Below are 72,089 nucleotides of genomic sequence, written 5' to 3'. Positions count from 1 at the left end.
GCAGCTTGTCTTGAAAGCAAAATCATTTGATTGAAGGCCCCTATTTTCACAAAGTCTTTAGGATTTAAAATTTACTTAACTTGTGTGCTTGCAGGAAGGGGTGATCATTTGAAACAATCCAAATTACTAACAACTCTTTGTTGCAGGACCTTGGCAAGGGTTTTTGATCTTTATTATGTGCCTTGTTTTCATAGACTAGCAAACACTTCAATTGGTGCTTTAAAATTGAATCATTGTCTTTTGTGTCTTGAGCAATAGGCTCTTTTTGTTTAATCTTTAGAGGGCCTGTCTCCCCGTGTGGTCATTAGGACTACTAGTGAGGAGAGAACGACCCAAGTGGTAGCGAGGAAAACCCACCTCTTCCGAACCACTATAAATAACTGTATTCATGGTGAAAACTATGGATAACGTGTGTTGATTAGTTCATATCGACACTATGTCTCCCCATAAACCTGTTTGATCAAATTTATTTGATTAGTTGTAGGGCGTAACCCCTACCGGCTGGGAGCCTTCTGTATTTACAAAGCTAAAAGTGTCGCATGTATGGCCACACAAGCAGATGCCCTTACTAGCACCTTTTTGTTTTAGAAGCCAAAATCCTTCTAGTTGTTGGGGCAGGAGGTCGGACCTCTGGTAGCGGCCCACACACATACGATTCTTAGTAGAGATACAAAGTTCACCACAAGGAGTTTTTGTGGGGACTGATGCTTGGCTGCCTCGAGAAGTGAGTGCCGAGGGTGGAGCCGGTGGGGTCAAGCATCTAAGTATCCGCTCTGAATAGCGTAGCCTCGGGGGTAAAACCCCATGTGGGATCAACAACTATTGTCTTGGCCAGCTATAAGAATTGTGCTTGAATTATTTTGAACAATCAAACATTCAAGACCAAATAGCAAAACATTGTGGCTTTTGTGTCTTCAAGTGTATGCAAAATTTTTTTGCATCAGACATCACACTTTCTTTGAGTCATTTTTGAGTCTAGACACTTGCAAACATTGAGTCCTCATCAACACTATGTCCTTTTGTCACGAAAAATAGTCAAACATTTAGATTTGATCACAACAAAGTAACTTCACAGATTGGAAAAAATTGCACAAATTTTGTAGAAACGTGTCTGTGTCTGACATAATAGCGTCTGTGTCGTATAACCACATCTGTGAAGGGCAGAAACGCGTTTGTGTTCTTAGAATCAACAATGCATTTACAAAATCTCAGAAACGCGACTGTGTTAAATAGAACCACGTACGTGTTAGGAAATCGCGTCTGTGCAGTATACAGGCACGTCTGTGTTCAGAATTGAAAAACTTTTACAGTCCAACAAACAAACATAGTCAGTTTCGGAATTCTTGAGCTTCCTAGGTTATTTCTCCAAGTTTTCATCTAGCATTCAACTTGTCTTTGGGTCTCACACAGTCCATCATTACTTTACACCTTACATTACATTCACATTTGTCTAAACTTGAGTCAAAAGGTCACTTGCTTGTCCTCACCATACTTTGTCAACACACTACATACAACAACATTTTGCTAAGTGGTCCCTCATCAAGGTCTATCACCTTTGGGTCTCATTTGGTCTTACTTAGAGTCAAGGTCAACTTACCTCATCAAGAGAAACTATCATCTCTTTGGAAGTCACACCTACTCTACTACATACATACTTGGTCTTACACTTTGGACATTGCAAGTAAACCTTAGATTCATTTACATTCCATCCAACTCTTGGTCTTCCATACTCTTTCCATTTTCATCTAGTCTCACATCTTGGTCAAGACCTAGTTCATGGTTGAAATCCATTTCCAAAAATCTAGGAGAGAAGCTAAAGAGGCTCAAGAGTCCGCAAACATGAGTTCCTATGAATATGACAATGATATCTTTTTCAATTCTGATCATACTACATTACCTGACATGGATGCTTATAGAAACGTTCCAAATGTTGAGAACATGGACACTACAAACAACAATGATACACACAATGACAATATGGACAACATCTCCGTACATTTAGCAGAAGTGGAAGACACCATTATGAATCCTCATTTCAATCGATTGATTGAGGAAATAATGAGGAGAGATAAACAATATTTCTTACAAGTGATGGCACAAAGTGGAACCAAGATCCCTCATGATTTTGACATGTCTCAAATAATGGAACATAGACCTTTGCAACAAACTCACTCCAACATGGATCAAAGGAGGCCTAATAGTGGAGGCAATAGAGGACCACATATGGTGCCTAAATCACCATCATCTTTGTTTCAAAAACAAGAGGTCCCATACACACATGGTCAAACATATGATACTCACCTTCACAGACCATTATGGAAGTCTTATGTAGAAAAATATGCTCAATCACATACCAATGCTAAGGATCAACCACCAAAGCAATTGGATATTCAAAGGCATGCTCAAAATTTGGACACAAGGAAACCCTGTGTCAAATTTGGGGGCAACACATTAGAACATGACATGCCTGTAGAGTATGGTATACATGGACAAAGCAGATATTTTGTTCCTCAACATGAATCTATACCAAGTGGTCCATATACGCAGCATCATTATAGAACTCCTCCATATGAACATGTGTATGATCAATATCATCCATATATGCAACATGCTCCTCCTCCAATTGGTGCCTCAAGCATGGGGTATGGTCCAAGGAGTCGATCTCCACCTAAGAACAATTTGGAGCAACAAATCAAGGACTTACAAAAGAAAATGGAGGACATAAATACACCAAAGCCAACATACACAATGAGAGACATATGTCCTTATCCATTTGACAAGAGCATTCCAATGCCTCCTTTTCCAACACAGTTTGTGATGCCTAAGTTTGATAAGTATAGAGGAAAAGGGGATCCTAAGGCACACATAAGACAATTTTTCACAGCTTGCATTGAGGTAGCTTCAGAAGAGACATATTTGATGAGATTATTCCCACAAAGCCTAGGTGATCAAGCTATGGAATGGTTCTCCCAACTTCCACCTGGTATTAAGTCATGGGGTGACTTAGTAGAGGCATTTATTCAACATTTCTCATACAACATAGAGACAGACATATTAGTCACTACTTTGTGCAACACCAAGCAAAAAGATGGAGAGTCTTTTTCATCATTTTTACAAAGATGGAGAAATCTAGCTAGCAGATGCTCTTGTGAAATTCCACAAAAACAAATGGTAGAAATGTTCACTCAAAATGTTAACAAGGACATTGGTTATGACCTAAGAAAAGCTTGTTTGTCCACCTTCAAGGACATCATTGAAAAAGGCTTAGCAACAGAAAAGGTCCTAATTGAACAAGGAGTCATTAAGATATTCAAGGAAAACAAAGATGACTTTAAAGGAAAAGATAAGCCAAGATTTTGGAACAAAAACAAGAACACAGTCAATGATGGTGTTGTTGATGCCAATATAGTGCGACCCAAAATCATTTTTTCGGGATCAGGCTCTACAAACAATCAAGTGAATACTCAAACAACTTCTAGATCACGAAGGAAGTACACCCCATTGGGAGAGCCACTTGAATCAGTCTTCAAGAAGCTAGTGGCAAACAAAGTAGTCACAATTCCAGATTTTCCTCCATATGAACCAAAGGTCAAACCAAATTGGTGGAATGATGATGAGTATTGTGAGTTTCATAAGAGCAAAGGGCATAAAACAGGAAATTGTCATCGACTGAAGAACATCATACAAGATCTCATTGATAGAGGTGACATTGAGATTGAAGGACACTCATCCAATCAAGAACATGAGATGTTTAAGGAACTATTCCCAAAACATGACAAGGGAAAAGCTGCAGCCACAGATGACCAGACCAACTATACCAGAGCATCTTATAACTATGATTCAACTATCAATCACATTTTGATGGACAATTATGTCTCTACTATTATCATCAAGGACAAAAACCCTAAGAATTCTACCCAGAGACCCAAGATTGTCCTAAAAGGAATCGGATCTTCTTCCAAACCTACCTCTGAATGTCATGTTACAACCTGTCGAGGTAAATTCACTTTGCAAGGTGCTCCAGCTAAAAACACTGCTTCTTCATCAACCAAACCTGAGTATGACCTTGTAGAACAGTTAGGGAAGACACCCATGCTCATTTCAATTCTTGAGCTCTTACGCATATCCCCCACACATAAAGCTATTCTTGACAAAATCTTGAGAGACACTGTTGTTCCTACTGATCTAAACGTGGACCATTTTCAAGCCATGGTGGGATACCTTTCCATTCCACACTCTCTTACATTCACAGAAGCCGATGACGCCTCCATAAGTCAGCCACATAATGCACCATTACACATTGAAGCCTTCATACACAAACATCAAATAAAACAAGTCCTGATAGATGGAGGAGCAGGTCTAAACATTTGTAAATTGAGCACTATTAAACAATTGGGATATTCTAATAAAGCTGTGAATTCTACAAACAAAATCACCATCAAGGCATATGATGATGAAGAGCATTCATCTAAAGGCACAGTCACCTTGCCTCTCAAAGTTGGGCCAGTTATGAAAGATGTGGTTTGTGAAGTCCTAGACCTAGATCTCACATACAACATATTGCTAGGACGTCCTTGGATTCATGAAATGAGGGCAGTCCCATCTACATATCACCAATGCATTAAGTTTCCTCACAATGGAGTTGAGATAACAGTTAATGGTGATCCTAATCCGTTCATATACTGTAATAACTTGAGATCAAAAACTGAGACCATCATTCCCAGTAATCACGAAGCTGTTCCTTCTTCGGCATACATTGATCCTAAGTCATTAAAACCCTCGACATCAAAACAAGGTGAGCTTAAAGGCAAATTTCAGGACAAGGGCATGGGTGAATACACTTTAAATCAGACCATGTGCTTACAACAAGTCATGAGTTCACCAAAAGAATATGGAAGACCCATCCTAATAAACAGGTATCTATCATTGTACTCAAATGGGACCCTACTATCTTTCAAAGATGGGGTGAACTGGAAGAGGAAGACTTATACAAAATACTTTACAAAGACCTTAAAATGATACACAAGATCACATCAGTATACCATGTGAGAAATATGGCAAAGGTTTCAAGATCCTACAAATATTTGGGTATGATGGCAAAAGCCCTCTTGGGTTAAGAAAGGAAGGCATCATTGAACCTTTATAACCTGAATTGACATTCAAAAAGGAACGCTCGAAGGGACTTGGTTTCGTGACTTCCAAGGTCCACACGCAAAGGACAGAAGAAGCATTACAAATCAAAGCTGCCAAAATTCAACAAGAGAATCGGTATTCCATAGACTCCAACGAATGGGAATGGGGTTCAGACAAATCCTCCAGTGACTATGAGCTCACCAAGACATTCAGAGAGCTAGATGAACCCACAGAAGAAGAGGAATTTTATGAAAAGTTCAAAGTTGGTCAAGAAACAACCCCTGAGGATTCCGCACAGTCCTTGTCTCTAGGTCCTAGATTGAAATCACATAGAATGAGAACACATGTCCTAGAATGCGCTACTAGTGATGATAATTTGGATTCGTTCACGATCAAGACTGATGAGGAGAGTGCCAACGATGACCTCAATAACTACCTCGACATACTTGAATATAACTGCATCTTCACTCTTAGCCCCATTAACTTCGAAGACATAAAAGGCCTCCCCTTGTCCACCACCAACTTATTGACTGGGATCATGAAGGACCTGCACAGTTTGACACATTCCAAAATGATGAAGCTTTTATTGACTATCTTGGAATATGAGATGATCTTCCCCTTGGGGACCATAGAGCGGGATACACTATAGAACTCAATAGCGTGGCATATTTCAGTGAGGGTGTCGGGCCTTCTAGTTGCAAAAATATAAAAATAAAAACAAACCAAGGGTCTTATGGCGAAAACCACATTGTGGCACTGTTTGACCCCAAAAAAGTAAAAAGAAAGGATGTATCTGAGGGCGAAAACCTCTCTGAGGCACTCAAAGATGGAAGGCTTGACATTCTCCTAGTATCATATGAGGAAAGGTCATCCATGTTGGTAGAGGAGACTATCAAAACAAACATTGGTACAGAAGAGGTTCCACACAACATATTCCTGGCTCAATCTTTGACGGAGCCAGAAAGGTCAAAATTCATAAGTTTCTTCAAAGAACGACAAATCAACTTTGCATGGTCATACGCTGATATGCTTGGATTAGATCCAGATTTGGTAATGCATCATTTGACAGTTAAACCGGGGGCAAAACCAGTGAAACAGAAATTAAGAAAGATGCATCCACAAGTCGCATTATTGGTCAAAGCAGAACTTGAAAAGTTATTGGATGTCAGATTCATACGCCCAATTGATTATCCTGAATGGATCTCCAACTTAGTGCCTGTCAGTAAACCAGATCGCAGCATCAGAATATGTACAGATTTCAGAGACATCAACAAAGCTTGTCCTAAGGATGACTTCCCATTACCAAACATAGATCTGATTGTAGATCTCACAATAGGTCATGAAATGTTATCGTTGATGGATGGATTCTCTGGTTATAATCAAATAAAGATAGCGTCTAAGGATCAACACAAAACATCATTCACTTGTCCTTGGGGAACTTTTTGTTGGAATGTCATGCCCTTTGGGCTAAAAAATGTGGGCGCTACATATCAAAGAGCCATGACAACTATCTTTCATGATCTCATGCACGTAACGGTGAAAGATTATGTTGATGACCTCTTGGGAAAATCAGTAGACAGAGATACACATTTGGACATACTTTCAGTCGTCTTTGATCGGTTGGAAAAATACAAAGTAAGATTAAACCCCAAGAAATGTGTCTTTGGAGTAACCTCCGAGAAGCTCCTAGGATTCATTGTGTCAAAAAGAGGAATCAAAGCCGATCCAGCAAAAGTTAAGGCCATCCTAGAGATGCAACCACCAAGAAATATGAGTCAACTTCGGTCTTTACAAGGGAGACTTTAGTCCATATGAAGATTCATAGCACAACTTGTAGATAAATGTAATCCCTTTCAACACTTGCTACATAAAAACATCAAATTCAAATGGGATGATAATTGTCAACAAGCTTTCCAGATACTCAAAGATTATCTTTTGAATCTGCTAGTTTTGATACCACCAGTTCTAGATCAACCTCTATTACTATACATATCAGCTACTCCAACAGCACTGGGGGCACTCTTGGCACAACAAGTTGCTGAGGGCAAAGAAAAGGCAGTATACTATATCAATCGCACATTGGTGGGATATGAACTAAAGTACACACCAATTGAGCATGCATGTCTCGTTGTGGTCTTTGCTTCATAGAAATTACGACATTACATGCTAACTCATAAGACTAAGTTGGTTGCGAGGATCGATCCATTGAAATATCTTCTCAATAAAGCAACACTTACTAGGCGACTAGCCAAATGGGTAATGATCTTGAGTGAGTTCGACATTGATTATGTGGACAGAAAAGCAATAAAAGGACAAGCTATCGCAGATCAATTAGCAGATGCTCCGATGATAGATGATGTTCCTCTAATTTCAGAATTTCCAGATGAATCCATTTTAACAGTGTCACATGCAAAGCCATGGCAACTATACTTTGACGGCTCATACACACAGCATGGGGTAGGAGTTGGCATCCTCTTCATAACTCCTCAAGGGGATTCTATACCAAAATCATACCGATTATCATTTCCCTACACTAATAATATAGCAGAATATGAGGCATTAACAACTAGATTACGGATTGCAGTTCAGTGGAAGATCCAGGAACTTCGTGTTTTTGGGGACTCTCAACTTGTAATCCATCAAGCAACTAATGATTACCAAACAAAGGATGAGAAATTAATGCCTTACAAAAGAATGGTGGATGACCTGAAACAACATTTCAAAAAGATAGACTTTGAGCAGATACCAAGAGAGTAGAATCAAGCCGCATATGCCATGGCTACAATTGCTTCACTGATCGATCTACCTCTGAATGAGACCAGCTATGAGTTCTTGGTGGATAATCTTTTGGTTCCCTCATATGAAATCACTCCTACTGAGATGATATGTGTTGTCGGTCCTAAGTCCCAGTTATATGGTTCCATTTTCACATACCTTCGTGACAATACCCTACCTCCTGATCTATCCAATAACCAATGTCACACTTTCATTCGCCAATCTTCTCGATACATCATTTTAGGTGATATCCTATACCGTCGAGGTTTAGATGGCACTCTTCATAGATGTTTAGAAAGCGACGAAGCTCAGATTGCGTTACATGAAGTACATGAAGGGATATGTGGTCCACATTCTAGTGGTCCTACCTTAGCCAAGAAACTCATCAGGACTGGATATTACTGGCCCAATATGGACAAAGACTCATATCAATTTGTCAAGAAATGTAAGCAATGTCAACTTCATGGAGACCTCATCCATGCGCTAGCACAAGAACTTCAACCAATTGCGACTCCTTGGCCCTTTTGTCAGTGGGGACTCGATCTCATAGGCAAGATTCACCCTCCATCCTCCAATGGTCATAAATTCATTATCACTGCCATAGAGTATTTCACAAAATGGATCGAAGTCGTGCCTCTCATGCAAGTCACTGGAAAACAAATTGCTACATTCATTCTCAACTATATCATCTATCGATACGGTATTCCTATTTCCATTATCACCGATAACGAGCGTCCCTTAAAAAATCAGGATGTTCGTGAACTTTGTGACCACTTCAATATTTCCCATCATTTCTCCACACCATATTACCCCAAAGGTAACGGTCAAGCTGAGGCGTCTAATAAAACAATCCTTAAAATCTTAAAAAAGACAGTCGACGATGCTGGCCGTAATTGGCATATCCAACTTAATCCTGCACTTTGGGCCTACCGTACAAGTGTCCGCACACCTACAGGAGCTACAACCTATTTACTTGTCTATGGTGCTGAAGCCATCTTACCTATTGAGGTCGAGCTACCCTCTTTACGAGTCTCTTTGCAAAACATTATCAGTGATGAAGACTATAGGGTCTCTCGCTTACAAGAACTTGAACTATTGGATGAACGAAGACAAACTGCTTTTAATCATCTCAAGGCTTATCAACAATGAATGAGTCGCAGCTACAATGACAAAGTCAAGCCTCACACATTTGAGGTAGGTGATTTGGTTCTCAGAGAAAACCCCAAAAATTAGCAAGATAGAGAGAAGAAGGGCAAGTTCGAACCAAACTGGCTTGGTCCTTACATCATGACAGTAGCATATGGATCTAGGGCATATCAGCTCTCAACTATAGAGGGTGAACCTTTGGAGGATCCTATCAACAACATGCATCTTCGCAGGTTTTACACATAGCTCTTCAGAGTATCCTAATTCAAAAATACAAAAAAAAAAAAAAAAAAATTCAAAATACAAAAAAATCATAAACATAAAAAAATCGTTACTTGGTGAAAACCTGGCAAACAGGCGCTTGTGACAACAAAAAAATCAAAAAATCAAAAAAGTAAAGAAAAACATTTCATCCAACAGTGAAAACCACTTCGGTGGCGCCCTGGGCAAGTACCATGGTGAAAACCGGGTCATCGACGCCATGTGTAGAGACATTGCTCCTCCCTCCTTCACGATTCCATTTCATCCTTTCACTTTGCACACACTCACAACCTATTCATCCACAATAAAACTTACTCATTCCCATCATGGCTTGTTATTGATCTACCCAAGATTGGTTCCCCATTCATAATAAACATTCCTTTTCGCTCGTTTCCATCCATAATAAATCAGGTCCTATCTATGGCTAAGGCAAATCCCACATCTAGTAATGGGTGTGGAACTAAGAGCATCACATGTTTCGAGGAGTACAGTTTCTTCCAGCTTCCTTTGGTCTATTCACGCACAATCCGCAATAAAGCAGCATTTGCATCGTCAATCCGCAATAAAGTTCCGTCTTCTCCACAATAAAGTATCAGTTGCATGGATTCAGTCAGTTTCAGATGAGACACAACAGCAGCAATGGGCTTCAACAAATCAAATCTTTCAACAGATTCAGACAACATATGGTTTAGTGCTATCTATCCTTTTTGTGAAAGTAAACATTGTGACCACAATCAAATAAGACTTATACAAGTGACAAGAGACACTAAACTTGAGGACTACAGTGGATGTTGGTGTCAAGTCTTGGTTTTATTTTGATTTTATCTTTTGGTGACATGTCTTTTAGCTTTTCCAGGATGTCTCTGACTAGAGATTCTATCTCCAGGATGTCTTTGACTAGAAAGACAAGGATGGGGTATCGTCACCTATTTTTCTTTGATGTCTGTGGATTGTCTCTTAGTAATGCTATGACTTGTCCAAGGATATGAGGACACTGAGAGTCTAGTGTGAACTGGGGCATTCCTTGTTTGCACTATCTTATCTCCATGCAAACAGGTACAATGACTTTCTGGGTAGAACATATGCCTCGATTGTCATAACCTACTTGCCATAATAAAGCTCAATGATGATAACGCACAAGAAGCTCTTTTCACTTCCATATCTTCTATCTTCCATCCCCCTTTCTTGATTGACCTCCATCATCCTTCTTGAGTCCGTCTAGCCCGCTATCACATGATTGAATATAATGACATGCCAAAAACATTTGCATTTCATGTAGTTGCACCTGCATTACCACATATTAGCATTTCATACATACATATCGATACCACAATTGCATCACATCCTGCACACAACACCTATTAGCACATTTCACATTTGCATTATCATATTCATCTGCATTTTATACATTCACATTTGCATATGCATAACATATAAAACATAAAAGAACAAAAATATTGCATTTTATTATGTACATATTTGCATCCATATCATAACCATCACATAGAAACATACATCATGAAACATAACATAAGCATCACATAGGTACACATGCATATAGTTGTTGCAAGGATGAATCATCTCATATACATAATCATAAGTGTCATGATACAAGGATGTCAAAATCATATGGCTACAATCACCCAAAGGTGTCTACATCATCATAAAAAATGGTACAAAACTGATACATAGGGAGCCCTCTACGGCTATGATGAACTCCCTCCATCGGAGCCGCCTAGCCTTGACGGAGTCTGAGCCCTAGAAGGACCCACCCTAGGATCATCTCTCCTACCCCCCCTATCTGGTGGTGGTGGAGGACCCATAACCCCACCGCTGGATGCCTGTCTCCTCTGGCTCCCTCCCATAGTCGTCGCTGTCCACGATGGTCTACAGAAGCTCCTCACCCGCTGCTCTGGTGACACTGCCCCATAGTATAGGTCTCACCAGTAACCTATCTCCTCCCCTGCCCGTAGAACATAGGCATATCCAGCCCCTGTATCCTCTGCTGCCTGCCTCCCAGCCCTCAGTGCTGTCTCAGCCTCAGTATAGCGTTGGATAGATTGATCCCGCTCATGCTCTATCTCCCTCAATTGCCTCCTGAGCCTAGTGGTCTCCCTCTCCAGGTCCTGAATCTCATCGGCATGTCCTTAGTAGATCTCCCTTAGCTCAACTAGCTCATCCTCCTCTGCCTTCGCCCCCTGTGCCTCTACCTGTGGCTCCCCCTGTACTGGTGCATGTGCCTATACATGTACGTACCTCTTCCCTTGTCCCTGCACCTGTCTAGGACCCTGTGCTGCTAGCACCTATAGTGGCAATCCACTGCGACCCCTCACCACATGAGCCTATCTCTCCTCCCCACCCTCTCTCTGTGGAGCCACCCTCCTCTCTCCAACTGCACCCCACCTCCTCCGTCAGCCTCTCCCTCCACCATCTCCATCATCATCTCCATCCCCCCCACCATCTCCATCTATCGCCTCCCCTGGGTCTGTCAGTCGTGGAAAGGGATGCTCAGCCCAATACGCTATGTACTCGACATCCATGCCTGCATCCTCAATATCTGACCACATATCCCATGGCATCGACACCATCTCTGCTAGCTGCGTCACGACCTGATCATATGACAATAGTGGCCCATAGTGTACCTGATCCCTGACTGTCTGAGCATACATCCTGGAACCTTGTGGCATCTGCTGAATATGGCCAAACTGCTTGCATACTTTGTCAATCAGCTGTCTCTCCAAAACATAGGGCATCCGCCCAATCAGATATTTGCTCCAGAAGGTATACGGTAGATCCACTGCATCCTCCTCCCACTGCTTGCACCCAAGGTACGACCTCCATATCACAGTGTCGATCTCATCTAAGACTCAACGCCAATGCTCCAACCTGCCAATCCGTGGTTGTGATGTAATCATGTCATACACATGAACAAAGCTACGTCCATGACTCCTACCCCTGAAATGTATCGGTCGGGTAACCGACAGATGCTCATAGGCACATACCTGCAGCAATGTCACTCCGCAGCCCAATCCTACGGATCCATGATACACAAACTAATGTAGCTCATAATACAAGTGTACCAGCACACACGGTCCCCAGGCATATCTGGTGTGCTGTGTAACCAGTGTCTCCAAGGTGCTGCCCCAGCCCACAAACAACCCTCGTGTCACCCTGTCTGGACACAGGAACCGACTGATCACTCCCCCTAGCACTGCTGGTAGTGCTAGTCCTGTCACTGTCATCGTGTCCCATGCCACGTGTCCAACCCTCATCTCTAGTCTGGGATCCTGAAACACTCGTCTCAGGGCCTCCCTATCTCCCTCTCGATCGTAAAGAATCAGCTCCCCATCGATCGGTACCCACAATATCCTATAGACATCCTGCAAGGTGACTGTCATCTCACCCATCGGCAAATGGAAAGTGCATGTCTCGGAGTGCCATCTCTCAACTAGCGCGGTCAGCAAACTCATGTTCGCCCAAAACTCAGGCACATACATAATATATCGCAGGCCCATGCCCTGAATGGCAGCTCTGTCCTCGAATGTCAACTCTGGTTGCAACCTCTGCGTCGACGGGAATCTCTCTCGCGACTCAGCATAGGCAAATACTCCTGCAGTCAAGCAAATCAATCATATCAGTCATAGTGACATTCACTGTTCATGACAAAATGCTACTTTTTATCTAAGTGCATATGGTACTCTATCCTAGTAACACTCACTATTCATCACAAAGTGTTGCTTCTATTCTAGTGACACTCACTATTCATCACAAAGTGTTGCTGATTATCCTAGTGGTACTCCCTGTTCATCACAAAGTGCTACGTGTTTTGCACTCCCTGTTCATCACAAAGTGCTACTCGCATTTGCACTCCCTGTTCATCACAAAGTGCTTCTCCTATTGGTACTCCTGTTCATCACAAAGTACTATGTCTTGGTACTCACTGTTCATCACAAAGTGCCTTGATCTATCCTATCCTAGGGCCTCTGCTTGAGTGAATCCTCTTGAGTAGTTTCTTAATTGGCAACGTATGATCTATCACAGAATTGCCAATCCTAGCCCTATTTGCTATTCTAGTCTTTCCTAAAGGACCTGCTTGAGTGTATCCTCTCAGCAGCTTATCCAATCGATAGCGTATGTTCATCACAGAACTATCGATTTGACCTAGAAGACACAAATTCACATTTTTAACACAAACGCGCTTTCATCACATAAACACGCTTAGAGACTGCATAAACGCACCTTTTCTACACAGACATGCCTGAAATACACAGACGTGCCTATGCTCTACACAGACGCACCTATCTTTCATAAATGTGCTTGCACAGCGCAGACGCGATTGCATCCTGCACAGATGCCTTTTTCGGCACAGACGCGCCTGGCACAAACACAGACGTGCCTAGCCAATGTAGACGCGCCTGGCACCAACACAGACGTGCCTACACGTTTTGGAAATTTTTGACATTATGCTAAAAGCGCATTTAAAGCACATTTATGACAACATTTATTGTAACAAAGTACAAGGAGGTTTTGCGGTACTTACCGGCTCTCCTGCATCTGTTGGCCTCTGATATCGGCGAACGCGATCGAATCTATGAACCAATGCCATCGTTGCTGACTGCTACTACTCTATCTCGCTCTGCACTCTAATCTCGTGGATGTGTGGATGGCAATGAGGATGTTTCCCCTCGTGGTCTATTTATAGACTGCCCTAGCCCTAGTCCTAGCCCTCGTCTCCCAAGTCAGTCTTCATTATCCTGTGACTCTGTCACTCTATCCTATCCGGTCAGTCCATTCTAGCCTTTCTTTCTTATCGAGAGTTTGTCTGCGATCTTTTCAGACATTTTCATCCAATCTCTCGAGGGGGAATATCATTCCCATCTTGGGGCAACTTTGTATCAGTTCATCTTATCTTCTTTGAAACAACGCGACAAGCCGCATTGTCTAAATGAGGGGCAAAATGTAGACACCTAGAATTGTCATGTCTAATTAAATAAATATTTTATTTATTTATTTACTTTAGCCTAATTCTTCTATTAATTAAATAAATCTTTATTTATTTAATTAATTCACTTATCCTCTTCTAGCCTTATTTCTCATTTAAATAAATACATTTATTTATTTAAATTACCCTTTTCCTAAAATTAAATAAATATCTTATTTATTTAATTGATCCCACTTCCTCTATTAATTAAATAAATCTTTATTTATTTAATTAATTCATTAGCCTTTTCTACCCATGACACATGTCATTCATCTCTTAATTCATACACTACCTACCCCTTTGATTATTTTATTATTTTCTTTACCTACCCTCTAATCATAGCCGACCTCTTTTACACCTCTCAATCTTATCCCTCCATTTCTTATAGTATCTTCTATATAAGGAGATGCTTCCTTCATTATCAAACCCCGACTACTTGATCAATTGACTACACTACGCTTTGCACCGTCATATGCGATACTACTTACAACCACATTCCGTTCTTTGTTGAGCTCTTGTGCATATAAAATCTGAGAGCAAATATATCAAGCAAGATCAATGGAGATAGGAGGAATGGAGATCCAAACCCTATTAGACATGTGATGGTATAATCTTTGTGATTTCATTTGATTTGCATTGTCTTAGGTAATCTTCATATGTTATGGTGGATCTTTGTTGTTGTTAGGCTAGGGTTTTGTGGTTGAATCCATTTAGTCTTTCAATATTGTTATTATTGTTGTTTCCATTTTCACCATGTATAATTTCTTCTTCTTTTCTCTTCTCTTTTAGCCTTTTCTTTTGAGCCTGGGATTGCATTACTATAGAAATATCCATAAGTTCCGATGCACTCATATTATCTACATCTATAGGTCCTTTAATGCTTATTGAGTCATCCTCATCATCAGTTTGCTGCTTCACCTTTGCTTTTGCTTTTTCATCTATTTTCTTTGATATCTTCTCCTCTATTTTCTCTTTCACTTCATCCTTTTCCTTTCCACTCTCCTTCTCTTCAACCTCTTTCTCCGGTTTCTCTTTCTCTGCCTTTGTTTGTTTCTCCTGTGTATTTGTAGTAACCGGTGGCAGTTGATCTTCAACATGGTGTTCTTTTTCTAGTGGCAGTTGGATATCCACACTAGGTCATTGACTGGTGCTTCAGTTGCTTCCTGTGTAACAATATTGTCCAGTTGTTGTACAAGTTCCTTAACTGGTACAATGATATTACTAGTTGTATCAATAGTGTCCTGGATTTCTTCAGTATCATCTACAAAGAAAATAATTGGTAGAGAATTTGTGTCATCCTTATTATTAATAGGATAGACAACATTTGGTGTAATAATCTCTTCCTCATCTAGCTCCAGTGGAGCTCAGGTCTATGTTTGGTCAGTTTAATTTTTATTATACTCCAGTTGCTCATTCATCCTTTGAATATCTTTCGCTATCCGGTGAGTATCATTTTCAATAGGCTGAACCTTTCCAATCAATAACTTCAATATTCTCGACTTAGAATGAAACTGTCCTTTGAACTTGTCAAGCAATGCTAATAATTCATCTCTAGATAACTCAAAAAAATATTGAATGAAAACTCTATCAATAATTTCTTGATCCTATTCTATAGCCATTTTCCATTTATTTCCAAGAATAGAATACAAAGAATCAGAAATGTCCTTTTCAATATCTTGGATCAACCGATTGTATTGACATAGATGGTTGATTACCTCTTGAACAATTTATTGTTTTTGTTCTTCATCAAATAAATCAAAATACTCTTTCACATTATCAAACAGTTTCCTCCCTAATGTTTTTAATGTCCTCTCAAAATCAGTCATAGGTTTGTATTATGTAACATTAATAGGAGTACTTTGCTTTGAAATGTCTCCTACTGGTTTGGCTTTCTTACTAGTCACTTTCATCTTCTTTGGTTCCTCTTCAGTGTATGTATCCTCAGATTCTACTTGAAGAATGAGATGTCTACCTCTCTTCTTTATTTCAGTCTACTTCTTTGCATATACTTTGGGTGCCAGTTCCTTTTTGACTTGAATACTTCTTGTCACCCTTGTACAGGTGGTCACTAAAGGTGCTTGCTCAACTTTCTTCTTTTTCTCTTTGGCACTACTGGGTTGAGCAGGTGCAATTCGTTCTTGATAAGTTCCTAGTCTTTTCTTCTTCTTATGCTTGCGAGATGCCAAAATTTTGTTGGCATAACCAATTAATAAGTCATATTTGACTTCATAACTCATTTCTTCCATCTCTTCTTTCCTGGGTTCAACGGCCTCCATAAGGCAAAACTTAGTGCTTATTGTGAAACAGATGTCTTTTTCAAAGTGTTTCACCACCTCATCAGGTATCCTTAACCTCATGCTCATCTTATTTTGAAACTCATTTAAATATCTCATCATGGCAATAGGAAATGTGTTCTTGACAGCCTTAATGTTGTTCTTTATTTGAGTTGTAACCAGTATGTCCTTCGACCATTGAATGTCACCAAGTCCTGGTAGGACATTCTGAAAATAGAAGAATAGACCAATCAATAGTTGACCATATTTGAAATTTTGACTGTTGTCATTCTTAATTGATTTTAGGTTCAGCATCAAATGGTTGATCATTGCCTCACATAAATCATAATCTCCATTCTCTACAATCATCCTGTAGGTTGCATGCACAACAACAAATGGCACACTATTCATCCTACTAGAATGAAATATCCTATAACTAAGGACCATAGTTGCAAATTTGGCTGCTTGATTTGCAATGTTGTTGACCTAAATCGCATGACCGTTAGCGGTAGTCTGAGTTAGTGCAATCACAGTATATTTTGAAATTGTCCTCAATTTTGGTACTTCACCGGTTTGCCAGAAACCAGTCACAACATTAATTGATTCCTTTGTGATTGTGTGTGACCTATCAAGATACATATTCTCTCCAAGCACATGACTAAGGATAATCCTAACATGCTCTTGTTGGCAATTCAATAAGTTTGTTGGTATGAGGATATTGAGAAGGTTGTTAGAGATTGTTGATGTAACTGATAAAGGATGATTACTGTCTTAATAATATTATTTTGTCATTGATGTCAAGCAATTGATTTTCTGATTCAGTATGATGTTGCCATATCTTAAAGAGTATGTTTTGATGAGTATAAAGATGTCGGTAAGTGACATAGAAAGAATGAGAATAAAGGGGAAAAGACTGAATAAGAAGGAGAAAAGATTTCAAGCAATTGAATGAGTAAAGGTTTGATACTGTTCTATGTTACTGAGCAAGGAGCTAGTCGGTAAACACCAAGGTTATCGATATCGGTTAAAGAAGGCAAAATGTCTACCGAGTAAAGTTCAGTATTCACCGAGTATCAACCGAGCAGTATCAGAACGCATTGGATGAATAAATACATTATTAAATGAAGGATGCCAATGAGCTGGAAATTTATAGATGATTGGAATGTCGTGCAAGAAGTTTGTTAAGGATCTACGACAATGAAAATACAAGAGTTAGATCTACAACGCAGATTGAACGATCATAACCTAGCACAAGTACCAAGGAAGGAATACAAGTTCCAAGGCAAGATAAAATGTTTTTCAGATCGAAGGATTCAATGAACCTAGTCAAGTTTGATGATCTAATGGCTAAGATTAATCATGGGAAATATGATCAAGGAGATTAAGCGGTTAGGAATTGCTTATAAATGAGGAATTGTTGATGAAAAAGAATGCGGGCAAATAGAAGAGCAGTGATACTACAGAGGTGATTACCGAGTACAGAAGATTGAAGACCTGATCAAAGAACAGATTGAGAAGCCCAGCAAGGATGAAGATAAGTCTTATGACAAGATTATTTTGAGCACATAGAGTCTGCTTTAACATTTCAAATGTGAAGTTGTAGATATATTTTATTACTGTTATTTATTTTTCTAAGTGACAAAAAATCTCTTGACCGAGTGGACCTAACAGTTATTTGTAAACCCTCTAGCAAGGTAACATTCTAGTTGAGTGTTTGAAATCCTTTGACAAGGTTCACTTCTAACAAAGTGCAAGATTCTAACGGATCTGAGGGAAATCCCTTAACTGGGTCACATCTAGAAATGTGTTTATGTAATCTTTAACAAGATTGGCTTTTAACTGAGCATACTCTAGAAGAGTATATTTTCTTAGTGGGTTCGAAATCCCACAGTGGTTTTTCCCTATTTGGGTTTCCATGTTAAATCTGGTGTTGAATGTGTTTTGATGTTTTTAAGTTTATCTGCTTATGAGTTTGAATGATTTACTGTCATAGTTGCATATCAAGTAAGTTCTATCGAGGTTGAATCTAATGAATATATGGAATTGTGAGTTTATCTGATTCACTCCCCCCTCTCATCTAAATAATAATTGGTATAAGAGATTCGACTCCGAAAGAAAAGTTTAAAGGAACTTGAGGCAAGATCCGAAGATACATATAAAAGGGATGCACCAAAGCTGAACAAGTCAAGCTTCTCCACATGGCAAAAAAGGATGAAGCTGCACTTATCAGGAATTGGAGAATATGCAACATATTATCTGGAGAATGATTATACTACACCTAGCACTTACCTGATGACAATGGAAGAAATAAAGGCAAATCAAGAACATATTCAAGCAATGATTTAAATAACATCAACATTGACCGACTTAGAGTAAATGATCTAGAAGGTTGTAATGATGCCAAAGCTATGTGGAATAAGCTTATATCTGTGTATGGTGGTGATGAACATGTTCAAAGAGCTAAAGTAGACAGTCTAAGAGGACAACTTGAATCCATGAGAATGAATGAAGGTGAGAACATAATCCAATACAGTACAAGGTTAAAGGAAACTGTCAATCAAATCAAAGGAGCAGGAGGAACTATTGAAGAAAAGGATGTAACAAGTAAGTTGCTGAGAACACTTCTACCTGCTTATGTCATTCGAGTCACTACAGTTAATGAATTAAGGTCTGTACCAAACATGCCAGTCTCTTTGGATGCTACTATCGATAAGCTACATGCTTTTGAGTTAAGTAATTTTGATAACAGTGGGTCCTCAGTAAACAAAGTTGAATCTGCATTTAGTTCTTTTCATCTTGGTGAATCTAATGATTATAATGATAGAATGTATAAGTATGCTGAAGGAAATCATAGTGGAGCAAGTGAGAGATTTCGCAAAAACATGGAAGAAGTACACAAACTATATGAGGAAACTAGAAAGCAAGAAGAGTTTGAAGCATTATTAGCCAGAAGGTTACCGAGAGGTAAAGGTAAGTATAATGGAAAGTTACCTTTGAAATGTTTTAACTGTGATAAATTTGGACATATGGCTTCTAACTATCCTGACAAAGAATCTAGTGAAAAGAGAGAATATCAAGATGACAGACAAAAAGACAATCAATACAGAGGGCACCGAGACTTCAGAAGGAGAGATAGACAGACATGCCTAGTAGCTGATGAGGAATCCAACGATGATAAATCTGATGGGACTGAGACAGAGGAAGTTGTATATGTGGCTATCAAAGATGGATCAGATGAAGAAAGGTATGAAGAAAAAGCCTTAATATCACACATAAATAATAATGATTCTTGGATCATAGATAGTGGATGCTCACATCACATGACAGGTGATAGACACAAGTTTGTTAATCTAGAAGATTATGATGGAGGTTATGTAAGATTTGGTAATGATGCACCATGTCCTGTGAAAGGTAAAGGTTCTATCACACTTCTTGACAATGCTAAATGTGATGATGTATATTGGGTTGAGGGTTTGAAATACAATTTGTTGAGTGTAGCACAGCTAAACAATATAGGATACCCAATAGAATTTCAAAAGGGAATTGTCATCCAGAAGGGGATTGAGTGTAGTCCAGATGTGTCACCTTTCATTCTCTGAGATTGGATCTTCTCATCCAACATAGAAGAACTCTTATTGAACTTTTCAAGCTTCTCATTAGCCTCAGTAAGATGTTTGGTAAGATCTTCATTGAGCTTTGTCGGAGTCTCTCTTAGAGACATTGCCATTTCAAGATCTAACTGCAAAGCTTATTTCTCTTCCTTCTCCTCATGCCAATGTTCATGCAAAGTTGCATTCTCCTATTTGATTTTAGAAATCTCATGATCTCTCTCTTTGATTAGGTCTTCAGCTGCCCTTCTTGCTTCAGGTTCTTGGCTCATACAAATTGTTAGGGCTTCAAATTCTCTCCTCAGATTCAGCTTTTCACCATTCAATTTTTCCACTTCGTCAGCCAATGCATCAATGTTGGCCTCATCTGAAGAACTATTGTCAGATATCTCCAATAGTTGCTCAGTAAACTCTCTCCTTTTAACTTGTGAATCTTTAAATCTGACCCTCAAGGTTTCAAGCTCTTCCTTGGTTGTATCAAGCACTCTAGCTATCTCTAAATAACTCATATGCCCCATAGTGAATTTAGGGTTCCCTTCCAAGCGATTAAGCCTTAAGAAATTTAGGCTTTGATACCAATTGATAGACTTATAAATCACTGAGAGGGGGTGTGAATCAGTCATAGCAAAAATAATACCACTTTAAACACAGACCAGTAAAAATAGTTAAGTTTACTTAAAACTATGTATGGAATCCAAAGTGATATTAAAGCATCCACAATAAGTAAAACCTCCACCATAACACAAGTGTTTATACATGGAAAACCCAACTAGGAAAAACCACGGTGAGATGAGACTCACAAGTTAACTATATGCAGTAATAGGTAACTTAAGGTCTACAAAGTGCTCTGTTAGGAGCAAATCCTATTAAAGATCCCAAAGCCCTGTTAGGAGTTATATCCTGTTAAAGGTAGTACCCTATTACGAGTAACCCCAGTAAAGGATTTCAGACCCAAAATAATGGATCAGCTGGTTTGAGGATTTTTACAATGAAGCTTGTTAGAGCTTACCCGATTAGGGGATTTAACTGTTGTAGTGATTAGAAAACAACAGGTGGTGTGATCTAGAAATGGCACATCTTTCTTGTATAGATCCTCTTATGCTCACTCAATATTGCATCATCGACATACTCTGTAACTCTTTCAATAAATCACATCAACTCATCACTTGTATCTCGCATCATAAAAACTGTTCATCACAATGTCTTTATATAGACATTAGATTTCATGTCGGCTCAGGAACCTCATCACAATTTCCTAGGTGCAATGTATCTAGACAATCTTACATAACACATCACAGATTACTGCCAAACCTATCGGTTAGGGATAACTCATCACAACCTGTGATAACGCATCACACAATCAGTGAAACTAGTTGGAACCTCGATATCGGTTAAGAGTTAAACTCTTCCAACTCATAGACTGATTGTCCTCCATTCACTTCCTTGTTGATCTCTGTAGTATCTCCAAGCTGGTGTTAGTGAAAATGACCAAAACCAATTGCCATTCTTGCATATACCGGTTGTCTACATATACCAGTTAGACACCTTCAAAACAGGTTGGACTACTCTGTACACATGATACCGGTTTGTCTTAACTAAGATGACTATGACAATGTGAACATATATATGTATATATACGTGCCATCAATGAAAACACATAAAGTCATCCATTACAAAAATCATCATCAAGCCAATAGTTAGACCCGAGCCCCTTCCTTAGCCTTAAAAATATTCCTAAAACTTTGTCTATTCCATAAACTTCGAACAAGATTTTAAATTTTACTTTTTTATTTAATAATTTTTTTTGGCAATGTGAAACTTCTGACTAATTGTTTGGAAATGTTTAAATTTATGATTAAGGCTATCCAAAGTGTGTGCCTTGTATCAATTATTTAAATGGGTGTTCTTGGTACTATTAGAATGAATCGTCTAGTTTGTCGTTGCATCACTCACTTGTCATCACCTTCATCAATACCTGATACTTTAAAAGTGACTCATATTTCCTTGTTAACTACCACGTTGGCTAGTGACTCAATATCCACATTAGCCTTCTCATATATGTGGCTCAAAATGAAGTCTTTTAGTATCGATGACACTTTTTTTTATTGCCAAGAGGAGAGATTTAACCTTCATGTTTTGTAAAGAATTTGTCCTTGGGTGTTAACTGTGAGAGTTCAATCTACTTTAATGGTCACTTTTAATTTATTCATACTCAAAGAAATTTTAATTCCGAGAAGTAATGTCTAGAGCTTAGCTTTGTTGTTTGTACTATGCTCAAAATGTTTGGATATCTTGGAAACAATTTTTCCTTCAGAGCCATAAATTATAGATCCTACATAAAATGATCTAAGATTTCTTTTTGTCATCCCGTCAAAATTCAATTTTACCCATCCTATTGATGATGTTCCAATTCTGCTTTTGGTCCCCTCATTAGAATCTCAACACTCATTAAAAAGAGATTAAAATATAAAATTCAACCGATCAATTTAATTTCCTCTTATCGTATATATGTTTTTTTCATATAGTAAAATACTACCAAAATTATAATACACAAGAAATATAGGAACCTTGCCATTAACACTGATAAGAATGTAGCCCTTTCCAATAGGAATTGCGAATGAAACATCGTGCACATCAAAAGCAAAATCTGTTCACTTTTTCTATGTGAACATAAAAACTAATATGTCAATTCCCCGGCAAATGCGCGTGTGTTAGCGGCGTTAACTTGTAATCGATCATGTAACACTGCCAATATAACTTCTAAATCTTCCATCAAATGCCACGATCTAGGTAATAATTTTACCGTTTCCGATTCGTGTGCGGTGAAAAGATTTATTAGCGGCACTGTACATAATTAAGAGTTGAAAGGTTTTTATGTATTGTTTACAGATTTCCATTTCTCTCTTCTTATACCATCCCCGTGAAATGATACAAGGGAGATTATGTGATCAACTCTATTTATTTATTCTTCCCTCTCATTCCCATTTTATTTTATTCCATCGCCTTGTGTGTTTAGTTTCCTGCTGATTTGATCTGCTCTACCATGGCTCCTCTTTTCTTATTGCTTTTGATCATGCTTTCCATCCCCAACTTTCCAATCTTCGCTTTTCCTCACTCTTATCAGCACAAACAACAACAATTGCTCTTGCGATTCAGAGATGCCATTTCTCACAATAATACCACATCTCTGCCCGACTGGAGTCCCCATCGACCCCTCTGCAATTGGTCTGGTCTTACCTGCGATTCCTCTTTTCAGTCCGTCCTCGCCCTAAACTTATCCCAGATGAACTTACACGGCACCATCTCTCCTGTTCTGGGGAATCTCTCCTCTCTCCGATCCCTAGATCTCACCAACAATGCCCTCAGCGGTCACATTCCACCTCAACTTGGCCAACTATCCTCTCTCCGATCGTTAGATCTCTCCAGCAATGCCCTCACTGGTCACATTCCACCTCAACTCGCCCAACTTTCCCGTATGCATAAACTCTGGCTGTGGGCCAATCAGTTACAAGGAACAATTCCCCCCTCTCTCTCCGCTTGCCGCAGTTTGCATGACCTGAGACTCTCATATAACCAACTGCATGGCAGCATTCCGCCTGAGCTGACTCGGCTCACAAGCCTAAAGTATCTTTACCTAGGAGGAAACTATCTGACAGGTACCATTCCCCGTTCTTTAGGGAATTTGTCCGCCTTAGTTGATTTGTATTTGGAAGAAAATGATCTCACAGGTGCCGTTCCCCCTGGATTGGGAAGGCTCACTCACCTGCAGGTTCTTTCCCTTTGGCAAAATAACTTATCAGGCACCATTCCCTCCTCTTTAGGAAATCTCTCAAAATTGACTGATTTGTATTTGTTTGAAAATGATCTCGCAGGTACCATTCCCCCTGAATTGGGCATGCTCACTGATCTGCAGCTTCTTTACCTTCATAGAAATAATTTATCAGGAACCATTCCCAGCTCTTTAGGGAATCTCTCAAATTTGACAAAATTAACCTTGTTCAAAAATGACCTCAGGGGTACCATTCCTCCTGAATTGGGCATGCTCACTCAACTGCAGCTTCTTTACCTGTATAAAAATAACTTATCAGACACCATTCCCAGATCTTTAGGAAATCTTTCAAAATTGACAAAATTAGACTTGTCAGAAAACCATCTCACTGGTCCCATTCCCTCTGAATTGGGAATGCTCAGTCAGCTTCAATTGCTTTATCTTTTCACAAATAACTTATCAGCTAGCATTCCCCGTTCTTTAGGAAATTTGTCCGCTCTGGTTGAATTGCCATTGCAAGAAAATAATCTCACAGGTACTGTTCCCACTGAATTGGGTATGCTCACTCAGCTGCAGGTTCTTTGCCTCAGGCGAAATTACTTATCAGGCGCTATTCCCAGTTCTTTAAGAAATCTCTCAAAATTGACTGATTTAGACTTGTCACAAAACCATCTCCAGGGTACCGTTCCCCCTGAATTGGGCATGCTTACTCAGCTGCAGTTTCTTTACCTTTATAAGAATAACTTATTGGGCACCATTCCCCCCTCTTTAGGAAATCTCTCAGAATTGACAGAGTTAGCCTTGTCAGGAAACCATCTCCAAGGTACCATCCCCTACTCTTTAGCAAATCTTTCGAAATTGAAGAGATTAGAGTTATCGGAAAACCAGCTTAGTGGGCAGATTGCATAAAAATTTGTACTCAAGGAATATATTGGCTATATTGCCCCAGGTATTTTTGTGAGCTTTCTTTATATTGGCATTATCATTTCCTTCAGTAGCCTACTACCAATATTTGGAATAAAATTGACTGCAGAGTATGGATTGGGTGGGATTTTTTCAATGGAGGGATATGTTTAAGGTTATGGATTTCTGATATTAGAGATGGTTCCAAGGAAGAAACCAAGTGATGACCTGTTTGTGGGAAGCTTCGAAAGTGGCTGAGGTGAGCTTTTTCGAACACATCGGCAGCTATTGTTGGAAGCGGTCTATTTGGAGACGTGGATGAAACCATTGAAGGCAAAAGATGTCTTCTTCTTTTCGTTTATGCTGATTTGCTGTGTACCATTGAATCACCAAGAGAGCTTCTTCCAATCTAACATCCCACAGTCAGATCCTAGATTTTACATGTTTATAAGGTTATTAAGAAGTTTTAATACTCCATATTTGCTAGTTTCATGTTTGTCTTCTTTCTGTAAAAATCCTCCATTAGTTGAATCGAACAAGTTTGAGAAAGTATACTGTTGCCTATGTACTTACTGAAATACTGCAAAACGTGCAATATGTTGTCTTATTTATGGTATTCCTCTCATAATATGGAGAAGTTGAATTTTTACCCCTTTCTTTTCTTGATATTCATTAATCTTCGAGCACAAAAACGTTAAATAAATGATGGATTATAAAGGATTTATAAGAATTTGGAGATCATCGATTTTTCAAGTTGTCCTAGTAATTTGGAATAGTTAAATAAATGATGGATTATGGAGCTGCTTGTGGAATTCATTCAAACCTATTATCAGATATAGTATAATTGAATATAACCTTTAATTAGGTATATTTGAAATCGAAAAAAATTATGTTTAACACATCATCAATTTCAACAAAGCTGGACCCTGTATAGCATAATAAGAGCATTCAAGAGCTGTCTTGACTGCAATGAAATGAAAATATCCATGCCACTCTGCAAAACACTTGATAAAGACCATAATTTAGCATTATCAATATGGTCTGAGTTGAATTTAAGGAGTTTTCCTATGTTATCCAGTGTGTTAATTTTTCTCTAGCATATAAGCTGCATAGACTAATGATAATTTTCAAAAATTTGAAGTTCCGATTAATTAATTTCAATCTCAGTGAGAACAGACTTGTTAAAAAGGCTGCCACTCTGTCTGTAAGGTTTTGGGTTTTGTATAATCTCAATGTTAGAACATTTTCAGGTGCAAAATTAAAACTGCACAGATGTGTACAATATCATCACAGCCCCAATCAATGTTTATTTATAAATCATGCAAATTGTCTTTTAAATGTTGATTTAACATTTTTTTATATCTTCAATTATCTCTTTATTTCATTCAATGCAATTCTTATATTAGTTTAGTCAATCAATTTAAAAAATTAAATATTTTTAACAAAAGATCTATAATATAATTTTTATTTTCATTTTAAATAATTTATTTCTATCATTTTTTTTTTGTTTTTAATGGTTAGTGTAAAATTTCAATTCTATGACAGCTATTATTATCACATTTATTTCAAAGAGAAATAACACTTTTTATATTTTAAAATAAACACTGCTGACATCATCAGCTGCATGGGTCCATAAATACTCCATTTATTACGAAGACAAATAACACTTTTTATATTTTAAAATAAACACTGCTGACATCATCAGCTGCATGTGTCCATAAATACTCCACTTACCTGCTGTTATTATTCACTTCCACCTGCTTTACTCTTCACTTCATAAGGCGTGAAATTTGAAGTTTAAACTGAGCACTTCAATTTTTTAATATGAATGTACCGAATCAATTTAATTTTCTTTTTGATTTTGTAATTATATTTAGCACAAATTCTTCCCAAAATATAAAAAATTTAATAGCAATTAATATAATTGTATTTTAACTAAATTATTAATAAAAAATATTTTAATTTAATATACATAAAATATAAATATTTTAAATATTTATCAATCTAAATAAAAATTCCACATATTTCCTTCTAACATTACACAAATATTTTTTTTTATATTAAATATCGAGAGACCAAAATAAGGAGAGTTTATACAAAAACGAGGATGTGAGGCAAAGCCTCAGCCATTAACCAGTGGGATTATCCGACTGAACAAAGACAACCTCCTACAAAAAAAAGAGTTACGAGAGAGAGTATATACAGTGAACCCTAGAGGCTACTGGACACCTATTACAGAATCTCATCCTGGTTTTCCATCCATGTTGTCCATCCTTGTGGCCCTTCCATCCACACCGCCTTCTTCCGCTCCAGGACCTGGGTAAACATTTCGAGCTTATCAAAGTAGGGACCTCTGTTGTCCCTGAGTTCCTTGATCGGTTTCTTTAGAGCCTCATCGAATGCAGTCTGGTTCTCCGCAATTCTAGCCCATTCAAAGCCATCCTTCATCTCATATATGAACATGTTTGCCCGACCATTCCTGAGGAAACGCAATAGCTTCTCCCTCTCAGCATTCATCAAAAAACATACATGCACAACAATTTTATAATGTGTGAGTTTCTTAAAAAACCTAGTAAGAGTCCTATCAGTACCTTGGAATTTTTCCTCATTTCTAAGCTTCCAAATAAACCAAAGTATGAAAGAAGAGAGAATTTGCCAAAACAGGTTAGCATCCTTCTTGAGACCATGAATGAATCCAGCAATAATATCAAGAGTACAAACATGTTCAGAAATGGAAATTCCAAACATCAGCCATACCTCTTTGGCAAAAATACAGTCAAAAAAGATGTGCTGCATAGTCTCAGGCTTCCTACATACAGTACATAGATCGAAGGCAGCAATTTTATTCCTAATAGGTAGTCTATCCAACATTAGTTGCCACCTCAAGCATTTGATTTTAGGGGGGATGGGGGACTTCCATAGTTTCTCAAATGTTTTCTACCAGGTAGATGTATTAAGGTCAACATACCAGAGGAAGTTAATATGATCGATCATCGTGGTATCATGAGTGAGTAATTTGTAGATAGACTTGGCTTTGACCTTGGAGAGGAGGGAGCCATCCTTCCATCGGAACGAGAGGTATCTATGAGCATCTACATCAGTGTTCCTAGGAAGATCTAGACATGCACAAGAATTTTTAATCATATTATAGGTTCTCTTATGCGAGGCAGGGAGGCCAAACTTATTGCTAAGGTCCTCCCAGCTGATGAGATTATCATGTTCCAAGATGTCCATGAGGTATTTAATGCCTTTATTATACCAATTCCTAGCAGAGCAGCCTTGGATTAAAGTGAGGGGTTTAGAGTTATGGTAGAGATTCCACCATATTGACCTTTCCCCATGCAAAGTATTATTACAGTCAATATTAGAGTTGGTAATAAGTTTACACACATGCTCCCGGGCTTTCTAGATGGATTTAAACACCCAAGTGCCTTGAACAGACATAGAGAATCCACCTGCTATCAGATCACTAAAGGGGAGGGCTTTCCAAGATTTCACAGACTTGGGGACGCCATTTTGTATGTTATTTCTGACAAGGATCTTCCAGGGTTCTTGTCCTTCCAGGGCATGAAATATCCACTTGGCAGCCAGGGAAACTCCTTGCGTTCTGAGATCCTTAAGTCCCAGCCCACCAAGTTTCTTATCTATGTGGCACCAGAGCCATTTGACCGCGTGGGCCTTTTTTTTACCCTTACCATCAGACCAAAGGAAGCGCCTGATAGATTTTTGGATCTAATAAACTTGGTAGTTACTGAACATCCAAACAAAGGAGTAGTACAAACTATAATTTTGGTAGACTTGGATCCTACCAGCCAAGGATAAAATGCTATTGTCCCATTTATTAAGTTTTTTGTCAATCTTTTCTTTGACCCAAATCCACATATCCTTGAGAGAGGGAGAGATAGAAAAAGGGATACCGAGGTACGTGACTATTTTATTGGGTCCTCCCCATGAGTATCCAACCTGCTGAAGCCAGTCCGGGGGATCCTCATTCCACCCAAGTAGGATAGACTTGGAATTGGAGATATGAGCACCAGAGGCTTTGCCAAAGGTTGCAAGCTTTTGATTGAGGGAGTCAATGTTACGCCTAGAGAGCTCCAGGAAGAGCGCAGTGTCATCAGCAAATTGTATGTTGAGCAATTCAAAGTCATCTGGCATCTTAATGCCATGAACTTTAGGGGATAGGGTATCATCTCTTAGGAGGTAAAAGAGGGCGTCTGAGGCAATAACAAATAGAGCAGGGGCAAGGGGCCAACCCTATCTAATGGATCTAGAAAGAGGAATAGACTGGGAAAGTGATCCATTAACTTCAACTAGGGCAAAGGCATCTTTGAGGAGAATTTGGACATATTTACAGAACTCGCTAGGGAAACCAAAGGCTTTGAGAATCATGAGGATGAAGTCCCATTCCACCTTGTCATAGGCCTTCTCAAAGTCTACAAGGAACATGGCAGTATCTTGATTTGAAGTTTTGGCCCATTCCATAGATTCCCAACTAGTGACAAGGTTCTCCAAGATATACCTTCCTTTAATGAATCTTGTTTGGGTAGAGAAGATGAACTTGGGAAGGATCTTCTCAAGGCGAGAGGCTAGGGCTTTGGCCAAGATTTTATAAGAAATGTTGAGGAGAGTAATTGGCCTCCAGTTTTTTATGAGGGCTTTGTCCCCATCTTTTGGGATAAGTGTAACAATGCCCCTATTGATGGACTCCCCAAGGGTGCCACTATCAAATGCTTCGATGTATATGTCATAAAGGTCTTTGGTGACCCACTCAATATTGGTTTTGTAAAACTCAGTAGGAAGTCCATCGGGGCCTGGGGCCTTATCATAATTATATAATTTTAGATTTAATTATTGAGTAAATATTAAAATAATTGGTTATCATATCTTTTCTTATCAATCTATTATGCTTTCAATAATTTTTAAAATATAGATTAGTAGTGGTAGACTATGCATATGATGAGGAAAAATGCTCATCTAAAGGAATAGTCGCCCTACCTTTAAGCGTTGGGCTAGTTGCAAAGGATGTGGTTTGCCAAGTCCTTGATCTTGATCTCACATACAACATACTTTTGAAACATCATTATATCTTATATTCCCCAACACCCACTCCTTTATCCTAAACCCCATCCCATCCTAACCTATCCATTCACTACCCACCACCAACTAGTTACAAAGGATGTGGTTTGCCAAGTCCTTGATCTTGATCTCACATACAACATACTTTTGAAACATCATCCTATCTTATGTTCCCCAACACCCACTCCTTTATCCTAAACCCCATCCCATCCTAATCTATCTATTCACTACCCACCACCAACTCCTTTTATCTTCCCGCATCCCATGACACCTATTTTACTCATTACTATAGCTATTATTTTTTATCTTCATTCTTAACTATTATTGATGATATTCTATTTTTTGTAATTTATTAGATTATGTTTAATATCAATTATTTTTATTTGATATATTACTATTAATCAATATAAACCTTATTCTATAGATATCTCTATTATTAATTTAATATTTGTTAAATAGAATTTATGATGATTATTTCAACATTTAATGATGAAAATGATGAATTTTAAATTTTAATAAATTAAATTAATTTATACACTCTTTAAAAATATATTCATTTTCTATATAATCTTACATCTTCATTGTTAACTTATTATTTATCAAATAGAATCCATAATGATTACTCCAACACACATCCTGTCTCTCTCTCCCCCTCTCACTACATGTTTCTCCCAATTCTTTCTCATTGCTACAGATTAAATTTAGCAGTTTCTTTGAAATATGGTTCCAAGGAACACTTCATCAGCTAAGGATGATTTTTTACTTTATACGATACGATCCCGGCAACATTATAATTACTGCTTCATATTAATGTGTCCAAGAGATGTACCAGAGTTACATATCAAGCAGCCACTAAAATCTCAGAGACGGGACTCTATCCGTGTCTTAAGAATATTGGTCTCTGGAAACAAATAGGGAATAGATTGAATAATAGGACCCTGTTTTCACACCATCAGAATATAATCACGGCCCTTCCTACAATATTGTGGTGAATTTAAAGTTTAATCTCCACCATGGAATCATCTTTTTAAGGCACTGCAGATCAATTAGGACAGCTTTCAATTTCATTGAACAACACCATACCAAATTATTTCAAAAAATAAAGCTTTAGATTATAAAATATGTGAGATGATTTCATTTCAGAAGGCTAGTTTAGATTTAACATCCACATTTATTTATGACTAGTGTTTAAAAGTATTCATCTTTCTTCATTTAGCACTCTTATACATGGATAAAGCAACGCTAACATGTGGAATGAAATGTTGACTGCTCACAAAGATAAAGCACTAGGATTATCTGTAACCTCATCCATCCAATTACAGTTTTGGCTCAAACGCTAACCCCAAATGGACTTGATTACGAAAGATGCGTATAGCCAATTTATTCCAAGTGGAATTGGATGGCACGATTTTCCCTCAGCTTCTTGTTGGAAATATTGGAAAAGTCATGTTGTCCCTGAGCCTCCGTGCAGTTCAAGTCTGTCAGGATTAATTGCAGCATGGAGCAGCTTCAAACAAGCAATCTCTAGCAGACATTGGGATCACAATCCCCCAGTTGCTCCGATGTGTAGCAGTTATAGCTTCCAGTAAATTTAAAGCTGGTAGGTCAATTTGAATTTTGAATTGATATAGAGAATTTTGTGCTGCCACAGACAAAAGGGAAGAATGTTCCCAAAGGTCAGATTTAAAAATATACACAAAAACAGAAAGAATTTTTTGAAGAGCAGTTCAGTGTGAAGAGAATGTGTAGCGAGCACTGATTGCTCTAGACATTCATTGAAGACCCGGTGACTAGCAGTGTGTAAGAGATCTCCAAGAAGCTCCAGTTTGTTTAATGATTAGCAGTAGAGCTAGAATGCTACAAGCATTGTAATCAGTTTTAGTCATTAGGTTTCTTTTTTGAGCATGTAGTTTGTTTATTTTGTGAAAACAATTTCCAATTTTAATAGAAAAGGAAAATCTGCCTGTCTTCGTCCTGTGTGTTTATTTTGGGAATTTATTTTGAATTTGTGCATTCCTTGATGATTGGAAATCTGAACAGTTTCAGTGGTCTATGTTTGTCCATTGTTTGGGCAGTTTTAAAATTTCTAAGATTTTATTTGTGTTTGGATTCCTAGTATATTGGGAAATTAGTGCTGTAATCATTGTATATTTGGTTTTAAATTTCCAAGTTATTATCAGAGCCATTTGCCTCTAAATCCTTGTGAGTTTGAGCATTTATTTTCTGGGTATTGAAGTTTCTTATGTAGGAGACATGGTTGGAGATGAAGGAAAGAGCTAGCAGTAGCCACCATTCTTTAATGGACAAAACTATGATAATTGGGCAAAGAAGATGAAGATCATCATGGTTGCAAACAATTTTTGGGAGCTTGTAGTAAGTGGGTTTGTCAATACAAATGACCTAGCTTAGTTTGTAACCCTCACAAACAACTAGAAGACCCAATTGCAGGAAACAAGGAGGAAAGATGCTAAGGCATTGAGTTTGATTGAAGCATCCTTGATAGAGTCCATTTTCTTAGAAATAACAACAACTAACTATGCAAAGGAAGCTTGGGAAACCCTCCAAACAAGCTACAAAGGGATTGATAAAGTCGTATTGGTGAAGCTCTAGATGCTTTGAAGAGATTTTAAGACTCTAAATGAAGGACGGTGAGTCCTTTTTAGAATTTCACTCAAAAGTCTTAGGTATGATAAACGATTTGAGAAAAATGGTGAAACCATGGAGGAGAGAAGGATTGTGAAAAAAAATCCTTTGAAGTTTTATGTCTAAGTTTGATGTCATAGTCATTACCATTGAAGAGGTAAATGATCTTTCTACATTGACAATGCATGAATCGATGGGATCTCTTAAAAACCATGAACAATACCTATATAGGTCTACTACATCTTCCCAAGAGAAAGCTTTCAAAGCTCAAGAAAATGCAAGAGACATAGGGAGAAGAAACAATGTTGGAAGGAGCTTAAGAGGAAGAGGTGATGACAACTCTAGACAAGGAAGTGTTGGAGGACATACTTCATGAAAAACAATCAGCCATGAGGGAGAAATCAACTCTCGAACCAGCTTTAGACAAGGCAAGAAGATCAACAACTTGATTAAGAGGTATGAATAAAGAAATGTTGAGTATTATTATTATTATATACTTTGTCATTATTCTAGTTAATGCTAGAAAAATCACAATAATTAGTCAAATCAAAGTGCAAATGTGGCTGAAGATAATTAATCCACAACCTTTATCATATGCAATAGCGATGAAGAATGCAGCCCTAAAGTGTGATACTTGGATAGCAACCATATGAGTTGGTGATGAATATTTTATTTCATTGATAAAAATAATAAGCAGATCCAACCATATGAGTGGTGATGAATATTTTCTTTCATTGATAAAAATAATAAGTAAATCTATGACTAAAATGAGGAACAATGGAATAGATCCAATTGTCGAAAAATGGTCCATTATTATTTGCATCAAGCAAAGTGAGAAGAAAGAGATTGAAAAGGTTTATTTTCCTCCTAGTATAAAGGCCAACCTGATGATTGTTGGATAACTAATCCAAAGTAGATACAAAGTGCTAATGGAGAAGAGTGAATGTGTCATTTTGACAAAGATGAGAGAAAGAAAGTAGCTGCAGTACTTCAAATGACAAAGAATTGGATATTTTTGTTAAGAATAGAGACATGTTTCTCACCTCAGTTAGTGGTTGCACCCCCGAGCAAGAGAAATGTATAGAAGTGCAATAATCAACTTTAATGAATGTCATTCAAGACCTCTCAAAGCTATGGAATCACAAAAATGGGCATTTAGGCTATGTTGGTTTGAGTCTTTTGTCTAAGAAAAGAATGGTAGATTGTTTGCCAAAAATAATAGAGCCTAGTAGCAAGTGTGAGGCTTTCATTTTAGGCAAACAAAATAAGCAACCTTTTAAATTAGGTAACTCAAGAAGGTCAAGAGCACCATTGGAGCTGGTGCACATTGATTTGTGTAACCCTATGCAAACAATTTCTATTGGCAAGAGCCAATATTTTATTACCTTCATAGATCATTTCAACCGTAGAACATGGGTTTAGTTTTTGGAGAAAAAGTTTGAAGCATTTAATAGATTTTAATCATTTAAGGTCCCAACCATAAAGGAAATTGGGCATGTTATTAAAATCCTAAGATCAGATAGAGGGTTTGACTACCCCTCCAATCAGCTTGTAAATGTTTGGAAGAAAAATGGTATAAAGGAGCTTACAACTAGTTATACTTCACAACAAAATGGACTGGCTAAGAAGAAGATAGAACCATCGTGGATATGACAAGCATCATGCTAAAGGAAAAGAGACTCTCAAGTGAATATTGGGTTGAGGTTGTAGAAACAACTATATAGTTGATAAGTAGAAGTTTAATAAAGTTAGTTTGTGACAAGATGCCACAAGAGTTGTGGTCAAAACACAAGTGGACAATTGAGAACTTGAGAGTGTTTGGGTGTGCGACATATGCACATGTCCAAAAGGAGAAGAAGTAAAAGATGGATGACAAGGATGAGAAGTGCATCTTCATGGGCTGAAGTGTTGAGTCCAAGGCATATAGATTGTACAACCCTATCACCAAGAAGATTGTTGTTTGTAGAGATGAGGAGTTCATTGAGAATGAGTCATTGGATGACTCAGTGGACACCTCTTCAAATAACCTCAAATAGTGCACCTATTGAAGATGAAGATGATGAGTATGAATATTAGCAAGGTGAGGTAACAACAAATATGGAGAGCAATAGAAGCTCTAGAGAGCTCTCGAATAGACAGGTAGTTAAATAGATTGTCTTAGAAATTAGTTGTAGAAACCTCTAGGTAGCTCCAGATGATTATTGGTGCAAGTAGGTAGAAAGGCAAGTAGTCACATACAATTAGAGAATCAACTCAAGATAGCTCTCGACAAATTTAGATTTCTATGCAAAGGGTTATTGAAGGTTTGGAATGGCTCCGAATTTTTTTTTCACAATAGGGTACAAACAATCATGAGATCTTAGACTCACTCTCACCACCCTAATGCTAAGGAAGACTAAGAGTATAAGAGAGATCTAACAAAATGAAATGTATGATGAATATTTTTATGAAAATATAATTTTTGCATTATTTTCTCATAGTTATTCAATTTATTTTGAGATACTATTAAAAATGAGAAATGGTGTGAGACCATGGATGAGGAAATAGATGCAATAGAGAGAAATATAACATGGGAGATAACTCATTTGTATCCTGGTAAACAATTTATTGAAGTTAATTGGGTTTGCAAGACCAAGAGCCATGTCAAAGGAATAATAGAGAGGCATAAGGAAAGATTAGTTGTCAAAAGATACAAACAACAATTTGGAAGAAATTATGATGAGACATATGGTGTAGTTGTAAGAATGGAAACCATGGAAGTAGTTATATCAATTGAATCCTAGCACAAATTGAATGTATTTTAAATGGATGTGAAGATTTCCTTATTGAATTGAGTGTTGAAAGAGAAAGTTTATGTTGAGCATCTAGGTGGTTATGTGATTTGAGGTAAAGAAGACAAGGTGTATAGGATTAAGAAAGATTTTTATGGACTAAAACAAACTCCATGAACATGATACAACAAAATTGACTCATACTTGATGAGCAATGACTTGAGTAAAAGTGGTGGTGAGACCCCTCTTTACATCAAGGTATATGATAAAATTTTAATTATTATTTTATCTGTAGATAATTTACTTTTTATTGTGGATTATGATTTCCGCATTGTTGATTTCAAAGAGGCCTTGAAAAGAGAGTTTGAGATGATAGATTTAGGTGTCTTAAGGTATTTTCTATGCACAAAAGTATTTAACAAATGCATGATGGTATTTTATCTCTCAAGAAAAATATGCAAATGAGATCATGAATAGATTTAGAATGCATGATAGTAGGCATGTACCAACACTAATAGACATAGGTCTAAAGCTGAGCAAAGAAGATTGTAGCAGTAATGTGGATCTCTGACCATGTATAAAAGTATGTTTAAAATTTTGATGTATTTAACAACAACTACACTTGATATAATACATGTAGTGTGTCTAATTTGAAAATTTATGGAGACTCCAAATGACACCCATTGGCAAGTAGGTAAGAGAATCCTTAGGTATGATAATGTCACTAATGGAGATGGTATTTTGTATAGCACAACAAATGATTTTAAGCTGATTGGTTACATAAATAGTGATTGGGTTGGAATTGTGGATGTTAGGAAGAGAACATTGGGATATGTGTTTCATTCAAGGGTTCAAGAGCTATCTCATGTGCTTCCAAGAAGCAACCCACTATTTTTCTATCTACATTCGAGGCTAAATATACAACAACAAATGTAGCAGGATGTCAAGTTATTTGGTTGAGAAAAATCTTGACATATCTGAATAAAGAATAAGAGGATGGAGCAACTATATATTGTGACAATGTTTCATTAATAGCTTTAACAAAAAGTATTTATTTTTATGGAAGAAGAAAATACATTGAAATTTGGTATTTTTTTATTAGAGGGTTAGTTGAAAATGGTGAAATCAAATAGAGTTTTGTAGGTCTAAGTAGCAGCTAGAAAATATTTTTTGCAATCTTTTGAGTAGGGATATTTTTTAATGGCTAAGAAGAAACTTGGATATTGTTGAGTTGAATGATGAATGATATTGCTTGTCAACTCAAGACAAAAGGGGAGTGTTTGAAAGTGAAGCTTACCTTGAGCCTTCATGCACTCCAAATAAGTCAATATTAATTGCAGCTTGGAGCAGCCTGTAACAAGCAACTTGTAGTAGAAGTTGGGATCTCAATCCCCTAATTTCTCTTGATGTGTAGTAGTAGCTTGTGGTGAATTTAATGTTGGTAGGTCAATTTTAATTTTGAATTGAGACGGGGATTTTTTGTAGCCCTAGACAAAAGGGAAGAATGTTCGTTGAAGTTAGATAAAAATGTATATGCAGTAGTAGTAACAATTTTTAAACAAGTTTAGTGTGAACAAAATGTGTAGTGAGCAGTGATTGCTCCAAAAATTCAATGAAGCTCCAAGAAAGCAACAATGTTCAAGAGAGCTCCAAGAAGCTCTAGTTTGTTTAATGAGTGGGAGTAGCTAAAAAATGCTACAAATATTTTAATTAATTTTATTTTTTGAACTTGTAGTTTGTTTATTTTGTATAAGAAATTTTTAATTTTACTAGAAAAAGAAAATCTATCTGTATCCATCCTATGTGCCTATTTTGGGATTTTATATTTAATTTTTGCATTCCTAGTTGGTTGGAAATCTAAATAGTAGTCAGTGGTTTTTGTTTGTCCATTATTTTGGTATTCTAAATTTGTGTGTTTTTATTATGTGTTTGGATTCCCAGTAGATTGGGAAAATCATGTTGCAGACACTATGTAGATTGGTAAATTATTGTCGAAGTCATTGTATAGATTGGGAAGTTAGTTCTATAGTCATTGTGTATCAAGCCACATATGGATAGATGATGGGATGATCATTCATGGCTCACTATTTCAATTGGTAAAGTACTCTAGCACCACATTAAAGCTCCTAGATTTGAATCCTAGTTTTTTGTTAGGGTAAACAAGTTTTGAGGGGACCAGAAACCCCGTACAACAAGTTTTGAAGGGACCTAAAACCCTTAGATTTTTCATGGATCTGGAACCAAAAAAGGGATGCAACATAAATAAATATCAAAGACAAACATCAACATAGCCATAATCAAACAAGACAGATCAACGTTACAAATCTTATGGCACAAGAGGCTGCAAAAAACAACATAGCCACAACCAAAACAACGCTTGCCAATCATCAAAGATAGCCAATATAAACTAGGGTGGCAACAATAGAATAGCTACAATATTAAACTATAGGTCATAAAGATTGAGGGTTTAACAAGGACCCTAAGACAAAAAACAGGGTTTTCCCAGGCTCCCTTTGTTACGAACTAGGTTTGTCGTTGAACCATAAGATCGACCTGTCAATGCCTGATACAACCACTAGACTTATAGAATCCACAGGAGGTTGTTAAACCATGTCACGAATTACCATGAGGGACGTTGTCCCACTACCAACAACCCCCCTGCCATGTCACTTGTCGTGGCCTGCGTGATTTGAACTTGTGACCAAGCTCTAATACCACTTGTTATAAGCTAGGGTTGTCGTTGCACCAAAAGATCGATCCGTCAATTCCCGATACAAGAACTAGACTTATAGAATCCACAGGAGGCTATTAAACTATGTCATGAATCCCCACAAGGGACGCTGGCCCACTACCAATACCCTTAACCTATAACAAAGTTACCAGAGGACCAAAAGAAAACCTAGACCCTAACCAAAAAGAACCACTGGCTAAACTAGGCCCTTGAAAACTGTCAGCATCCAGCCTGAGAAGAACAAAAAACATGGGGTTTTTTCAAGCTCCCCCAACCTTGAGATTGAATTTTAAAAGGCTCCCACAAATAGAAATCATAAAACCGTAAATTGAAGCCAGAGGGTTTTGAAAGGATCTCGAAACCTTCATCTCACTCCTGAAAAAACACATTGCACCCACCTCCACCTCAATAGAAGGAAGATCAAATCCAAAAAAAACCCTCTCCACCTCCATAGAAGGGGCCACCTAAATAGGAAACACCAAAGAAAACCAAATATGCAGAGAAATAACTAGGACCACAAGAGAGTTGGGTTTCAAAAAGGTTCCCAAAACCATAAACATTTGAAGAGTCACTAGCTTGCAAAAAGCTAGGAAAAATCCTCCACCCAAAACCCCACCTCTATAGGAGCAAAAGGATAGAGAAACCCAAGACTAGAGAAGAAAGCCACATGGCACCCCAACAATATTCATAGAGAAAAAAAGAGACCCGAGAGGCCTCTCACAACAAAACCCTCTACCCCACTTACAACCCCAAAAAGAAATCCATCCACCTCTATAGGATTGGCAAAGAATGAGAAATAGAGTAAGGGAAACGACCACCTAGCCCTCACCATCAATATCTAAGAGAAAAAACCAAAAGCCAAAAACTAACCGCACCCCACATGAAAAGGAAGAAATGAAGAAAGCACATAGGATAGAGAAAACAACAAAAAAGAGCCCCCAAAGAATCAAGGGGGTCTCTAGAAACACCAACCGAGTGCCAAACTCCAGCAGAGAGTCGAGAAAGATATGTGAATAGAAAAAAACCATTGAGCACCACATAGTCCATAAGAAGGAGAACTGAATGAGGAGGAGAGACCCCAAAGCCATGCATAGCCCAAAGACCAAGAGGCCTAAAGCAACCCCCACACTAGCACACACCAGCCGTAGGAAAGAGCCTAAACCCCAACATAGAGGGTAGTCATAGTCCTGATAGCCAACACAAACCACAAGAATTAGCAGGAGAAACCACTATGAAGCCAATTGCATCCTCCATCCACCTGACACCACCCTTGAGCCGAATAGAGAGGGAACTCCCATGCAAAGCACCCCAACATGGAAAACATCCTTCCGCAGAGAATGCCAACAAGGGGAGGGGAACCAAACACAAACAGGGTCGAATACACCAAACAGGGTAGGAGTGGAGATCATTATCTATGTCATCATCGCCTCCTTTAGAGGTGTCTTCATTTGAATTTTGCGCTCCTCCCCACTTCCTGCTCGCTACTCCCCACTTCCTGCTCATTCCTCCACATGACTTCGCGCTCGTCATTGAAAAACCCCAGATTTGAATCCTAGTTGATCCATTGGGTCTCAACTAATATTACACTCTACCAAACACACCATAGAGGCAAAAAATGTTTTTGTATTGAACCCAAAAATTAAATTTTCAAAAATAACTTCTAGAATTTGATTACAATAGTTTTATGGGTAGTTTTATTATTTAGTGTACATGACTGTTTGAATAAAGGAAATACTAAGTGTTAAGAAAATTTAACCTTAACAATCTGATCTAACATCCACTTTATGCAAAAGAAGAAAAGTAAGTGCAAAAACAAAAAACCAAAACAACAACACCAAAACACCAAGAATTTTACGTAGAACTGGTTAAGGGAAAAAAATGGTGATATTGAGATTCACAATATTATAATACTATGATCAGGAGTATAATAATATTATAGAGGGGAATGCACATTCATTCAGGCACACTGCCTAGAGCTCACTACTCAATTACAAAGAGAGAGCAACAACCCCTGGAGGAATCACCATCCTACAAATGATTAGAAGTGATAAACGATTGTCTGAAATAATTAAGAGCATCTACATATGCCAAAATGAAGTTCCGGTTAAGCATAAATAGTCTACTTCAACTAATCTAGTTTGTTGCTCTATTCTACTCTACTCTGTCATATACCGGATCAAAAATATCTCAATCTTGCACGTGAAATTGTGCACAATCGCTTACACACACTCCTTACATCACCATCAACATCCACAAAATTCCAAATAATAATATCAATCGGACTAATTTATATATGTACCATCAAATTAAATCAATTACATGTCAGCCAAAAGACCGCATAACACGCAACATGAAACGTGTTACCCAAGTTAGCTTAAACTGATCCAAAACAACTAAGTGGACCAAAACAAGATGTCCACATGCTTCCCATATGTTGGCTCATCAACCTCAAACACACAAACAACCATCAAAATTACTCTACACGATCCGCACGACAAGTCTTCACATGCTACTTCACCAAAACACTGTCTACTGGATCTTCAAACCAATGCTAAACTTAACACCGAAGGCCACAAACATGGAATAAGGTAAATTCAATATGTATAATACATCTCCCAGATCCGCAAAGCAAAATACCCAACCAAAATAACCTGTTGACCACCAAAATGCATACTCTATTGGATACACTGTTCTTATTACCGGACCTCATAAAACCTCAAGCAATCTTTCAGAATAAATGAATCATGAGCTGTGGATAGGATATCTAACTCAAAATTCCATTAACATAAGTTTCCATCCATGACAACATCTAATGATCATCAAATCAGTGTCTCTTGCTAACAATCTCCCCCTTTGGCATTGATGGCAACACTTAGTGAAAAATGACTAAATGTTGAATCAAAACCAAAATCAAACTGCCAGACTCAAAAGAATGAAAAAGTCATGAATCTCCCTGTAAGACCCACATTTTTCACTCATTTGCTCTTCCCATTTGACATCAGTGGAAAAGGTAGAGTTCTGGAAATCAAAAATGCTATTTACACATGCACACAGAGACCTTATACATTCACAAAACTTTGAAGATGTGAGCATAAGAATTCTTCAATGAGTTCAAGTGGTTGTCCCAACCATTTTGCAGATTCTCCAATATAGTTATGAACCCACTAAGAAAATAAGCTCGTGCCTTTGTTGTATTTACATCAGTTGGATCATCATGGGAAAGAGCATCCTAAGCATTTTGAAAGAACAATGCATAATGTCCAGCTTAGGAGTGATAAGACTCCTAACTTCACTAACTCTTCCAATAATTTTCTCTCAATCATGGACCAGGTTCCTGATTTTCTCAAGTAGAGATATTACATGATTCTCATGACTACTCAATGATGTTGTCAGGGAATCAACTGACTGGGATATGTGTTCAAGCTCATTCTCATGCACCCTAGACTCCTCAATATTTGTAGTGAACTTTTTCACGAATACACATGATTTGTCCAAATTCTCACATTTGGACAATGCATCCTAAATGCACTTCACACATTCTCCTAATGTGTCTTTATCTTTGACAATCATCCTTTTCAAATTTTGAAGCCTTTTTGCATTAAATTCATTTTGGACTTTTTCTTTGAACTTGACCTTTCAAAAGATTCAAAGTGTTTGTCTACAGAATTAATCAAGCTCTTCGACTGCTTGAATGGATTTTCTAAACTATCCTTTTATAGCGATAACATCAACTTCTGAAGAACACGAGTTGTCAGATTTACCAAAATATTATCCTCTGAATGGGAGTTCAAAAGATCTTCATTGGCTCTGGCTTGTGCAAATGATGCAAGTTAAAGATTTTCAATCAAGGACAAATAATCTAGGGACAAAGTATCTACCATGAAGCAGATGGAGTGTTGATATTTATCTACAATAGACTTAGGTATCCTTTGCCTGTCATAAATTTCCTTCTGGAAGTTCTTGAAATAACCCCATATATTATTGTTTCAGACTTTAGAGTCACCAGAGTTGTACAAGTGTTCCTAGATTTGAACACCCAGAACCTCTTTCATAAAGTAGAAAAATAGACACAACAACAATGTTCCAAATTTGAAAGGATGTTTCTTATTTTCTTTGATCTTCTTAATATTTTGGATAAGCTCACTCCAAAGCAATTCATAAAGATCATATTTCTTGTCCTCTCTCATTATCTCATATGTGGCATAAATTGCAGTACTAGAAACAAAATTTTCTCTTCTAGAAAATATATTTTGTACCCAATGACCATTGATGCAAACTTGATATCGTTTATTTTGAATAAGGTTGATCTTGTTGCATTGATCACAATTTCATTTTTAAAATCTTTTAGGGATGGAATCTCTTTGGTTGCACATAATCTTGTTACACCCTAAATGAATGTCTTGGTAATCTTGTGGGGCTCATCCAACTAGACAAATTCATCATCAACTTGACTCAAGATGTACTAGATCCATTCCTACTCATAAAACATCAAAAATCTGGCGAATTGCGCAAAACCCTTGTCCTTCAATTCTCAAAATTCTAGTTTCAATACTGATCTCTCATCTACTAGTTGATTGTTATATAAATTCATAATTTGTGTGCTACCCAATTCCTGAATGGGGAAGTGCATATATACCCTAATATTTTCAATATTCAGCACTCCGTACGGCACCAAGGAAAATGCACTATCACGATCATCTTCCATTGAAATGAATGGATGATTCTTGAAGCTCAGACATGCACACTTAATGATTTCAACAACCAAAGGAGTCTAAGTGCCAAGCGTAGCCATCTTATCAAATTTAAATTTCAAACTTCAATTGAAAAAGGGGTTTCACTATTAAATACCTTTCAACCGGATGCAAGATTGCACACCAAATCTGGATATTGCTTCAGAATCTCTGCAAATTCTCCTTATGGGCTCTCTTCTACTCTTCCACTTTGGATGCAAGGTGAGAAATAAATGGATATTTTTCCTTTGACCTTTGCATAACTAAATTTTCACTTAAATAAATGCACTTAACCCTAATACTTCTAGATATGCTTTGTTTCACATTGATCCTTTGCGAACTTTCAAACTCTTCCAGAAGTCCAATATATACCTCTGTAACTTGTTGGAATCAAGAATAGATCTTCAGATAAGGGGTTTGAAATATTTACATGAAAGCTTCCCTCAATGCCGGATGCCTTAACTTAGTTGTCGGATGAGGTTCTAGCATCGGAATCTGGTGTGCACCCATTTCCTAGCTCATATTCACTCTACCTAACCCATTTCTTTTTTGTATTGCTCTGCGATTTCTTCAACCTTCACTTTACCCTTATCATCGGATTCTTTCTTGTTTATTAGAGTATTCTTGTTCACATTCTTGCTTCTATAGAATTTGGCAATGTGACCGGACTTGTTGCAAGCATAGAAAACAATATTGTTTCTTTGATTAGGCCTGGAATTGCTTTCATTTCCTTTTGATCTTCATTGGTTAGCTATAAGTACAAATATTTCACAAGTATAACATCTTACATTTCTCCTATTCACCATACTTTTGTATTCAATTGACTTATGACCATATTTATTGCAATTGAAACATTGACCAGAGAAAGATGGATTATTCTAATTAGCTCAATTTCTGCATTGATTCGCCATATGTCCAATTTTATTGCAAACAAAATATTTACCATTGAATTTATAGGCATTAAGTTGTCTTACCAGATATCTCTTGTTCTTCGGATGACTGTTTTGTCTAGATCCGAAGCTTTTTCCTTTCTCAAATCCAAGTCATCTCATATCATCTTTATTATTTTGACTTTGTAGCATTTCTTCCAACTTAGCTGAACTAGCATTGAATTTTTCTTTGTACTCATTAGCAGTAATAAGTTCATCTCTCAGAATTATGATCTATCTTTCAAGTTCTTGCTCATTATTTTTGGAGTGTAACAATTCAAGCTTCAGTAGGTCATTTTCATGATTTAGTCTGTAACATTCATCAGATGTATCCTTTTGTGACTGAGTCAATATTTCCTCATTCTTCTTCCTATATTCAATTTCCTTTGTCAATTTTATCATAATGGCTTCCATCCCATTCTTCTGAAGTGCATTAACTCTAGCAAGTCTTTCACATTATTTTGTCTTTTCTTTCAGAGATTCTTCGTCAATGCTTTCACTTTCTCTTTCCTGAAGCTGATCAACAAGCTCTTTTCTCTTTTCCTTGGACCTACTCAGTTGCTCCTTTAATGGCTAAATGAAATTTTCAGCATCCTTAAGATTTGTTATCAATTCTTGAACTTCACCTTTGGACTGATGAAGATCATCAAGTGCAACAAGAAGTTGTTCTCTAAGACCATTGGAATCCACTAAGACACCTGAAGTCTTGGATCACCATCATGTTGTTAGGCTCCTTTTGATGAAATAGGCTCTAATACCAAATGTTAGAATCAAGGAAACACTAAAAGGGGGGGGGTGAGTCAATGTTCAAAAAATTTAACCTTAATAACCTGATCTAACATCCACTTTATGCAAATGAAGAAATGTAAGTGCACAAAGACAAGGACAAAACAACAACACCACAACACCAAGATTTTTATGTGGAAACCTGATTAAGGGAAAAACCATGGTGGTATTGAGACCCACAATATTATAATGCTATGATTAGGAGTATAATAATATTACAGAGGGGAATGCACATGCATTCAAGAACACTACTTAGAGCTCACTGCTCAATTACAAAGAGAGGGCAACAACCCCCGAAGAACTCACTATCCTACAAATGATTACAAGTGATAGCTAATTGTCTAAATTAATGAATAGCATCTACATATGCCAAAATGCAGTTCCGGTTAAGCATAAATAGTCTACTTCCACTAATTTGGTTCGCTGCTCTATTCTGCTCTGCTCAGAAATCTCTTAATCTCGCACGTGAAACTGCACACAACCACTTATACACACACATTACATTACCATCAACATTTTTAAAATACCAAATAATCATATCAATCAAACTAATATTTATACTCCATCAAATTAACTCATTTACATATCAACCAAAAGACTGCATAGCATGCAACATGAAACGTGTTACCCAAGTTAGCTTAAACCGATCCAAAACAACTAAGCGGACCAAAACAAGATGTCCACACATTTCCGATATTTCGGATGATTGACCTCGAATACACAAACAACCATCAAAATTACTCCGCACGATCCACATGGCAAGTCTTCACATGCTACTTTACCAAAATATTTTCTACCAAAAAATGGTCTACCAGATCTTCAAACCAACACTAAACTTAACAGTGGAAGCCACAAACATGGAATAAGGTCAATTTCATATCCACAATACATCTCCCAGAACCGAAAAAATAAAAATACTCAACCAAAATAATCCATTGACCACCAAACTGCATACTCTATCGGATACACTATTCTTCTTGTTGGACCTCATAGAACCTCAAGCAATCTTCCAGAATAAATGAATCATGAGGTGTGGATAGGATATCTAACTCAAAATTCCATGTGACACAAGTTTTCATCAATGACAACATCTAATCTTCAACTCAATACCTCTTTCCAACAATGACAAGTCTCTTTAACTATCTGAATCTACTTGTGCTAGATACTATATGTCTAGAGTTATACATTCTCTTTTTTGTCTAGAGCTATACACTATTGTATTGCACTCCTTACTCTTCTATCTACATTCACAAACTATGTTCTTGTCGAAGCATTCCTCTTCTCTCTATAAGAAACTTTCTACTACGCAAAACATTTCACCATTGTTACCTATTGTTGTCTCTACCCACAAAAAATTCTACTCTTTAAAATTTACCTATCAAAATTAATACTACTACCCATACTCATTAATTGTTATAACTAGTATCAAAGGGGAGGAAGGGATTATGATCTCAAAACAATTTTCAATAAGATATACTTTAGTAGAAACAAGAATTATAAATTCTAATAGTTGGCAATCTTTAGCAATTTTAAAAACTAATTATAGATTTTTTTTTGTATATGGACCTATTTTTCTTAACCTACATAATACCCTAATTAAACCAATTTAAAAAGTTATTTGGATTGGTAAATTTGAGTAGTAATTTGTTTCTTTTATCTCATGTTAAATATTTATGAGTAGGTACTCAAGGTCAAATTCTAAAGGATTTCATACTAATGTTGATTCAAGGAGGAAGGGAATATATCACTTCAAGAGTTCCACAATGAATTTTCCATCTAGATCAAGGACAAATGCATTTTTATTAGTTACACATAAAATGGTGTACAAAGAATGAAACAAAGACTTCATCTTTTCGTTTCAACCCATCAAACACTCGTAAATATGTAACCAAACTTTGTTACAAATATAGCATGAATGACCCATCTCGTGCACATCATGGCACTCATTATATTTCTGAATTCTACCACTAGTAGAAGAAAATTTATTAAACCTATTGACGCACACTCAAAATATGCTGAGATATCTTCTACACATTATCTGCCTTATATTCCTATATGCATGAATTTACTAAAGGTGATAAATAGTATATATCTAAGGTTGCCACTGGTTTGAACCCAAGACATCCATAAGAATTTTGGGGAGCCCTATTATATAAATGCTAGATGTAGAGAATATTTTCATCTCAAGTGTGCAACTAAATGTGGTTATCGACATGCAAAGGATGCATATGAGCAATTAAAAACCCATATCTAGTCATATATTTTTTCAAGGAAAGTTGTGAACTAATTTAGTCATATATCTATGAAATCCTATAAGCATTGCCAGAATGCACTAAGAAACATGGGGTTTCATTTGGATACAACTTATTTTGGTAAGTCAAAGAAACCAAAACATGATTGAAGAAGACACATATGGTCTTATATATAGTGGTAGTTTTCTTGCACAAAACCACGATGATCATCTTTATAAACTTATCCACTATAGTAAACACAAATTAATTTTAGTTTTATGTTAGAGGAATTCCATTCATGGTTTCCAAGTTGACCTATTGCAAAGTCCTTTGTAAGACCATTTAAGGAGTGTAGAACTTTATCTTTTTGTTCATGGGTATTACAATGCAATAAGAGATATAGTACTTGACATGACACTAAATATTTGTGTGTATATGAGGACATAGAGATGCTTGAGCTTGGAGGGAATACTATCCAACAAACATAGTTGTAAAATATATTTAATTTCAACAAGAATAGTTTGGTTCTATGTGAATTTGTTGTTTATATGTATTGTATGTCCTAATCAAAGAAGTTATTCTTAAATGAGTCTAAAATTGTGATGAGTGTGTAAATTGAAACTAGATGGGGTAATTTATATTTCCCCTTGTTTTTCTTTCCATATATATTTCATCCACTTCATTTGGTATGCATTCTCTAACACTATGTGTGTGGAAGAATTAAAGTGCCATATGGTTAGAATAAATAACTTTCTTCTTACCCAGTATATAGTGGCTTCATTAATGATAGCTTGAAAAAAAGCATACATTTCTTTCTTCAATGTGGAGTAGTGTTGAGCTGTACCACTATATTTTTTAATGAGATACACTTGAGTTCCCATGTTGTGTTAGTATCATGTTAAGTGCATATTTAGATGCATATTAGTTTGCATTTTAAGACATCTCTGGCATTAGGTATTTGTAATATAGATGTTGCATAGAAGTATTTCTTGCATGTATGAAATGTTTTATGGGGAGTCACTTTTTATCCATAAATATCATCATAATTTACTCATCCATGAAGTACCAATTAACCATTTTTTATATCTTAATTGAACAAAATATTTGCAAGTCACAAAAAATGTAGGAATTAAAGTACTTGTAAATAATTCAAATATTTTAGTGAAAAGTAGTCCACAAAATGATTGTTATCTTGTCACACATATTTATCTAATGGTGTCATTCAATTAGTGGTGACATTGTTTCTATTTGAACATTAGAATAGTTTTGAATTGAAGCTTGCTTTCCATAGACCTTCAACATAGTTACCGTAGAAATAAATAATATAAGTAGGTTGTTAACCTAAAGGTCTTAGTGTTGGAGCTTCTTTTAATTATAAATTATTTATCCATATATTTTGTAGCATGCCCAATGAACTTGTATTTAGGTGATCAACCATAATGTATATTATATACAATTTCAGTGAGGTTTGTTGTAATATCCTCAATAGAAATCAATAAATGATTAATTAAATATTTTGAAATGTTATATAAGAAGAATGTGGAGACCTTATATTTAGGATGGATATTTTTACTATTTTAGTATTTTAATTTGTATTATAAATTGATAATTTATCTTTTATACATGTGATAACCCTAACCCTAACACTATGCTACAAGTTAGAAAATAATAACTAGCTAAATATTAAAATATTTCCTCTAATTTTGTATATTACAAATCGATTTACATTTAATGATACCTAATTGCTAGAAAATAATGTTATTAGGGGTGATAACCTTATAATACTTTATATTGTTTTAATATAAGGTTAGAAATCTTATCCTCATTTTATTTTCTATAATGGTGAGTACAATGGGTCAAACTATACCTCTATTCAATAATGAAAAATATAAAAAAAATAAACATAAGCATATTCACATAAAAATTTGGATATATTCTTAACATAATTTGGAAAATATTTAGGAATACAACTTGTAGTAAATTTAATTTATTTCCTAAGATACTATATATCTTTGAAAATTTGTAAATTTTTTTGATAAAATTTTTAAATTTATAATAATGCATTACTATAATTTATAAAAAAAAGAAAGAAAGTAGGTATCATTTAGGCCAACCTAAGTATGATAATATATTTTTGAGTGTTTAGATATATGTAAAAGACACATGCTTGGACATGAAATATTTTTTATTTTATTCTATTATGTTTTAATTAGACTAGCACATCAAGGGACCTGCCCAATTAAATTCAGCCATCAAGTCAAATATAGTAAATCTTACAAGATTTAAAATTAATAAAAAATCAAATAACTAGTAGAGAAACAACCAACAATTGACTATCAATAAAGAGACTTTTGTCCATTAGTAGCTGTTTGTTCTTTCTACAAAATATGTAGATGGTCTCTAAAGGAAACCCCTTTATCTAGGATAGAGGGACCAAAATCACCTTAGACCTAATGAGAAGAATTGGGGAGTTTCATCAAATATTTAGGTCTATTGTGAGCTTGTTGTGGGAGGATACCTTGGGCTAGGAACAACACATCTCTTCTCAACCATTTATTTTATTTTCTTTATTCCAGGTTTCTCTTAAGGACTTGAATAGTGATAGATATGTGCTTGATTGAGTCCCTATAATACTCCATTAGCTCCTAGATTTTATTTATAAGAACCTATTGATTCTCCTTTAAATTTGCAACCTCAGCCTCAAAGTGAATATTTGTAACCTCTTTCTTAATATTCAAAGTCCCCTACATAATAACTCTCTAGCTTTCAAATGTTTTTGCCATTTTTTTTGTTTGTTCTCATGCTTGATTATGGAAGTCTTTCTCCAACCATTCTTTGGCTTTTTTGAAGATCAACTTTTCAAGATCATAAATCTTACTCTTTGCTTGATGTAGTTGGTTCATTTGCCATTAAGAGATTTCCATGTGAGTGTTAAAATCCTTAAAAATCTACTTCATCTTCTCTTGAAATTTTAAGCACAAAATGGATTTCATTTGAGTGGGTTTGTAAATGAGCACCTTTTCCCATTCTAAAGTATATTATTGAAGGGGGAAAAGAGTAGGGGCTTATGTAGGATCATTATGATTAGGAGAGGTAGAGTAGAAGTTGAAGTTGCATTATAGCTTGAGTAGGAATTTGAGTTCTATTCAGTATCGAGGACGATTGAGATCTTTGGCTAGTCTAAGAAGCACACTTTTTTGTCATTTGAAGAATTAGGAGATATGTGAACCATAAGATTTTGGGTGCTTCAACTGGCATTACAAGCCTAGAGGAAAGGGTTCATTTGGGGTTGTCATTTTGTGCTAAATAATCCTCACTGTGGGATGAAAGGTACATGTGAGAGTGGAATTGTATTGAAAGATATGAATAATCGAGCCCTAGTGGTAGGGAGTTTTACTAGAACAAGACATCCTTAAAACAGACTCTTCTATGGTGGTAAAGATATAGAAATCAAAATTAAGATTCACATAATAATTAAAATGGTTGAGCATAGGGAATGAGAAGGCATGAAACCTCTTATATTAACCTTCCATGGTGATGTACCTCATTAACAATTTTGCAACCCTTGACCAAACTATTGGGAGATCCATGGTTGTAGTCATTTTAAAGATAATTTACTTTCTCTCCTTCTTTTAGGGAATTATGCATGGCTTTGTTATATTCCTCCTTATTTTTCTTCACAAATTACACACCTTTATTGGGAATTTTCACCACTGTAAAAATGGCCTCTGTCAAGGCGTGGAAAGAGATACCCCTCAAAAAAACCACATGCTTCTTCCATAAAATATCAAACTCCATGGAGAGGGTTTGATCAAACCATTGCATAACATGGATATAAAGAATGGAATTGCCTGCCTATAGGGTCTCCCAAAGCTTGCTATCATTTTAAATATTGTCATGCTCCTTTGGTTTGATTAAAATCAAATTCCTACCCATATTCACATTATGGAAAACATAGAATACAACAACCAAAACTAGAACTAGAGGAGAAATATGATGGTAGTAACTTATGGAACTTCAATGCATGAATCCAAACATAAATTTAAACTTCTTATACTCTTCAGTGGCTCCACATCTATAGATAACCCTATTGTATAGTAAAGGGATTGATATTATTTAGGGAAAGATCCTATGTAAGTTGTGTCTCGTAAGATGACAAATCTTTCTTTATTTGTGGGTAAGGTTGTTAGAAGTTTTAGCTCTTGAATTTCTTTCTTAACTTAAGATCGTTTCTTTCTAGAGTCATTATGTTTCATAGATTAGTTTTCTTTTTGGATTTAATTGATTGAACATTCATCAATTAAATTGAATTAAATATTGATACATCATCGTTATTAGACATTTATTTGGGTATAATCATTATTATGGATTAACCAATTTAAACATTATTCAGCCTCAAGTAATTCCTTTTTTGAATTTCATGTTCATCATCACAATAATCCCAATAATATTTAATTCTAGATTGATGTTTATATAATAATCAAACTATTTTCTCCATGATTCTATCTAGGTCAAATATAACACAACTCTAAATAAAGATAGGAATTCCTTTCAAATTTATACTTGTTTATTGGCATTACAATCATCAACTTATATATAAAGTCTAATGGATAAATGATATATTTATGTCTTATTTGTAGTTTCTCAAAAGAACATTTGGGCATCACACAATTAATTTCATTGTTAAAGAAATATCGACTTATCACTTACAAACATATGAAATTTGTGTGGTGCTCCTATATAGTTCCTACCTTTATATATGTGAAATTTGAGAATTTGATAAACTAGTTCCCCCATGTTCTAAGGGTTGTTATGGTTTAAAAAAAAAAAAAAATTACTAAACTCATTTCTAGAGAAGAATGATAGGATAATCTGAAAGCATCATTGGCCATCTTGAAACGTTTCTTGGTTTCATTTAACTTTAATTGAAGTTAATGTCCATATTCTTTTTTCCTATTATGGAGTGATGGTTCCTCAAATGTATTAAATACTAGGAAATTGTCTATTTGCAAAATTCATACATAGGATTTAGGGCATTGTATTGAATTGTTGTATATCTTGTAATTCAAACAATTGTGTGTAGATATGGACCTTTCAAACATTCTGCTAGGTGAGATTATTTAGTGAACATCCTTAGACTTAGATGGTTGACTATGAGTGTTTTTCATTTTGTTACATACACTAGATTTTTCTACTAGACATTTGGCCTCTACTTGTCCCTGTGTGTCATGTCAACCAGTAGAAGAACACTTACCATTGCCATTTCATGGTCTTACCTAATAAATCAAATAATGATGCAAAGCACTATGTTGATTTGGTTCCCCCTTCACGTATTACTTCAGTAGATTTAGCTGCCTAAGTCGATGCTCCTATTGCTCCTAGGTTTCGAGACTTGGGATGCTCTCTTCTCCCTTTGATGATCCCTAATATCCAGTCTCTATTTTGTGAGGGTTCCCCTTCCCAATTGAGTGTTCATTTGGGTGGAGATTCTTTCTTTTATTCTATGGGAGCTTCCTCCCCTACTCCAAATGGTACTAATTGCAAAGATAATGCTTCCTAGACCATTGATCATCAAAATAAAAAAGTCAGTCCTTAATGGTTCCTCTCTTGCAGAATGTTCCATTGCAGTTGAAGTTTGGCCCCAAATCTGATCATAACTAGTTTTCTTGAATTTTTTTTGGTTTTCTCTCTTTACAAAAGTGTTTTCCTATCAATAGTTGGTTATGTTGATTTTGCATATCAATTCTATTTCAATTTAAAAGTAAATATTCCTATTAGTTAGTTGGTGCCATTGTTTTGATCCATTTCGTTGTTATTAGTTATCCCTTTAGTAACCTCCTTACCTTGTAACAGGGTTTGCACCTAACTATAAACCCAATATATCTTAATAAAAAATGATTCTATGTAGATGATTTGTAATAAGTTTTGCATAGTCAATATTGTGTTTGCTCAAAAAAATAACAAATAGGAAAGGGGACATCCATGGGTAAAAATATTTTGCATTTGGGATACATAGGGCTCTCTTCAAAATAGTGATCAAGTTATTTATTTCTAATTGGAGGTCATTATAGTCAAGTGTCTTTGGTAACCTTGTACAACAAAATGATAATTACCAAAGGGATAAGTGGTTGCATGTGTCCCACTTTATTTAAGCAATTAAACTAAAAATCAACATAAGAAAAAAATTGATCATAGATGAAAAGAAATGAACGTATATACATCATTTGAATGCCCACTTTGTCAATATCCATAAATAAAGGATGATGTCCCCACTTGTATCACACTTCTTATCTTATTGATAGCTTGAAGTTGTACCACATCACTTTCATCGAATTGCATTAGTGTTATTGAAAAGTTACTTTCTTTTAATATTGTTACCATATTCATAAAAGATCATCAACAATTTTCTTAGAAATGAAATTTTCAAATAATACAAATAGAACAATAACATCTATGTATACTAATATAATATGAGACTTATGAAATATATGCTTTGAGATGATGACTCTTTTTATGTGAAAGGATATAAAGGAGAGTGACTAAATGAATAATAGTTCTAAAATAAAAACAAGTTCACTAAATCAATGGTATTTTTTTAGTAGACATGATTTAAAACTAATAAACTATTAAATTAGAAATATAATCGTGATAAAATAAAATGAAATAGATTTATTTTGACAACGATTAAAGATAACATTTGTGGGTGCAGTTGAAGATATGAAGAAACTGTCGGTGGAGTAGGCGGCTATAATGAAAGAAAGGGTGCGTATATGTGCATCATCTCCTTGCTGTCCACCACAAAGACTACAATCCTATATATATAATTTTTTTCTTGCCATTCACCACATCCAATCTTTGGATTGTCAAACACGCCAACTTCACGTCATATATTTTTTTGATTGGAACGACGGTGTCGACATTGACTGACATAACGAGTCTATATTTAATGCATATTGTCAAGATTTTGGATTGTTAAACAATGCCACCTTTGCACAGCTCAGAAAAGTAGGATGGCCACAGAAAAGGATGGTTTGAAATTTAGAACGAAGTAAATGATATGGTTTTGAAAAAATGATGGATTGTTGACTCTGAGATTTATTGAGATTCTCAATTTAATTTTGGGTCTGCATCTTATATTTTCATATCATTGTGCTCTTTTTTTAAATTCTGATGATGGATCACGGAGTGTGATCTGAAACTTTAATGTAAAAAAGTTATTTACACAATTGAATCGAGAAATAGCTGCATTAATTTGATATGGATTGTGGAAGCTTGATATCATTAATGTAATACAATTTAACAAATAAATATAATTTATTTCATCAAATATATGATAATGCAATTATGTTTTCTAGTAAGATAAATTTTAGACAAAAATAATAAAAATTGTATGATCATAGAATCATTATATTAAACATCATTAAAAAAAATGAAATAGCTAATATTCGGTAAAAATATTATCTTCATTCTCTTATTCATGAGACCTTATGAATCTTGTACATATAATGGAGGTGAAGTATCGTTTTATTGTGGTTGTAAACACCATATCTGAAATAGTGTCTACTCATCATCCCAATAACTAATTAGTTTCAATAGATGATCAAAATAAACATATTAAAACTATAATTGAAACTATTTCCACCTTATTATCAAACTAAACATATTAAATTCAGTACTTTTTTATTATGAAAATAAAAAATTAAATCTATTTTTAGCTCATTATTAAATTCAATAAATTAAATCTTCTTATGTCTTATTAGAAATTTAAATAAAATAGATAAAATCCATTTCCGTCCCATTGTTAATTTCAATGAAATAAAGCTATTTCTATCTACTTCAAATAAATAGATAAATTTAAATAAATATATGTCTCTAAAAATTATTTTAAACAACCTTGTGGACATCTATATTTTATGACGTTAAAGTTATCATTATCATCACATTTCAATCACCCCAATCTTTTTCTATGACCAACTTCATCATTCCAACCAATAAATTCTATCACCATTTGTCATTCAACTAATTTTGATGTCAATAAATAAAATGCATGGAGATGGGGAGTGGAGGAGGTGATGAAGGCGATAGGGTTTCAGGAGGGGAGAATGATGAGGACAAGGATGTAGACGAGGATGGGTTTCATGCTCCTATTGGTGTAGATGACAAGGATCTGGCAAGAGTGGGCTGTTTGGTCCTAGTTGGGTTCCTTTATGCCTAGTAAAATCATGTTTGGCTACAATAGGGGTGATTTTGCCTATGGAAGAAGCATGTTTTATTGTTGCATATTTGGGTTTGACAGGGCTTGATTTTGGGGCCTTTTCCCTTTGGGTCATTCCTTGGCCTAAGGTAGTTACATTCTTTCCCTCTATTTTTTGGGTCCTTCGAGATAGGAAGGGACATAGTTGCTAGGATTGTGAGAGATTTCTAGTGATGGTTCTAGAATTTTCTTTGTGTTCCCGCTCTCTCGAAGGCCCCGTGCTACAAATATACTCCCTTTTGACTCTTTATTCTCTATTCTCGATGGCTAAGGTATCTTATTCTCTTACTTCTTGGTTTTCTTGCATCCTTGTTCTATTTTGTGCAGCTTGGTTGGTTTCTCCCTTATGGCTACTTAGGATGTGGGTCTTGGGCATCTAGTTGGTTTTTCCTTGGAAGCTAGGGTTTTGACCCTAGCATTTCCTAATGTCTACTTGATGGCTTCTATTATTCCTTTTTGGAAGTGCCTACTGCCTCCTATGCATGGAAACTTTAATTCTAGTTTTGGTGGTGCCTTCCTTTATTTTTTTGTTGGGTCATCCTTGTGGTGCTTGATGTTAGGAGCACTTTCTTGGGTGTTGGCATCTACTTCTTAGCCTCTGTTTTTCCTAGTAAGGACCCTATGGAGGTATGTTTGGCTAAGGCCTATCTCATTGGCTTAATTCATGCAAGTCCTTCAGACGTTGACTTTGCCTTTTGCATACCCTTAGGTCTTTTTGTAGTGTTTGGGGAGGTTTCTTGGCTAATAAGGTGGATGTTCTAGAGATTTGCCACTCCTATTACTTCTTTGGTTGACCCTGAGGCTAATTTCTCCCTATCTTTGTGGATCTTTAGGGATTTTGTTCTAAAAGACCTAGGGATTTCCTTAGGGTATCTTGTTGAGGTAAGTAGTACTACTAAAAGTGGACCTATTGAGGTGGTCCATGATCTGCATAAATCACTACAAAAGACCTTGACGAAATTTTGTCAAAAAAGAGAACTTATTTGACAATAAAAATCGAGAAGGTTTGGCTAAAAGTTGTTGATAGAAATAAAAAGAAATTTTAATCCTCTACAAAATATTAAAAAACACAGCAATACTATCTTTCAAATTAAAGAGTCCAATGGTAACCTAATTACAGAGGAGACAAAATTCAAGAAGTTGTCCATTTCTTTCTAAATTTATTGGCTAAAAGTAATCTTGTCTGAAATTGACTTGGAAAATGAAGTATTCAATTATATCCCAAAGTTGGTAATTAAGAAGATAACTATAATTTATTTCAACCCTCTACTTTGGAGCGGGTAAGAAAGGTATTATTTTCTCTTCTTGGAGACAAAGTGTTGGTGTCAATGGTTTATAAATTATTATTTTTAATCTGCAAGGAGGTATTCCTCCTTCATTTGTGATTATAGATCAATTTCTCTTTGCAATACAATTTATAAAGTCTCCACAAATGTAATTTGACACCTCCTACAATTATAGAAAGGAATATCTCTAAAGAGTAAGGAGGGTTTGTTCTAGTACGAGAAACAATAGAAGAAGTGAATTTTATATAAAATTAAATCATTTATTTCTTATTTATTTAAATAATAAAATGCTTTTTACAAATATATTAAAAATTAAATAAATAATTTAATGGTGTAAATATTACTATTAAAACATATATTTTAAAATCCACATTCTTTGTGAGATCATTTTTTAATACTTTATAAAAAAAAAAAAATTAAAATTTTTATAACATCTATACAACCTTGTATTTAATTTTTGATTGTATTTTATATGTTTTTATCTTTTTACAATAAAATATTGCATGACCATCATATTTAGACGTTGATTCTTCATAAATACGAATGTGTAAAAATTACAATTATCCTAAGCTAAAAATATTGTTCATTTAATTTTATATTTTAAAAAAATAATATTATTACAATTTTCATATTATAGATATATATTTAAATTAAATATTTAAATAATATATTTAATGATCTAATGATTGTGATTTAGTTTAAAATAAAAAGTATTTTTATTAAATTTATAATTATATATTAAATTATTTATAAATATAATGTTATAATTAAAAGAAATCTAAAAAATGTTAAATTTTCAAGATTTAAAATATATTTTTAAAATAAATTATTTCTTATTGTTTAACTATAAAACCCCAAATATATATTTTTTATTGCTGACTGTGCCAAATAAATTTAAATGACTGATGCTCACTCACCTGGAGACTCTTTATCTTTACAATAACAACTTAACAGGCACCATTCCCACCTCTTTAGGAAATCTATCCAGATTGACTGTTTTGGTCTTGTCAGCTAACCTTCTTGAAGGCCCCATTCCTCCTGAATTGGGCATGCTTACTAAGCTTCAGTGGCTTCACCTCTTTACAAATAATTTATCAGGCGTCATTCCCGGCTCTTTAGGAAATTTGTCAAAACTGACTAATTTAGAGTTGTCTGAAAACCAGCTTAGTGGAAACATACCAGATTCTTTTGGTACCCTCCGGCAGCTCAGAAATCTTTATCTTGAGCAGAACAAGTTAACAGGGGAGATCCCTGTAAGTTTAGAGGGATGTTGAATGTTAGAGATCTTCCAATTGTCAGAAAACCAGCTTAGTGGAAGTTTACCAGATTTTCTTGGCGGCCTCCAGCAGCTAAGATATATCTATCTTCATCACAACAAGCTAACAGGGGAAATACCTGCAAGTTTAGAGGGATGTCGGATGTTGGAGAAGCTTCATCTATCTCACAATAACTTATGGGGAAGGATACCTCGTTAGATTCACCGGGCACAACAACGTTGGTTATATTGCTTCAGGTAAACATTTTTGTGTCTTCTTCATAGTGGCATTGTCATTTCTAATAATCTTTTAAGAATTCCATGAATGAAATTGATTGCAGAGTATGGATTCGGCTGGAGTTTATCTAAAAGGAAATGTTTGTAGTTATTGAAATCTGATATATTAGAGATTGTTAAAAGGAAGTGATGACATGTTTGTAGCAGACACACACTTGCAAATTTGTGTGAGGTCGGCTTCTTCAAACAGACCGGTAGATATTGTTGATAGCGGTGTGAAAAATCTATTACAATTACTGATTATTATCCTCCTATCTTTGATAGATTATTTGAGCAACAAATATTGGAAAATAACACAATTGTAATTTCACAAACTCATATAAATGCGCAACACAATGAACACAATATTTTCGGACAATTGTCCCTGGAAAAACCCCGAAGGGAAAACCAGTACTGCAGATGAGGAATATATATTAACTACAACAAATCAAGAGATACAAATACTGCTTGCCTGTTACTGGCAGAGCTTCGACGATCTCCTAATCCTCCTCCTGATATTCCACCCCACTACTATCCCAACGCTATCACTGTGCCCTTGCTAACACTACAAGACTACTTGCTAACACTACAAGTTTCTCCACACAATTCATTCATAGTTTTCCAAATGCCCCCTGAACCCCTTATATACTATTCTCATTGGAAAACCAACGGCCAAGATTAATTCTCAATCAACGGCTGAGATTTAAAACAACTAAACAACCCTAACCAAAATGATTGCTAAAAGTTTCTAAAAAGAGTCAAATAATTAATAAAAATTGTTTGAACTCTAACTACATTTGTTAGCAAACAATTATTTACTAATTATTTAGCAAATGGACAAACAACTGTCCAAGCTACCAAACTAACAAACTAACACTCCCTCTTAGCGAGGAAGTTGTTCTGCATGACACCCAACTTCTCTCTGAAGAAGATGAATTTTGCCTTCCCCAATGCCTTTGTCAGAATGTCTACTACTTGCTGATTTGTAGGTATAAACCGTAGCTGAACAATTCCACGCTGTACACAATCTCTAATGAAGTGATACTTGATGTCTATATGCTTCGACCTATCATGAAACACCGGATTCTCAGTCAACTTAATGCAACTCTGATTGTCGCAGTGTATCACTGTAGTCTCCACCTTCTGACCAAACAAGGCTACTAGCAACTTCCGAAGCCATATAGCTTCACAAGTCGCCATGCTAGCTGCTATGTATTCCGGCTCTGTAGAACTCAGAGCCATAGACTTCTGCTTCCTACTAAACCAAGAGACAACTCTTGATCCCAGACTGAAACAACACCTTGAAGTGCTCCTCTTTTATGTTGTACTGCCTGCCCAATTTGCGTCAGTATAGCCCCTCAACCTGATTCCTTCACCTCGAGCATATCTAATCCCATACTCGATTGTACCTCGCAAATAACATAGCACATGCTTTTGTCGTTGTCCAATGCACTCCCTTTGACTCCCATGAACTGACTAAGAGAGTTTACTGTAAATGCTATATCTGGCCTGGTGTTGACCAAATACATAAGAGAACCAATCAACTGCCTGAATAATGTGGGATCTACATCCTTCTCCCTGGATGTGTCTACCTTCCTCCAATTCGTGATCATAGGTGTAGACATGGCTTTACAATCTTCCATCCTGAACCTTTTCAAGATTTCAATGCAATATTTCCCTTGTCCAAGGAAAATCTCTCCATCTATCTGCCATACCTCCATGCCTAGAAAGTAGTGCATAAGTCCCAAATCCTTCATCTCAAACTCTGTTGCAAGGTCCCTCTTGCACTCTTCAATGAGCCCTAGGGAACCTATTAGAAACAATTCATCCACATATAGAACAAGAATGAGAATCTCTCCCCCAACCACCAAGTAGTAGAGATTAGCATCCGCCTCACTCTTCACAAAGCCCATTTCCTACAAGTAACTATCAATGCATTCATACCACGCTCTGGGAGCCTGCTTGAGTCCGTACAAAGCTCTCTTTAATCTACACACGTGGGTCTCTTTGTTGTGTGCTACAAAGCCTTCTGGTTGTTCCATGTATACCTCCTCTTTCAACTCACCATTGAGGAATGTTGTCTTGACATCCATTTGATGGATCTACCATCCCATTTGTGCTGAAATTGAGATTACAGCTCGTATAAAAGTATACCTGGCAATTGGAGCAAATGTCTCCTCATAGTCTATTCCCTCCTTCTGAGAGAACCCTTTTGCCACAAACCTTGCCTTGTATTTCTTGATGCTACCATCTGCACCGTCCTTGATCTTATAGATCGAACGTGATCCAACCATAGCTCTATCCGTTGGTCTAGGCACTACCTCCCAAACATCATTCTGCATAATTGAAGTATACTCCTCAACCATAGCATCTTGCCACACTTGATGTTGTGCAACCTCCTGATAGCTAGAAGGTTCACTATCTACCAACTGACTAACTAATGCAACATAGTCATCAAACTTGGTTGGTTGTTTTCGTTGTCTACTCCTCCTCCTAGGAGTACCCACTAACTCCTGAGTATTTCTTTGTGTCTATTGAACCTTAAAGTTGTTGCTGCCAACTGTAGAAGATGAAATATCAACCTCCATGTCTTCTTGATGCGTCTCTTCTTGCACCTGTTGCTCCATACTCTGAGAACTCTCACCTCCTAAGCCTATGCTTGTACTAGTAATTGTACTAGAGTTTTGCTAACCTTGATTCGGTTGAGTGATCCTTGGAGCTTGTGTTGGCTGCTCACTCTGATCATCTGCTGGCAAATCTCTGGACCTTCTAAATGCCTTGTCCTCCATGAACCTGACATCACGTCAAACAATAATCTGCCTGGTCCCTGGAACGAATATCCGATATGCCTTTGAGGTTTCACTGTACCCCACAAAGTACTCTCTTTCTGCAGTCTGATCTAACTTGGTACGTGTATCCTTTGGAATGTGACAATATGCCAAACTCCCAAAGATCCTGAAGTGACTAACATCTGGCTTCTTCCCAGTGAATGCTTCCTCTAGTGTCATCTTCCCTAGCACCTTATGTGGAACCTTATTCTGTATGTATACTGTCTTACTACATGCTTCTGCCCATAAGCAAGGGGGCAGGTCCTGATCATGTATCATAGCCCTTGCTGCCTCCGATATGGACCGATTCTTCCTCTCAGCAACCCCATTCTATTGTGGGTTGTAAGGAATAGTCCACTCTCTCTTGATTCCTTCCCTGGTACAAAACTCTTAGAATTCATTCCCTTTGTACTCGCCTCCATTGTCTAACCGAAGAACCTTTATCATCCTTCCTGTTGAGTTCTCCACAAGAGCCTTGAACTCTTGGAAGTGACTGAAAACCTCATCCTTGGTCTTCAAGAAGTATATCCAGGTCTTCCTAGAGAAATCATCAATAAAAGTACTAAAGTACTCATACCCTCTGAGAGATTTTGTCGACATTGATCCACATACATCTGAATGTACTAGATCAAGAACACCCTTGGATCTAGTGTCACTCCTTAGAAAAGTTGCTTTCACAAACTTCCCCAACACACATCCCTTACATACATCATCATGCTTTGTGCTCACCTCTGGAACACCTGTCACAGTCTCATGAAGCAATTTAAGTGCTCCATGATGTATATGGCCCATCCTCCTATGCCATAGCTCTCCAAGATCTCTAGGATTACTACTGCTCATGAGTGCCTTAGGAGTATCAAACTGCAACCTATAAAGTCGACCACTCCTAACTCCAATAGCTATGGGTGATTTCCAATCCTTATGCTTAATCAATACATGTGCCCCTCTAAAGAGTACATTGTACCCTTTGTCCTAAAGGATAGATACAAAAATCAAATTCATCCCTAAGCCTGGAACATGCAAAACATCATGAAGAGGAATCATCTTACCATTCTCCCCCTGAAACTGAATAGTCCCTTTCCCAACTGAGTTTAGTTTGGACATGTTTCCCATAGAGATCTGGATTCTGGTGCTCTCCTCCTTATAACTGGAGAAGTATTCTCTAACTCCTGTCATATGAAATGATGCCCCACTATCTATGTACCAAACACTCTGTGAGGTTGAGCTAACCATACACGCTATGAGTGCAAACTCATCTTCCATTCTATTCGAGAGCTCATCTGCACTTACTGAAGCTGAAACTTGCTTCTTGCCTTTCTTGTCATACTTCTTCCTTTCTGGGCAATCGCTGACATAGTGGCCAAACTCGTGACAGCTGTAGCACTTGATCTTCAACAAGTCTTTCTTCTTCTTCTCACCTTGTGGATTTGATCCTTTGCTGGACCCCTTCTTTGCTTTTCCTTTACCCGCTAGGGCAACGTTCTCCTGTTCTGCCTCACTTTTCTGACTCTTATTGTTGGCTCCATTGACAAGGTTTAGTCTAAGCTCCTCCCAAGTGAAGTCACTCCAAAGTCGATCCCAACTTGGTAAGGTGTCTCGTCCACTAACAAATTGAACAAAGACATCCCATTGCTTAGAAAACCCATTTAGGGCTATCCGTACCAGCTCATCATCACTTAGTTTATCTCCAATAGCCGCTAACTCATCTTTGATAAGTCTGAGCCTGGTGAGGTAGCTCGTCATGTCTTCTCCCTTATTCATTCGGGTATTCCTCAGCTTTTCTCTGAAAATCAACTTCTGATTAGTGGTAGCATTCTGGTACAGATTCAGAATGGCATCCCACATCTTCTTTGCAGTATCTAACTCTGCAATATGTGGAACTATATGGTCCTTGACACCATCAAGGATTAGTCTCCTCACCTTGGAATCATCCTTCTTGTATGCTACAAGCTATGTTGCATCTGAAGGTATAGTCACAACAATGGTAACATATTCCTTGATACCATTCTCTTCTAGCAATAAAGAAATTATGGCTTTCTAGACACCAAAATTAGAGGCTCCATCCAATCTATCCTAATCTCTTAAACCAACTAAGGCCATCTCAAAGGTTAAAGAAAATAAAAATTCTAAAGAGGTTAAACTAGGTTTTATAAACCCTTCACCTAGGGTAAATCTCTTCAACCCTTAACATAGCTCTGATACCATGTGAAAAATCTATTACAATTACTGATTATTATCCTCCTATCTTTGATAGATTATTTGAACAACAAATATTGGAAAATAACACAACTGTAATTTCACAAACTCATATAAATGCGCAACACAATGAACACAATATTTTCGGACAATTGTCCCTGGAAAAACCCCGAAGGGAAAACCAGTATTGTAGATGAGGAATATATATTAACTACGGCAAATCAAGAGATACAAATACTGCTTTCCTGTTACTGGCAGAGCTTCGATGATCTCTTAATCCTGCTGTTGATATTTCACCCCGCTACTATCCCAACGCTATCATTGTGCCCTTGCTAACACTGCAAGTTTCTCCACACAATTCATTCATAGTTTTCCAAATGCCCCCTGACCCCCCTATATACTATTCTCATTGGAAAACCAACGGCCGAGATTAATTCTCAATCAACAGCGGAGATTTAAAACAACTAAACAACCCTAACCAAAATGGTTGCTAGAAGTTTCTAAAAAGAGTCAAATAATTAATAAAAATTGTTTGAACTCTAACTACATTTGTTAGCAAACAATTATTTACTAATTATTTAGCAAATGGACAAACAGCTGTCAAAGCTACCAAACTAACAAACTAACAAGCGGGCTATAGATATCAGATATCACTCATGGGAGTTGCAGCTGGTTCCAATTTAACATCTACCATATCAGACCTGCTACACAAGGCCAATTCCATAGAAGCACTTGCATCTTACGGTCCTTTGTAAGTTCTATTAAGAAGTCTTAGTCCTTTCTGTTTGCTAGTTATGTAGAAAGTTTATCTTCTACTTGGAACAGAGATTCACTAACATGTAACATTTTGGCTTTGAGATAAAGCTTCTAATTTTCTAGAATGGATTTGAACTTCTGATGAATTGCACCCAATATCAGTCAGAACAGATCTAGTTAATCAAGCTATCAGGCTGTGTGTAATATTTTGGGTTTTGTATATATCTCAATGGTCGAATATTTTATCCTACAAAATTAATACAGCATTGGTCTCCTGTAAAATATTATGCAAACCCCAATGGATATTTATGAAAAAGGAAAATTTAATTTTAAATTATCATATAGTGATGTCTTAGGGAATCAATGAGAAGGAGAAGCGGGATGGCTGAAAATTTGAGAGGAAACATGAATTTCAATAGAAATAATTTCAATATCCTTATTTGCATGTTTTTTATATTTGAACATTAATTTGGACTTCTTCTACTCTTCAGTGGCTCTACATTTATAGAGAACCCTATTCTATACTCTTTATAGAAAGATCTTATGAAAGTGGTGACTTCTAAGATGGGCACATCTTTCTTTATTTGTAACTAAGGTGCATTAGAAGTTTTACCTTTTGAATTGGAGGTGAAACCTCTATTGATAACCTTCTAGCTCATATTCTTAATAAAGTCATCTTTTTTGATATATTATTAATTTATTTTTAGAATGAGTTAATTGAATCATTTACCTTAAATTAAATATTACGCATCATCATTAAGCATATTCTTGGGTATACTCATTATTCTATATGAACTAATTTTAAAATAATTGAGCCTCATGTAATCCCTTTTGTTAAATTGATATATTTTATTAAGGTAAGAAAGGTTTCGAAAGGATCCAGAACTTTAAATACATTAAGAAAGGTATAGTGATAAGCATAAAAGGATAGCAAGGAACAACCCAAAACAAAAACAGTGAGAAAACAACAGACAAAAACAATAGCTGCAACACAACATCAAGACAACTTGAAAATAGACTAGAAACTAAAAACTACAAACAAACAAGCAACCCATATTATTGTGATTTATAAAAATGTTCCAAAGTAGTTTGTTTTCTTAACATATTTAGATCATTTTTTCAAAAAATGAATTTTACGTTAATCATCACAATAATCTGAATAATATTTAATTGTATGTTGATGTTTATATAAGAATCCATTTATTTTCTCCATGAATTCTTATAGGTCAAATATAGATTTTTTCTTAAAAAAAGATAGTGCTTTATTTCCAATTTTTGTCTTTACTTGTTAACATTATAATGACAAGAATATGTATAATTCCAATGGATAAAGGAAATTTGATGTCTTATTTGTACATTATGGAAAAAAGTTTTAGAAATCACACAATTAATTGCACAATTCAAGAAACAATGATTTATCGCTTACAAACATAGGGAATTAGTATGGTTTTCCTATATAGCTCCAACCTTTGTGTATGTAAAATTTGAGAATTTGATGAGCTAGTTTCCCCAAGTTGTAATGGTATACAAAAAATACACTTATTAAAATCATTTATAGAGAAGAATGATTCGATAATACGAATCCATTGTTAACCCTCAAATGTTTCTTGGCTTCATTTAACTTCTTAATGTCCATATTCTTTTTTCCTCTTTTGGAATGATGACCTCAAATTTATTCAATACAAGGAAAACTCTCTTTTTGCAAAAGTAATGCACAAGATAAGACACTATATACAATTGTTGTGTATCTTGAACCTCAAACAATTGTATATAGATATGGATCTTTCAAAGGTGTTCCCAAGAAAGATCATTCTATAGGTGGGTAAGCAACCTTGGGCTCATATAGTTGACTATGAGGGTATTTCATTCTACCACATACACTATTTTTCTACTAGACATATGACCTCTACTTGTCCTCGTGGGTCTCATTGACAGTTTTCCTCCACCTAGTGGAAGAATATTTACCATCACCATCTCATAGTGTGCCCTAATACTTCAATTGTTGACATGGAGAACTAAACTGATTCAATGTCCCCTTCACTTGTTGCTTCAGTTGGTTCAACTGCCTTGGCTGCTACTCACGTTGCCCCTACATGTAGGGACTTGGGATAATCTCCTCTCTCTTCGATGGTTCCTAATGCTTAGTTTCCATTTTGTGATGGTTCTCCATCCAAACTAAATGTTCATCTAGCTAGGACTTCTTCATTATATTATGTGGAAGTTTCTTCCCCTTCTCTAAGGAATATTACTTAGAAAGATGACACATCCTAGACAATTGTTTGTCAAAATAAAAAACTCCAGTCCTTAATGGTTCCTCCCTCACAAAATGTTCCATTGGGATTCAAGTTGGGCCGCAACTCTAACTATAATTGAGTGTCTTGATTTGCTATTTGGCTTTGTCTTTTTACCTATTGATAGTTGGATCTGCTAATTTTTGTAGTTCATTTTTGTTTCAATTTAGAAGTGTTGTCCTATCAGTTAGTTATTTCCACTACTTTGATTCCTTTTTTTTTGTAGTCGCTTACACCCTTGGTAACCTCTTTTCTATGTAACAGGGTTTGGGCCCTATCAAAAACTCAGTTTATCTTAATAATGAAAAATATATATAGATTATATATAATAAGTTTGCATAGTGGATATTGTGTTTTCTCTAAACAATAACTTCTATGAAAGGGGACATCCATGGGTAAAATTATTTTGCATTTGGGTTACCTAGGATTCTATTCAACAAAGTTATGAAGTTACTTATTTCTAATTGGAAGTCACTTTAGTGAAGTGTCTTTGACAACCTTGTAGAAGAAAACGAGCATGACCAAAGGGATGATTGGTCACATCTGTCCCACTTTATTTAAGAAATTAAACTTTAAAACAAAAAACATAAGAAAAAAAATTGATCATAGATGAAAATAAATGAACATGTATAAACCATTTAACCACCCATTTTGTTAATATCTAGAAAATGATAATGACTATCCCTACATGTATCCTAGTTCTTATCTTATGGATAGCTTGAAATTCTAGCACATCCCTTTCATTTAATTGCATCTATGTTATTGCAAGTTACTTCGTTATAATATTGTTTCTATACTCATAAAAATAAAAATTTCAAATAATATAAATATAGCAATAGCATGTTGATATGCTCATATGTGATTATACCTCCTAAGAGATATGCTAGTCATATTTTATTGGTTTCTTCCATCCCTAATTCTTCTAGTTGTCTTAAAGAGGAGAGGTGTGATACCTTGATGGAGGATGACATTGAAGATGGTTGCATGATTACAATTAATAGGAGCATTGTCGTATAACATGAATCTTGTGAAATATCAGCTTTAAGATGATGATTATTTTTATGTTCATTTAAAAGAATACAAAAGAAAATGGCAAAATGAATAAGTTGTGATATATTACCTACAATATTAACTAATTGAACTTTAAATGATTATAAACAAATTACACAGGATAAAAGATATATTTGCATTGAATTGTAATATGCATATATTTACACAAAGATATATCTAAAACTGAAATAAAATAACTATTAATTTTAGAACTATTTTATTTTAAATGTGCATAATTTAAACATAATAATAAAACACTAAGATAGAAAATATAATCAGAATAATTAAATATAAATTAGATATGTATTGACGAAGATTATGGATAGTCTGTGTGGGGACACTGGGATATATGAGGAAACTGTCGGTGGTGCAGGTAGCCATAACGGAGGAGAGGGTGCGTATATCTATATTTTCTTCTCGTTGTCCACCACGAAGACTACAATCTTATATATAATTTTTTTTGGATTGTCAGCTTGTCATTCATCTTCGATAGTCAAACACGCCAACTTCCTTTTGAAACGCCATATATTTTGGATTGGAATGACGGTGTCGACATTGAAATTCATCGATAATCAAAACGTTTTTTTCCCCAGATTTCATTGACTGTCATAACAAGTCTTCTTTTAATGCATATTGTAAAGCTTTTGGATTGTCAAGCATAGCCACCTTTACAAAGTTTAGAAAAGTAGGAAAGTCACAGAAAAGGATGGTTTGAAATCTAGAGCAAACTAAATGAAAAATATAATGGATTGTTGACTGTGATATTGATTGAGATTCTCAATTTATTTACCAGTGTCTAATTAAGTTATAATGATTTTTTTCTAGTTGTCAAACACACAATCTGATTAAATTATATGGTAAATATCTATATAATCAAAATAAATAAGACTAAAAATGAGTAATATTAAGGAAAATATGAAAATGATGTTCTTATTATTTAAAAAAAAAATATAGTTTATTTTAATAAATATATGATAAGGTTATGTATTCTAATAAGTTAAATTCTACAAAATAAAAATAAAAATTACACTAAAAAAATCAGTTTCCAATATTTCAATTTTATTCAGTTTTTACATTTGCCTCATAATGATGAGGGTTAATCATTGTTCCTTTGACTCAATTTTTCTTAGGGTCATGAGCTTTTGAACTTTGTTGACATACCTTTTTGGTTCCTACTTATTTTCCTGTTGTGATAGCTATGACTATCTAGAAATCTTTATGTATTCTCTTTGAATCTTTGAACTAATTTATTTTTAACCTTTTTGCCAAAAAATAAAAAACATTGTATTAAACATGATTAAACAAGATCAAGTAGCTAATATCTAGTAAAAATGTTATATTCATGGTCTTACTCATGAGGAAATGAATATTGTACATATAATGGAGGTAAAGTATCATTTTATTGTGGTTGTAAACACCACATTTGAAATAATGTCTACTCATCATCACAATAAATAAATGTGTTTCTATAACTAAGTAGTTTAGTGACAAAGGTCCCTTTATTCACCTCACTCATCAAATACACATCGCTAATGATCTAAACTAAATCTATCTAAACTCTATTATTAAATTAAATATCAGTACCATTCATTATGAACTTAAATAAATCAAATCTATTTTCACACCATTATTAAATTCAATAAATTAAATATTCTTTTTTTGTATACCATCCTCTTGACCCAGCCTAGTGAACAAGGTGAGTTGAGGTGAGACTAGTCTTTGGGCATACGATCCATGGCCCGCAAGAAGTCTCCCCTCTTAAATTCGATAAGGGAGTTGAACCCAAGACTGATAGGGAGAAAAACCCACCACCCAAGCCAACTCACATGTACCAATAAATTAAATATTCTTATGTCTTATTAGTAATTTGAATAAAATAAATCCCCTTAAGTCCAATCGCTAAGTTAAAAATAAATGAAATTGATATCTGTCTGATTATTAAATAAAACATAAAAAATTAAATTTCAATCCATAAATTTCTATCAACATAAGCTGAGGAAATGGCCACAACCCATATAGTTTAGAGAATTGTAGGTCAAAAAATAGGAAAGACAAGAATATAGGCCCACATCTAAACTTTATAGCAAGTATTATTGAAAAATAAAATATTTTAGAAACATTAGCTTAAGAAATGACAACTTAAGAGACAACATCTACCATAGCTAATAGTCAAAGAAAAAACATCTAAAACATAATAAGACTATTTCTATCTACTTCAAATAAATAAATAAAACTTCAATAATGATATCCCTCTTAAATTAAAATTATGAGCCTTATGAACACCTATATTTTGTCACCTAAACTTTATTATACTCATCACCTTTTAATCATTTAAATACTTGGCTATCAACTAAAATCATCATTCCAACCTATCAGTTATATCATGAATTGCCAATCAACTAATTTTTAGGTGAAATTGCTTGTGTTGTCTTGTCACATTAAGGATTTATCAGTTTTATTATGTTAATTTGGTTTACTAGCTACTAGCTACCAAAATTAGATAATTAATCTCGTTATACCTTTATCCCTCATACATAATTAATAGGAGCATCTAAGGGTCTAAGAGGTATGATGGACTAAAATGATTGTCAAATATGCATATAATCAATTTATTGAATAATTTGGGATAAATGAGGTTATTTTGCAACTATTTATTTTTTGGAACATATTCATACCTAGGTTTCTAAGTTTACTTAAGGCACTTTTAGGGAACATTTAGGGCCCACACTTACCATAGTTATATTTTTTAGTCTCATGTCATATAAAATGACATATTTCATCATCATACGTTGTCTTTTCTAAAACCATACCTTTATAAGAGAGGCTTATTTCTTTATTAAACGTCTTGGATCTTGCATTATCTTGTATGATTGTATCATTCTTTGGAAATATATAATTCTTTGTTGGTTTTGTAAAAGATTATTTCTCCTATAAGTCCTTATGGTGAAGTGAATATTGTATCATTATTTTATGGGTGCATCCTAATCTAAATTTGACCCATTGAATGAGTCCAAAAAGCATAATCTATTATGATCGACTCTAAACTTAATGTACTTCAGTTGAAATCAAATATAGTCTAGTCTCTACACCCCGTCCCCCTCCCCAATCACCCTCATTATCCCAATCATCTTACATTCATAGATTTTACATAGGTATTTACATCATAAAAATTATTTATGGAATTTTATTTTATTAGACCTAAATTACTTGTGGTAAAATATTTTGTAATATGAAAATTTTATTATTTAACAAAAAAAAAATTTGATCAAGCAATCCATAGATCCATGTATCCTTCTTATTGTCATACATTTGTTTGTAGGTCTACATACACATGTAATGGGTCATCCCACCAGTTAAAATTTGGGGCTAAGCACAATACACCCAATGTCCATGCCTAAGCACTTAAGCACTAGTGCATAACACAATGTCTATCATCTATTTTGTATAATATCAAGGTTTGGGCCAACACCACCCTACACCCCTTGATTGGAATAATACACAATAAATGATTCCATTTATCTAACTTTATGCACCACATAGGTTGTGCCACTTGCACACCATGTCCACCTATTCACCACCTTGTTAGATGATAAGGACCACTCTCGATTTGTAGAAAGACATTTTTTTATTAATCATAAATTCCCCCAAAAACAAATTTTCTTCATTGAAAATTGATTCTACAAACTTTCATTATAATATAAATGATCTTTTACATTTTTCTCAAATACCTAATCTTTTTAGTTGAAGTTACATTTGCATTACTTTTTACCAAAGGCATAATCTTCAAAGCATAATTTTCTACAACTTTGGTACTTTCAAAAAATTATGCAACGGTAGTTGCACCTCTATATATAGGCGGAGGTCTAGGGTTTGACTTTTCGCACCGATTTGTGGCAAAAATCACCTGATTTGGACTGTGTGCAAGTAAAAATGCTCCCGCTGATTAGACTTGGACGTGGCTATGGCATGGACCTGATAGGTGATAATGCCAGCCATAACTGTAGTAGGTGAGGAGTACGATTGGGCTGCGGTGATAAAGTAGGTGGGAAGAACATGGTAGGACTGCGGTGGCAGAGAAAAGTTGTAGTCTATGACCCGTAAACCTGCCAAAGACAACAAAATAAAGATAGAAGATGTTAGGCATGGAGTACAGGAGGTGACATGGAGGAGATGCAAATGAAAAAAGGAGGGGAGACAACACGGAGAGGTGGCATCGAAGGTAGGAGGAGCTAGAGAGAGAGATGATGGTGTGGATGGATAAGGAGAGGAGATGGCTAGGAGGTGCCAGTCATGTAAGATGGCTAGGAGGTGCCAGTCATGTAAGAAGGTGGTGGAGAGCCATGCAGGGGCATCCTATTTTAGTGCTTTTTCACATCATGGCCCAGCATCACTAGCCACCATATGGAAGACACAATCTTTTGTTTTATTTTTATTATTTTTGAATGTTTTGGTAGTAACTACCCCCGTACAACTGTGTTATTACACCAAGAGCGAGCCAAATCATACCCTGATGGTTTTAGGGAGAAATTTTGAACTCAAAAACTGGTTGATGGGCATTTAATATAGATTTCTATTGCCTGCTATCCATTTAGGCAGAATTTTCGGAAAGTTTACAAATTTTTTAAGGGAAATTTTTCAGTTTTTTTTTAAAAGATAAGAAAAAAGGAGAGAATAGAGCATAGAAAAAAACGAGAGATAGCCGACTCACGCAAGAGTAGCCTGAAATGCTTCAGCAACAAGAATGGTGGGAAAATCTGAAAATCATTAGGATTCCAAATAGAGATTTGGATGAATACGTGAGTACACATTGAGCATAAGGGCATAGATTTTGATAGCGAACTCAGGGATTGCATTGAAATATTTGTAAAAACAACTACATTTCTGATTTCAAGTAATATGATCATGCTCAGAAACAATAGATTTTTTTGGTAGTCTTGAGTTGTGTTGCTTAGTGCTTTGTTGTTGTTTGAGATTGTTTCTTTGAATAGTTTCAATGTATGTCAGTATTTGACTATGTGGATATTTTATGAGTGTTTTGGGAGAAGAAAACCCCTGCAACCTTGTCTTCAGTTGTCGCTGTTGAATTTTTAGAAATATAGAATTAATCTTGGTAGTCTATTTAGCATCATCGAACCCATTTTCCTATTA

At 35.9% G+C, this 72,089-nt stretch overlaps 1 protein-coding gene across 1 annotated transcript; it reads left to right on the top strand.

The window, feature by feature from the left end:
• Positions 1-23,193: 23,193 nt before the first annotated feature.
• On the top strand, positions 23,194-25,453 carry LOC131067219 (probable leucine-rich repeat receptor-like protein kinase At1g35710). The gene is made up of 2 exons (XM_058002173.2): positions 23,194-24,895; positions 24,980-25,453. The coding sequence occupies exon 1, from the start codon at positions 23,221-23,223 to the stop codon at positions 24,853-24,855; it is 1,635 nt and encodes a 544-aa protein (XP_057858156.2). The 5' UTR covers positions 23,194-23,220; the 3' UTR covers positions 24,856-24,895; positions 24,980-25,453.
• The last annotated feature ends 46,636 nt before the right edge of the window (positions 25,454-72,089 follow it).

This window comes from Cryptomeria japonica, chromosome 3 (assembly GCF_030272615.1).
Source record: "Cryptomeria japonica chromosome 3, Sugi_1.0, whole genome shotgun sequence".
In the NCBI taxonomy this organism is placed as follows: domain Eukaryota; kingdom Viridiplantae; phylum Streptophyta; class Pinopsida; order Cupressales; family Cupressaceae; genus Cryptomeria; species Cryptomeria japonica.
Note: the sequence above shows the minus strand (reverse complement) of the source record. Positions and strands in the feature narration are given on the sequence as shown.

Coding starts and splice junctions, on each gene's coding strand:
- LOC131067219 (XM_058002173.2), top strand. CDS start 23,221: ATGGCTCCTCTTTTCTTATTGCTTTTGATCATGCTTTCCATCCCCAAC.